At 46.3% G+C, this 72,089-nt stretch overlaps 1 long non-coding RNA gene across 1 annotated transcript; it reads right to left on the bottom strand.

The window, feature by feature from the left end:
- Positions 1-20,700: 20,700 nt before the first annotated feature.
- Positions 20,701-56,210, bottom strand: LOC128837189 (uncharacterized). Its single transcript, XR_008444917.1, has 3 exons — positions 56,096-56,210; positions 28,318-28,456; positions 20,701-20,865 (listed from the first exon to the last, which is right to left on the bottom strand). It is a non-coding gene; the product is annotated as an uncharacterized LOC128837189 (long non-coding RNA).
- Between the last annotated feature and the right edge of the window lie 15,879 nt (positions 56,211-72,089).

Raw genomic sequence — 72,089 nt, 5'->3', positions numbered from 1 at the left:
CAAAAGTCAGCTTTTGTCAACAAAACAGTGGAGACGTACACACTGAAATGTCCGTCCGGCCAATGTAATCCCCCTGCTACGCTGACAAAATAAAACTACCTCGATGAGTGGCACAGGGCATTTCGTGATGTAGTTAGAATCTGGTGCAGCGCCAGTGTAGAGGCTGCAAATGTTTATGTCGTCCTCATTGGCTGCCTGGAGGTGTCCCACAATGCACATCATGAATGCTCTGCTCAGCAGTTTGAACTCTGTTGCCCTGGAGATACACAACTATACGCCCTTTTAAAGGCCTGGTTCTTTCTGAAATTCCTCTTCCTCTTTGCTTTGCGTGGACAGTTCACACAACATCTTCCCAGCTGACTGTGTCGGCTTTCCACAAGAGGAGAACACTGGAGTGGCGTTCACAGGAGCTGTTGGATCTTCTGGGTCGGTGGGGAAAGGAGGCTCTGCAGTTACAGCTGTGCTCCAGCTGTAGGAACTTTGATACCTACAGGCTGGTTGCTAGTGGCATGCGGGATCTAAGAGGGACATGCCACCTTGCTGGGCTAAAATCAAGGAGCTGAAGCAGGTGTACCAGTAGGCAAGGGAGGCCAATAGTTGCTCTGGTGCAGCGCCGAAGACACGCTGCTTCTACAAGGAGCTGCATGCCATCCTCGGTGATGACCCCACCAGCACTGCCAAGAGCCCCTTGGGACCGGAGGCAGCAGCCATAAACTCAGCACCAAAGACAAAGTGGTGGACGAGGAAGTGGAGTTGGAGGAGGATGTGGAACACACAATAGGCCGTTTGGTGGCGCGGTGAGCCAGGTCATCTTTTTGACTCCACGGGGGTCTAGCCATTCCCAGCACTCCAACTCTGGCATGCATGAAGCAGGGGGCAGGAGCGCAGGTAGCAGCATTTTGCTTTGATACTTCATGGTGAGAGGAGTTTGAGCTCTCATGTATTTTGTTACATGGTAAAGGAGCGATAAGGGACAGAGATTAACAACAGAGCCTATGCAGCTATGCAGTAGGGGCCTGGCGAAAAGGTTTGTTAATGTACACTGGGATGTACTGGGAATCCACCATAGTGAGCTCTAGGAAACTTTCCTGTCAGTATTCTGCAATCCTCCGCCAAAGGTTCCCTGGGACAGCTGCCTTGTTTCTCTCCTCTCCCTCCCCCCACCCACAACCTAACCCCCTCTGAAAGAAACTTTGCCATACCAACCAACAATTATTTCTGCAGGGACCAAAGCAGCCCAGAGGTGAGCAGCATGTGGCACTGATCTGAAGCCACATGCATGCAGGAGATGTATCTTTGCATCCTGGGTTACCCTCAGGACTGAGATACTAGGTTTGATTACCCCAGCCTGTGGCAAAGGGTACCCATATTCAGAATACTTTCCCTAGGGGCTTGTAGGAGCCCCCTTCTCAGACCACCCAGGCCCTCTGTACCTTTTTGCCCCTTCCCTTTCTCTCCCCCACCGTGCCAAACTCACCATATTTTGGACTCCTTCCGAGCTGGATGCTAGCCAAGGGACAGTGAGAAATGTGGGTGTAACTTTTGTGATTCACAGCTGTGAGGACACTCACAATACTGTCTCTCTTCATTGTTTCTTTGGCTTCTGGAGATGTGCCCTTGCAGACCCACTCCTCCACACCGACAGAGTGCCGCCGTCACATAAGGCTGCTTACCAGGAAGAGGAAGGAGTACATGTTTTGTGAAGTGCTGCAGTCAAAAGATACAGCACGTAGCAAAATACGAGTGTGGAAGGAGACAATGAAAAACTCAGGCTGGATAACCTGGAAAACACACAGGGGCAGGAGCAGATGATTAAGCTACTGGAGGACCAGACAGAGATGCTCAAATCCCTATTAGTCTGCAGTCAGAGCACATCCGTGTATGAATCCCCCTGCAGCCAATACAGAACTCCATTCCATGCTCTTCCGAATCTCCAGCAGAAAATCGTATGGAGACCTTTAAGATGAAAATGTTGATCAAAGTGCATGGATTGTGTTTTCTCCTGTTATTAAACTTTATTCTGTTATACAAATTGACTCTTTATTTGTGTCAGATGCACTTTAGTTGGTGCTGACATTCAAACAGCAGTGGCTATTGGTAGGAATATTTGCTCAGTACAGTTAATGCCCTATAAGCAATCAGGGGTCATTCAGGGAGGCAAGTAAACATTGTCTGGCCAAATGCCTCACATAAAGACATAAATGCCTCACATATTTCTAGGAATCATTGTGATTTGAATGGTGCCCCACTGTGCCCCTCTAATTTCCCTGGTATCTGGCTGCTCCAAATCAGCAGCCAGCTGATAAGCCTCAACATTCCACCCCAGGGAAACTCCCCCCCCTTACTGCACAAATATTATGCAGAATACAGCAGGCTGCAATGATCATGGGAATATTTTCTTCACTGAGGTCTAAACTGCCAAAAAGGCAGCACCAGCGACCTTTTAATCTGCCCAAGGTGCATTCAGTGGTCATTCAGCACCTGCAGAGTCTGTTATTGAAGTGAACGTAAGAACATAAGTGGCAGTCAAACAGGCAAACAGAATGCTGTGAATCATTATGAAAGTGATAGATAATAAGGCAGGGAATATCATATTGCCTCTATATAAATACATGGTACACCCATATCTTGAATACTGCATGCAGATATGGTGCCCCCATCTCAAAAAAGATATATTGGAATTAGAAAAGGTTCAGAAAAGGGCAACAAAAATGATTAGGGGTATGGAACAGCTTCCGTGTGAGGAGAGATTAATAAGATTGGGACTTTTCATCTTGGAAAAGAAACGACTAAGGGGGATATGATAGAGGTCTATAAAATCATGACTGGTGTGGAAAAAATAGATAAGGAAGTGTTATTTGCTCCTTATCACAATACAAGAACTAGGGGCACCAAATTAAATTAATAGGTAGCAGATTTAAAACAAACAAAAGGAAGTATTTCTCCACACAACGCACAGTCAACCTGTGGAAATCTTTGCCAGAGGATGTTGTGAAGGCCAAAACTATAACAGGGTTAAAAAAGAACTAGATAAATGTATGGAGGATAGATCCATCAATGGCTACTAGCCAGGATGGGCAGGGACGGTGTCCCTAGCCTCTGTTTGCCAAAAGCTGGGAATGGGCGACTGTCATAAACAGATAGTTAAGGGTTAATGCCTCTTTTACCTGTAAAGGGTTAAGAAGTTCACCTAGCCTAGCTGACACCTGACCAGAGGAACCAATGGGGGGATAAGATGGTTCAAAAGGAAGGAGGGAAGTTTCCTTTGTTTAGAGTTTAGTTTCAGTTTTGACTGGAGTGGGAAAGCTCCAGAAATCAGCCTCTTATCATGTAGTAAGTATTAGTGAAGGGAATAAATAGGTTTATGTTTATTTTCTTTGTAACTTGTCTTGGGCATTATGGAATAATCAAATTGGGTATTTTTTGAGTAACTAAGTTTTTGCCCAGGGGAACATCCTCTGTGTTTTGAATCTGTTGTCTGTGAGATCAGCTGGTATGCTATCTCCCAGAGGGTTTTCTTTTATCTTTCTTTTCTTTAATTAAAAGTCTTATTTTTAAGAACCTGATTGATTTTTCCTTGTGTTAAGATCCAAGGGGATTGGATCTGGACTCACCAGGAATTGGTGGGGGAAAGGAGAGGGGATGGTTAAATTCTCCTTGTGTTAAGATCCAAGGGTTTGGATCGGTGTTCACCAGGAAATTGGTGAAGAAGTCTCTCAAGGCTACCCAGGGAAAGGTGTTAGAACTTGGGAGTGGTGGCAGCAAAACCAGATCTAAACTGGTAATTCAGTTTAAGGGTTCACATGCAGGTCCCCATACCGGTACTCTAAAGTCCAGAGTGGGGGTGAAACCTATGGCAAAGACCATGGAGAAGTAGCCATTTTGATTGATGTACAATGTTGCAAGATGGTCTGGGGCCAAAATGGGGATATGCATTCCATCTATCGCCCCACCAAAGTTAGGGAATCCCATTGCCTTGAAGCCATTGAGTATTTCCTGCACATTGCCCAGAATCACAGTCCTTTGTAGACGGACATGATAAATTGCCCTGCACGCTTACATCATTGCAACCCTCACGGTGGATTTTCCAACCCCAGACTGATTTGTGACTGACTGGTAGTAGTTTGGAGTTGTCAGCTTCCCCACAGCGATCGCAACTTGCTTTTCCACAGTGAGGGCACTCTCATTCTGGTGTCCTTGTGCTGCAGTGCTGGGCTGAGCGCCGCACACAGTTCCAGGAAGATGGAATTTCACATCCGAAAGTTCTGCAGCCACTGCTCATCATCCCATACCTACATCACAATGCAATCCCACCACTCAGTGCTTGTTTCCCGAGCCCAGGACTGACAGTCCACCATGTGCAGCTGCTCCGTGAATGCCAACAGCAATCTCGAATTATTTGTTTCCATGGCAAACAGCAGGGCAGGCATCACTGATTCACTTTCTTCTTTTGCAGCTCATGCAATACTGCAGGACCAGTTGCATTGTGTTTATAGTGCTCATCACCAGGCTGGTCAGCAGTTCAGGATCTGTGCTTTCAGGCAGAGATGGCAGGTGCACAGTTTACAAGGGTTTTAAAAAATTGTGCAAAACATAGTCGGAACCATGGAATGATGGGACGGATGGGGTGGTGAGCATGCCCCCATGGTGCACTGAGATCCATTCCCAGAGCTCCCAGTGGCAGAGAGTGGCAAGTTGCACAGTGGGATAGCTTCCCATGATGCAACACTCTCTCTGTCGATGCAAGAGCACCTACTATGGACGTGCTCCGCCAACACAAGGAGCGTTGTGTGGACATGCACAACCAATGTAATTAAAGTGTCATATTATCATCAACATAACTTAAGTCACCTGAACTCTGTAGTGTAGACATGGCCTAGTTGTTCTTCTCTCCAAGTTAGGAAATTAAAACAAGTCATATGATCTGTCTGTCCACTCAGAACAGTTCAAGTATCAAATTTTCTCTGGCAAGCACTAACCATGAACTACTACAGAACTAAGGTAGCAAATACTTTCAAGAAAATTCCAATATTTTCATACAATTTGTTAATGAAAACAAGGTGAACTTTGTCATGGTAACCTACCTGCCATATGGATGTTGCAAGACTTAACTGAGATCTGCAAATACCTTGACATGTGTGGATGAACTGTGCCGTGAAGATGCTAAGAGCTGATGTATGATTATGTTATAAAATATTAAAGAAACTCTAGCCTGGGAATCCGATGCTTCTCTTCACTTGCTAAGTAGTGGGCTTTCATTTTGGTTAAAATTTTGTCTCTAAAATAATCCAAGGAGGATAGTTTGTTGGGCAAATCCTTCAGGATTGTGGTGTGTGAGCAGACAACCAGCTGCCCAGGCTGCAACCAGTATTAATAGTGCACAGCGAGCAACAACGCTGACATGCTAAATCATGCTAATCTGCATTTTAGTTTAATCTGGGAAATCTAATACACCAGCTGAGAGCTGAGCTCCCAAGCAGTAAGAAGTGAAGCCATGAATGAGAAAATCTCAACGGTGGCCTGTTAAGCAGCTTTATCTGCATCTTTCTGACACGAAGTGCACACAGCTCTGCATCGGAAATGGAATTCCTTTCAAACAAGCCCAGTGATGTGCCAGCTGTCTCGCTGGCTTCCTGCCCCATCACTAATTTGATCCCAGACTGCCCAACTGCACCTTCCAGCAAAATATGGGGTCTCTTACCAGTCTCTTGCTGGCTGATATGAGCTTCACAGCATGTGATTGGCCTTCACTCAAATTCTGCATTGTGGACATAGCTGGCAGAATTAAGGATTTCATTAACTTGCAACGGTGGGGTAATTTTGGTCAAAAAACAGATTGAGGGGAGACCAGATCCATTCCCCTGGAGCCTCTTTCTCTGCAATACCAGCTGCATCCCACCTTGCTCCCCACCTGCCACTAACATAAAAATACCCCCCAAACAAACGAACAAGAATCCCTCCCTGTGTGCACTCGCTGTCTCATGTGTGAATGTGCAGAACCCGTTTTTCACTTGCAAGCAGGGGGAATTGGCTGTGCAGGTTTAAAACCGACTCTTTGTGCGTGTAAGTGACTCTGTGCGAAAGTTGTGTCACTCAGCATGAGAGTCGTGGTGGATTCTCTGTCACTGACAATATTTGAATCAAGACTGGATGTTTTTCTCAAAGCTCTTCAGGGATGTTGTATGGCCTGTGAGCTACAGCAGCTCAGATGAGGTGATCTCAGTGGTTCCTTCTGGCCTTGGAATCTATGAATCTACAAACGTGGACTCCGGTCAGGGCTCCTTTTAAAAGGTGGCTCTGAGGATTTAGAAACACTCCCTAATGTCTATCAGGAAGGATACGCTGGTGGCATAAGGATAGAGCAGCCCCTGGGCTGCTCTAACCGATGCTAGGGTCGGCGTAGCGCAGGATCAGGAATCTGTCACTTGCTCTCTGATGTCCCCCATCCCACCCCTCCCACTCAGCCCAGGGGAGAGCTGAGCTCACATTCTCTTATGTTTCGGTGCTCCCCCTCCTTGGCGATTGAAGGGACCCTGGGGGCTGCCAGTGACTGCAGAAGCTCTGACAGCCTGGCACCATGGGAAGCACTTTGTCAGGGATCAATGCTAGGGAGGCAGAGCCAGTGAACAGGCATGGGGCCTCCACCCCACCCTGCCTGCCCCGGCCTGGTTTCTCTGCAGTCCCAGGAGGGCACAGGGTGTATGGATGGGCTCCATTGAGCAATTAGAATGAAATCTGTCAGAGGAGAACCTTGGGAGCAGCTGATCAGGCCCTGAGATCGACCATTTGTGCTCCTTAAAACTCCGCTGACTCCCTTTGGGAGAGTAGGGCAGGTAACGGCAGTGTCCGGCTAACTCCCAAACCAAGACACTGTGCTTGACATCCTTGGTGGGAAGTTTCAGTCCAAAGGGCCCTGTATTTCCGTCTGATACAGGGATCAGTTAAATTCAGACCCCTGCACAAAGGCAGGAGCCAGGCCCTGCCGTTAGAAGATACCATTTGACATTGACACACTTTATTGCTGCTCTAGCAATTGCTCCACAAGGGGCCTTTCACAGGCGAGGTAGGGAGAGTGTGTGACCGTACACACCAGCTGGCTAAGGAAACTAGCTGGGGTCTTCTTTAAGCCACAGATTTTGATACTGAACAATTTTTCACTCATCTTCTCATTTCTTTCTCAAACGTGCCCGTGAATCTGAACCCGAATGTCTTCATCTTAAAATTAGAGCAATTTCTGCAATCAACTTAATGAAATACGTATTTTATTTGGTACAGAATTTCTTCACATCAGCAGTAGGTGTGTTCTTAGATTTCACTCCCCAAAAATATGAAAGGAACTGTAACTCCTGGAAAACTGCAAGGTGTGTTCCATTGCACCTGTATCTGGGGTTTGCCCAGATCCTCAGATGTGGTTTGGTGCCTGACTCCCATTGGTTCTGATGGGATTTTGGTGCTTAACTCCTCTGAGGTTCACAACCTGGGAGTCTTTCTGTTGATTCCACAGGACATTGGCTCAGCTCTAAATGGATTATTTCCTATATGCCAGAGAGAGTCATAGCAATAGGCCCACTCTGATGTATCACAGGAACATGAAAGGATCTTAGTGCATTTGTCTCTTGGTTGCTTGTCTCTTACGTTAACTTGGTTTGGAACAATACAAGCAGATTAGGCTTACGTTCTCCACTTTATCTTTTCTTAACCGTCTTTTTGTTTTAGTCTATTTTTCATAATATGTATTTCTTTCAAAGAGATTTCTCTGAAGGATAAAATATTGCACAATTAATCAAAGACTCATCATGACAGTTGCAAGAATCGTGTTTTTATTTATTCCATATTGAAATAAAACTTCTGAGCGAATGATATCGAAGTTGCATCTTTATGCTTAAAATGTTCTGTCCTGTTATTTCACACTGAGCTGTACTGAATATCAACAAGTCCCTTGCACCTTCCTTAATCTAATGCCCTTTAACGGCTGTGTAGGTGTTCACTGAATTTGGGATTTTGAGCTTTCTATCAAACCTTCCAACTCAATTCTTTCCTACCTGTTGTACCAGGAGCACTTTCTGCTGTGGATATTTAAACACGAGTCTGTTTCATCTCTTGACAGTTGTGTCTGAAATAATGACCTAAAGGCCAGGAGTTTAACAGGGCCCCATTGCACGACAGAGCTAGCACTGTCCCAAAGGGTATCACCATTTCCTGCTATCAAGAACATAAGAATGGCCATACCGGGTCAGACCAAACGTCCATCTAGCCCAGTATCCTGTCTGCCGACAGTGGCCAATGCCAGGTGCCCCAGAGGGAGTGAACCTAACAGGTAATGATCTATGTAAAGGAGAAAATATCTGTGGGAACAAGGGGCAACTTGTCTGGCTGCTAGCGCACTTTTCTAACATGATTTCTGTTGAGCTAGTACCATTGGCAGTTACCTGGCTAAACTGGAGAAAATGTCGCCCAAGTCCTAGGGTTGATTTATTTATATGGATTGTGCTGCTGAACCTGCATTTTGCATCATTCTTCTAGGCTATTATTATTTTTACTGTTGTTTATTTTTCAATAATGCCTAGAGGCCTTGTAACAGGAAACCTGGCCCCCAAGCGCCCCATAGTAGGCAGAGGCCACTCTGCAGGTGCCCTGCCGCAGTTTACCCACCCTAGTGCTGCTTAAACAAATTCCACTAGCCCAAAGTCACTAAAACATTCCCCTTCTCGGTCTAATTTATTTATATACAATTCACAACAACATTCAGCGCTGCGGGTTTTCCCCTTCATCCAGAGAAGAACCCGCCTCTCCCCGGGCCCCTCCCAGGCCTTCCCACCTGCAGTCTGCAACTTATGAAATGAAGCCATGAAACCTCAGCTCTCCTGTGAGAGCTCCAAGTGAAAATGTGTGTTTTGATCTTGGCAATGCATTATCAATTTAGAGTCTGCTGAACTCATACTGTGTTCCCTGACTGCTATTTTTAGATAGTCTCTGCTTTGCATTTCCCTTGCATGCCATTCTTTCTTTCCCCTGTGTGTTTATTCTCACTTTACCTTGTCACATGTAATTCTTGTTTCCCCCAGAAGCTGGGACTAGGCGACAGGGGATGGATCATTGATTACCTGTTCTGTTAATTCCCTCTGGGGCACCTGGCATTGGCCACTGTCAGAAGACAGGATACTGGGCTAGATGGACCTTTGGTCTGACCCAGTATGGCCGTTCTTATGTTCTTCTTATTTATTTATTTATTTATTTTGTTTCCGTTGTGATTCTTTGTTTGCCTTGCTCTGTTACTTCACTCTGAGGTGTGACATCCCAGTGTGTGTTTCCCTTGCTGCTCGTCCTGTTTAAGGATGTTTCTCCCTCGTGCTGCTCTGCTCAGACCTGATGGTTGAGGTTTGTTTGCCAGTCCTGTTGTGTACAAGAGTCTCTGACAATGTGCAGCGACAGCCAGAAAAGCAAACAGCATTTTAGGCTGTGTAAATAAAGGGATAGAAAAATAGTAGCTAATGCCACTATCTGCATCAAGTCTCTGCTTGCACTTGCAGCGCTGTGCTCAGTTCTGCTCAGCCCATCCCCAAAAGGAGAGAGCAAATTGGAGAAATGGTCTGAGTTAAACAGGATGAAGTTTAACAAAGACAAATGCAAAGTGCTCCACTTAGGAAGGAAAAATCAATTTCACACATACAGAATGGGAAAAGACTGTCTAGGAAGGAGTACGGCAGAAAGGGATCTAGGGGTTATAGTGGACCACAAGCTAAATATGAGTCAACAGTGTGATGCTGTTGCAAAAAAAGCAAACATGATTCTGGGATGCATTAACAGGTGTGTTGTGAGCAAGACACGAGAAGTCATTCTTCCGCTCTACTCTGCTCTGGTTAGGCCTCAGCTGGAGTATTGTGTCCAGTTCTGGGCGCCGCATTTTAAAAAAGATGTGGAGAAATTGGAAAGGGTCCAAAGAAGAGCAACAAGAATGATTAAAGGTCTTGAGAACATGACCTATGAAGGAAGGCTGAAAGAACTGGGTTTGTTTAGTTTGGAAAAGAGAAGACTGAGAGGGGACATGATAGCAGTTTTCAGGTATCTAAAAGGGTGTCATAAGGAGGAGGGAGAAAACTTGTTCACCTTAGCCTCTAAGGATAGAACCAGAAACAATGGGTTTAAACTGCAGCAAGGGAGGTCTAGGTTGGACATTAGGAAAAAGTTCCTAACTGTCAGGGTGGTTAAACACTGGAACAAATTGCCTAGGGAGGTTGTGGAATCTCCGTCTCTGGAGATATTTAAGAGTAGGTTAGATAAATGTCTATTAGGGATGGTCTAGGCAGTACTTGGTCCTGCCATGCGGGCAGGGGACTGGACTCGATGACCTCTCGAGGTCCCTTCCAGTCCTATAATCTATGAATCTATGAATCTATGAGCAGAACTAGAGATTTAGAGGCAAGGGACAAAGGAGATTCAAGGCTGAGAGATTTAAAAGCTGGGGACTGTTCAGTCTGCAGAGGGGATGAATGGGAGGCACCATGGCAGAGATATACACGGTAATGAACAGCACGGAGCAGGTGAATGGGGAGCTCTGATTCATTTCACCCTCCTAATGATCCAAGAACAGTGGGACAGTAAATGAAACTGACAAAACTTGACAGTTGAATGGGGGACAAAGCATCATAGACAGGTGTGTTTGCATTAATTAGTTGTCACATGTGCGTGCCAGCATAACCAATAGCATACAGCAGTGATCTGAAATCACTTCTTAAGCACAAGGAGCCCTGGTGAAAGGAGAATGCATCGAAAGACTAGGGCCTGGAAAATCTAAAAATGGTAACGTAACTGGAGCAAACTGAACTCCCCTAGACCATTGATCACAACTGGCAGATCTGACAGGCAGTAGGGAACAGAGATGAATTAGTCCAGTACACAAATCCAGAGCAACACCATCATTATAGCATCAAGTATCAGGGGGTAGCCGTGTTAGTCTGTATCTACAAAAACAACAAGGAGTCTGGTGGCACCTTAAAGACTAACAGATTTATTTGGGCATGAGCTTTCGTGAGTAAAAACCTCACTTCTTCGGATGCATAGAGTGAAAGTTACAGATGCAGGCATTATATACTGACACATGGAGAGCAGGGAGTTACAGTAACTCCTTGCTCTCCATGTGTCAGTATATAATGCCTGCATCTGTAACTTTCACTCTATGCATCCGAAGAAGTGAGGTTTTTACTCACGAAAGCTCATGCCCAAATAAATCTGTTAGTCTTTAAGGTGCCACCAGACTCCTTGTTGTTGTCATCATTATAGCAGCATCCCTACGTTTTGTTTGACTTGCCAGTTAAATTGCTATAAGGGCACAGTGAATGCTCAGACGTGGAAACTGCAGGAAAAACATATTGTCAAACGCGTTTTCAAAGACTGTTGAAGCTGTCCTGTGTACACACAGGAGACAGAGAGCCATGCAGAACAGTAGAGGGCGCTCACACGCATCCTTTCATGGTTACATCAATGCTGAGAATTTTTCAACTTACATCCTACTGTGTATTTACTTAAGGAAAAATGTGCAGCCCCAGGCCTCAGACTGCAGGACAAACCCCGGCAAAATTCCTTCTGGCTTCCAAGGCTGATCTCCCTGGGCAAAGGCTGGGAGTCTGGGCCCCCTGCAGTCCAGGTGCACAGGCTGGATGAAAACAGTGCAACATATTTGCAAACATTTTTGAAAATTCCTTCTGACTCTTCATTTCAGTCAACCCCATTTGATTTTGCATTTACACAAATGACATTCAGGCAAATATTCATTCAAATATGAGCAAGTGATTCTGCATACGACTATGAATATTCACTCTTCACCTCTAAGTGCTCTTCCCTGCTTTATAAAATTTTAACCAGCCAATCAGGGAGCAAAACAATATCTAAGCTCTTTGAGGCAAAGACTGTCCTTTTGGTCTGTGTTCGTACACTGCCTAGTGCAATGGATTCACGACAAGGGCTGCTAGGCACTACCATAACGAATAAGAATAATAAATCATGTGACTCGGGTGACCAATGAGACACTGCAAGTGACAGAAAATGAAACAGAAAAGTGGAAGACACAATGAAAGAGAATTACAGCGGACAATCCATAGGCTGAAGGATGTTTGCATAAATCATTTGTTGAACAATTGCACATAAGAACGTATAACATGAATATCTAATTCTCTGCCCAGATAATGACCAAACAGAAAACAAGGCTAATTTCTAATGTACACTCAGTATTAAAAAACCTATGCTAATGGAACATTAAAGTTGAAAAATTATGGAATCAAAAACCACACAATGCAGAATCTGGGGTGAACCCCTTGTGCATGTCCCTTAAGATATAACATCGCTTTATAGCATTATAATAATATAATTAATGTAAAACTGTATAAAATTAAAATTATATATCAAAACAATTTTTTACAACATGATATACAATAATTTACAGATACAAAACACGGTCTTCAGTCTTGGCTCATTTTGTAGAGCTCCCAAGTCTTAAAACCAAGCCACATTTTAAGAAAAGCAGTTGAGTCATTTTGCAGTTGTGAATATTTACATTAGTGAGTGGAAACATTATTTGTTTTATTACTGTGTTTAATGCCATTAAATCACATTAGCTAGAAGGTCATAGGTTGGGTTATTCTATGGTTGAAAATGGTGAGATTTATATCAGTTCTACAGATGGAGAAAAATCCAGTTTTCTTTGAAGTAAAGTGGAACCATTGGGGTTTGCCGATTGTATCAGGATGTTGAGAGACTTAACCTAACAACACTTGGAAGTTGGTGTTTCTATACAAGGCATTATCCAGGCCAGCCAGTGATAAAGATGAGAACTCAATAGCATGAGGTTCCCAGCATTGTCCCTTTTCCACTTCAGAACTTCTGAACCTATCTCCTGCAAAGTGGGCACGTTCCTTGGATTGCTACAAGAGATATCAAACCAGCCACATTTGAACAAAAGTCTATTTCCTGCTGTTGAACTGGCCAGAAACAACCTTTTTGGTGGAAAGAGACGGGATAAATATATCAGTGAGTTTGTTTGTTTTGTATTTGCATGTGAATTACTATTTCTAAAATGGCCAAACCGCTTGTACTGAAGCTCCCTTTCCAGTCAAGATAAACCATCCCCAGGTGAACCATAGCATGGGAATAGCAGCCCAAAAGAACTTTAGACTGGAGACAAGTGAAAATGGGAAGGGGAAGAGTTAAAATGGAAGATCCATTTCACACGTGAGCACAGAGCTTGTTATGACTTCTACCATCCTTTCCCTACACATCTACAAATACAAACAACTCTCCAGCTCCAGCCTAGTCTAGCTGCAGGTTATTCAACTCACATACTTATGGGAGGGCTAATGTGGGAGGGTAGGAAAGAAAGCTTAGTGGTTTCCCCGGAGTTCTTAATGGTATTTTAATGTTGATTCCATTTGTTGACTTTGCTTAATGAATTACTCATGAAATGTCATATGTTAATCCAATTATCTCAAATGAAGTATAACCCCCACCAGTGTCATTTCTGCTGTTTTCACGGTGAAGCAACATTTTGATACATTTCTGCAGTTATTTTAACTAGGGCAATGAAATCATTTAATATAATTGCCATTAATTTGTGCTGATCTGTCATTGCATTTCCCAAGTTTGTCTCTATTGGACAGAAGTTGGTCCAATAAAATATTACTTCAGCCACCTTGTCTCTTATTGCATTTCTCGGGCACACTGGCTGACTTCCCACCATATAACTAAACACAATATTATCAATTAATGTCTGGGTTGTACAGGGGCAGCAGCACTCTTGCACCAGCAGACAGCAAGAGACCACAGATTTTCCATACTCCGTAAAGAAACTGTGGAGTTTTAAAAAAGAAGTTCCTGTTATTAGCTTGACTTAGGAGTCCTTTCTGTGAATGGGAAGGCTGCATTGCTGTACTGTGTTCTGGCATGAAACTCTACTTATTGGCCAGCTACAAAGGCAAAATTATACAGCTCTTTCAGACACATGGGTCTGGATTGTTACTGTTGTGCTATGCTTCCCTTGTGTTAATGAGCCTTTTTCAAATCTGATTCGTGTAAAAGTTCAAAGCTTTTATCTTCCCTTTCCAGACAAAGCACCAAGACAAAGTTCAAAGCAATATCACTTTGGTAATGGTTTCCCTCTTGAGTAATTCAACTGGCTGTGGAGAAAAAGAAAATGTCTTTGTCTTGGCCCCCTGCTCAGTAAAACTCAAATAGCTGCTGAGTGTCCCAGTGTATAGGAAAATACAACATCTCAACATGAAGTGAGGCCAGCGCATTTGCTGCAGGAAGTTGTTTTGCAGGTGAAAATCTCAACTACCCTTCAAGGATCACCAGTTGGGGAATTAGCAGCAGTTACTTGGAGTTAGTCACTGAAAACATTTATCTTTTAGCAATTGTTTAACTTTGAAAAATGCCCTTGTGGTAGGATGTTTTCAAAACATATTGATTAAGCCCTGTGTGGAGTCAGGGCATCTAGGACAGGTAACACAAGGGAAGCAGATGAAATTCAATGTTGATAAATGCAAAGTAATACACATTGGAAAACATAGAAAAGGATGGGGTCTAAACTAGCTGTTACCACTCAAAAAAGAGATCTTGGAGTCATTGTGGATAGTTCTCTGAAAGCATCTGCTCAATGTGCAGCAGCAGTCAAAAAAGCGAACAGGATGTTAGGAACCATTAGGAAAGGGATAGATAGTAAGATGGATAATAGCATAATGCCACTATATAAATCCATGGTATGTCCACACCTTGAATACTACATGCCGTTCTGGTCATCCCATCTCAAATAGGATACATTAGAACTGGAAAAAATACAGAAAAGGGCAACAAAAATGATGAGGGGTCTGGAACAGTTTCCATATGAGGAGAGATTAAAAAGACTTGGACTGTTCAGCTTAGAAAAGAGACGACTAACAGCGGGCATGATAGAGGTCTATAAAATCACGAATAGTGTGGAGAAAGCGAAAAAGGATTACCCATTCTGACAAGACAAGACCCAGGGGTCACCCAATGAAATTAACAGGCAGCAGGTTTAGAACAAACATAAGGAAATATTTCTTCACAAAACACACAATCAACCATAGAACTCATTGCCAGGGGATGCTGTGAGGCATAAGTATAGCTGGGTTCAGAAAAGAACTGGAAAAGTTAATGGAGGATAGGTCAATCAGTGGATATCAGCCAAGGTCAGGGATGCAACCTCATGTTCTGGGTGTCCCTGAACCTCTGACTGCCAGAACCTGGGACTGGACAACAGGGGATGGATCACTTGATAATTGCCCTCTTCTGTTCATACCCTCTGAAGCATTCAGCACAGGCTACACTGGTGGGCTAGTCTGACCATTGGTCTGACCCAGTAGAGCCATTCTTATGTTCTTAATATCCACAGAGTAAGGCCAGAAATATTGCACTCTGATAATGGCTCGACAGGTGGTGAGTTGGAATCACTGCTTCTGAGCAGTTAGGTATTCGACACTCACCTGGTCTGGGCTAAAACATCCTGTTATTTGTGTCACCTTGTCCACCCTGCCTGTTAGGTCTCGGTTTTTTAGATTGTAAACCCTTTGGAGCAGGAACCGTCTCTTGCTCTCACTGTATGTGCATGTACAGCACTTTGCACACTGGGCCTGGCTTTTTGAAGATCTCTAGTCACCTGCAAAATCTAAATGGCACGCAGTCATGGAAGTGGGACCCCGATCACCATAGCATATTGAGTGACCCTCTCCAAAGCACATTCCCCCTTTAGGATCCTGTGTCACACACATTTCTGAAGAGGTAACATTGTTTTTTTTGCAAGACTGAATAACATTGAAATGAAGCTTTGTCCGGGCAGACGAGCATCTGGCAGCATTCTAATTCATTTCCAAGCGCTGTGTCTGACTCTGCTCTCATTTGCATCACCAGGAGGACTCCACTGACTTAAAGAGGGTTATTCATGACTTATAAGTGAGGACAGAACCACCTTCACCGTGCCTTTTCCAGGCCCTGCCAGTCAAATGGCACTTAGGTCAGCGATCAGAAAATAATTCAGATTTGTCTCCTTTTAAATTTCCCCTGGATTCTTCTATCAACTTGAACTCTGTATGAAACGAATTGATACAAACAAAGTTATGCAAATGTAAAACAATCCCCAGATTCAGTGACAGGAAAGTGGTAAGAAGGGCATGGCCTTATCTCCCTAATCAGGCTGGGTGATACTGTACTCCATGAGCAACTCCATTGAGTTCAGGCACAATAGAACTCAGGTTATCTAGTTCAGTATCCAGTTGGGAACCCCAATGTGCACAACAACATTCACACCGAGGGCAAAGAAAAGCTTTAACCACTTTTATTAGCACCATTAGTAAAGACACCAGTGCTCCAAACCACATAAAAAGGTAGCTGTAATATCAAGTTGTGGTCATATCATGTACCATTCCTTACATATACTTACACCCTTTCTTGGGGATCTGGTGGTAAGAGACAAGCAATCATCCATGAAGGCCCTACTCTATCCCTGGCACGCCAAGAGAGTCTGATGGTCCAGATCTCCCCTTACATGGTGGTCTGGCTTATTATATGGTCTGATAGTTACTATGAATATTCATAAAAATGCCCATCCTCCTTTGTACATATTTAACATCCTCACGCTAATGTTGGGGTGTTCTCATTCTATAGGTTAGTATATTAGACTTTATGATCATCTAGTCTGACCTCCTGCACAATGCAGGTGATAGAATCTCACCCACCCACTCCTGTAACAAACCCCTAACCTATGTCTGAGCTATTGAAGTCCTCAAATCGTGGTTTAAAGACCTCAAGGTGCAGAGAATCCTTCAGCAAGTGACTCGTGCCCCACGCTGCAGAGGAAGGCGAAAAACCCCCAGGGCCTCTGCCAATCTGTCCTGGAGGAAAATTCCTTCCTGACCCCAAATATGGCGATCAGCTAAACCCTGAGCATGTGGGCAAGACTAATATGATTATTCATTATCATATATGTCAATTAATGGCTAAGGCACGGTTGTGGTTAAGCCAATTTTTCTATCCTATAATATCCAAGCCTCGTATCAGTTCAATGTTCCTGCGGTTACCTAGGATCATTTTGTACAAACCCCACTTCTAAGCACAGTTTTCTCACTTTCCTAAAACTCAGGGTCACTGTTGGGCCACTTACTTATGCTAAGCCTCATAGCCTTATGCTAATGACTTAAGCTAATACCTTATGGGATAGGCCTGTAGGTTCCTTGCATTACCGCCAGGGGCGGCTCTATGTTTTTTGCCGCCTCCTTAGAAGCTCTGCTTTACTGCGCACATCTGACGAGGAACTCCCAATTCTCCGGGTAGGACCGCTGCTCCAGTTGCTGCCCAGCATCATGTGGAAAGTGGAAAATGAACTTGGAGAAGATGGCACTTAGCACATGGCCAGAAATAGTTTCTCTTTGCTTTGATTTGAACCCAACCCCCCGGTGAAAGCTCTGGTTTTGATCTTCGCATGGCAGGGGAAGGTTTACGTCAGACAAATTTCTATCAAAGTTGTATTTTAAAAGCATGCTTTTAACAGGACGGGGGACATTGACTAGATCTGACACACGAGCCAGCCCAGGACTGCAGAACGATTCAAGTGAGGTCTGACATAAAACGTTGCTTTTTTATTCGGTGAGCTCAGCCTTTGAGCAATAAGGTTTGGGTGCTATTAAGCCAACCTGGCAGCTAATAGTTAATATTTGGGGAGTTGTAATTCTTGTTTTCCCCATCTGCTATCTTTCCTGTTTAACAGAGCATGATCTGGTGCACAAAGCCTTGTTAAGAAGTTTCCTGAAATGCAGTTTTTGTGACATAACACAGTTGCTGGCATGGGAATACAAGCCTCTCCCTGCTCCTTTGGCTCTTGGGGGACGTTAGGAAAGCAGAATTTATAGTCATGAGTTAAATGGTGTCAAGGCTGCAGAACCAGCTACTCAGGGCCAGTAACTTAACTTAATGGAGATATCTTATCTCCTAGAACTGGAAGGGACCTTGAAAGGTCATTGAGTCCAGCCCCCTGCCTTCACTAGGAGGACCAAGTACTGATTTTGCCCCAGATCCCTAAGTGGTGCCCCTTAAGGATTGAACTCACAGCGCTGGGTTTAGCAGGCCAATGCTCAAACCACTGAGCTATCCTCCCCCCACACACAGCTAGTGATTCCTAAACCCACTGACCTGGGGCGCTGGTGCCACCCAGCAGCGGTAGGAGGCCATGGCCTGGGGAGCAGGACTCCGCAGGCTGCAGTTGATCAAGGGCACAGCTGGAGAGCAAACGGGGAGGGGCCAGTGGCGTTATCCTGTTTCTAGCCGGCGGCTCCAGTAGCCAGGCTGCTCGGAAGGGACTTTCTACATGGTTGGGAGCAAATTATTCCTCTCCTCAGGATTACAGCGCAGCTCTGGAGAATTTCACAGCTTCTACCCTGGAGCAGGGTGGTCACCCCGCTCCTGCCTAGGGGGCTAAAGCAGCCCTGGAGAGGGCTGTAGCAGGGAAAGCTGGGCTGACTGGGAAAGCAGCCACAGCTGTGGTCAGCTTAATCAGGGCCCTATAAGAAGGTTGAGGGCCAGAGACTGAGGAGACACTCTCTCTCCCTAGAGAGAGAAGGACCGGCTGCCTGGGAGCTGAGGAGGGGACCTACGGTGGAGCAGGGCTGGGGAAGGGCAGAGGGAGCTGGGGTGCCCCGGCTGCAGGCCGAGTTAAGGGCCCACAAAAGGGCACTGGGGCTGCAGGGGGGCAGCCCAGAGATAGGCAGCGGCAGCTGGTTCAACCCCCCTGGCCGATGATGAGTGGTTTACAGACTGCGTCTGCCCCAGTGAGTGGGGGCTAAATGGAGACTGGCAGTAGCCACTGAGGCAAGGTGGGAATAGGGAGGTGGGGGTTCCCCTGGGTGGGCAGACCCAGATTGTGGGTTGCTGCTAGGGGGCAGAACCCTGATGTAAAGGGCACTGGGTCCGGGAGGGACACAGGGGCCAGCGGCGGGCGAGACACCGGCCTACAGAGGGCTCTCCGGACTGGAAGAGCTAATTCCTGAGATGACCAGCAGGAGGCGCCGAGCCAATTAGTCGTCACCCCGCCACATATCCCCACTCAGAACCGGAGCAGCCTCCCTACAGGCAGGCAATGGCTGGTGGGCAGAGGGGGGCACCTCACTACACATCACAACAGAAGGACCCCAGTAGAGCTGGGCTAAACAGCAGGTAGAGGGCACAGGTCTTGTGTGCAGGCGGCTAACTCTTGTTAGCTAGAGACGCTCCTGCTGGGCCGCCCAGCCAAGGGGCGCAGCGACGGAGCTCTGCTTCTAGTCCCGCAGGGCTCCCCAGCCAGGCAGGGCCAGGAGGACGTTCCTTGGCCCAGAAGCTGGTACTCCCTTTCCTGGTACTGTGCCCGTTCTGTATGCAATGCACATTGTGGTCAACCCCGCAGCCTTCACATGCGCTGGACCTGTTTACCGGGCATGTGGAAAATGGTACCCGATGCTCAAGAAATGGAGAGACGCTAGAGACATCCTGTTGAGCTGACAGCAGCCCAAGCATCATTTGCTCAATCTTCTGACTGCCCAGACAGCCATGGTGCACCGCTGTCGTAGGTTCTGCAGAGCCACATTGGCCACGGAGCTAAAGCCGCTTCTGTAAAACAGTCTGCAGCCTCTCTGGGTGGCCTAGTCTCCTCCCCATCTGGGGCAGCCACTCTGGCTCTGGGCCTGACACCGCATGTGTGTTTTGCACAGGACTGAGACACTGGAAACTTCAATGTAAAAAAAAAAAAAAAAAAAGGGAGTTGATGTCACGTGGCCAGCACAGCCCACTAGAACTGGATTGTAATGGTGCTGGGCCAAATTCTTGGATGGTGTAAGTAGGCAGAACTCCATTGAAGCCAATAGGACTTCACGTCTTTACACCACAGAGAACTGGGCCCTCTGTTTTCAGCCTCTTGTGATTGACAGTGTCTGGGGTTGGTCAGCACCCAAAATGGTGGCCAGTCACCAATCAGCTCTGCAAGGTCTGTGTGACGACTGGGGCGGAAGAGTAAATCCATAGAGGACTGAATGTTGGGGATACTGGTTTGGTCTCCTGTGATGTCAGGCTCTTGGGAGGGTTAGTAACAGTGTCATTTCACCTTCAATTACCCAAATGGGAAAGAGAGTGGAGGGGAGGTCACCAGTTTATACTGCTGAGCGGATGCCCAGGTCAGCAGACGCACACGCCCAGAGGATTGCTCTCCATTTGGTAACTGTTTGTTTTTAGAGCCAGGCTGTTTTTGCTAATGCAATAGCACAGGGCCTAGATTGGGCTCCCACTCTGGGTCTCGGCACACAGCCCAGGTGCTAGAACAAGGATTGCTAAGGTATCCTGAGCAGAATGATTTATTCAACCTGCAATAAGTGAGTATTTGGAAATGCTTAGACCTGACAGAGGGATTATTCCTTTTTACTCTCTGATATGCAAATCCTATTACAGGATTTTTCTTATTTTTGAAATGTTGCAATGTTTGGTAGAATCATAGAAATTAGTGTCAGAATTATATGAAATTGCCTCTAATTATTACTTCTGCTTTGCCCAATTCATGTTCTGCACAAAAGTAACATGGCATTTATTGATGTTACAAATTGTACAAGGGAAAAGAGATAGGGAACTTTTTAAAGTCCGCTACACACAATATATATTTATTCCACTTTTCATTACTCCACATTGAAAAGTGCCTGTCCAAAGCTCTGGGCTGCTTTGACAATCTTTCCAAAGCAAGCACGTCAGCAGACCTAGCGATGACCTCGATAGCCTCGATCAGAGAGACAACGGTTTATGTCGTCATTCAGTCACTCCTGGATTCTGTTTCGTACGCATGAAAGAGAAAAACTAAAAAAAAAAAAAAGAAAAGGAAGTTAGCAACACCAAATACACAAATTGTCTCAACGCTGGCACTTGGACTCGAGTGCTGTGCCATGCTCTGCACATAGTGGGCAGGAGGGCAGTTTGCAGCACTGAAAAGCGTTCAGATCTCAGAGACGCTCGGGTGCCAGATGAGATCACACGGGTGCCAGAGAGGACACTGCCATTGCTTTCAGCCGACTTCTGCCTCCACTCCCAGTCAATATTACTGATGTCACTTCAAATACCGGATGATCCTTGAGACATTGGATGCTGGAGGCTGAGAACGATTCCTGATTTAAATGAACCCTTAGGAGACAAGCTTGGACGCCAAGTAAAACTGACAAGAATGTGGCAGCGGGGCGGGGCCTGGGCAGCCAGGCTAGGTTCAGAGCAGTCCTAGTGCATGGCAGCCTGGGGTCAGGGTTGCCAGGTGGCAGGAAGCCCCTCTCTGAGAGCAGCTCAGCCGACCTAGACAATCTGGGGGAGTGTCCAGCTCTGCCTCTGCAGAAGCCTCCCACGCTCATCCCTGAGACCAGGATGGTGCTGCAAACACCCACTAAATCCACGGGAGCTGCACCAGGCCCCAAACTAGCCGCCACCGACATCACCAATAACTTCATTCTGAGCTCCAGCCACCCAGAATTCAGCCACGGAGTGTTGCTCCCAAACCCTCTGGAGCGTCACTGAGAAGGGCTCCCTTGTTCTCAACATGTTCCCCAGCCCTCCACTACAACAGGCTGGGAGGAGGATGGGGTCAGAGCCATGCTGGAGGGGCACGACAGGGCATTGCCCTATTTGGGGGGAATCTCGCTGGGTTGCTTCATGCCACCCAATTAGTGAAAATCAGCCGTAAAGGTTCAGGGTCTGGTCATGAGACTGGTTCTACTGGCAAGACACGGCGCAGGTGAGCTCAGCAATATGCCTGCAGCGATTTGCTCTCCTTTGACCCTGAGTCTCCTGGGCCTTTCATCAGAATAACCAGTGGCTGCTGGTTACACTGGTGAGTTAGGCACAGCATGTCTGCAGTGACCTACAGAGCACCTCTCGCTACACAAAAGGAAGGCACTGACTATGGTAAAAATGACAAGGAGCGTTTACCTCCCACCACTTCGTGCAGAAACGGTGTTCCTAAGACAAGCACTGGGCAGCGGGGGACACTGCATGTTTACTCATTAGGGACCAAACCCACGCTCAGGGGCATGTGAGATGGGAAAAGCAGTCGAAGGGCTGTAGAGAGCATATCCAGAGGAGCTGAGCAGCACCGCGGAAGGACACAGCTCTCCACGGGGGCCGTGACAGGAGGCACCATGGTTAGGTTCGGGGTTGCCAGGGGAATGGCCAGAGACTGTGCATGTCAACCTGTCTGGAGTGGCTGAGGACTGTGAGTGCCAACCTCAGGGCAGCCTGTTACAAACCAGTGCGCAAACCCCCAACTGGGTGTGAGTTCTACACTTAAATGTCACCAACCAACAAGTGTGAACTGCTCAAGCGCTATACCAGGGTCGGCATGGACTCACAGACAGGCCCCTTGGGCACATGGTCTATCTGGCCACCCTGGAAAGCCTGCCTTTCTAATAGATGGTCCCTTACACCAACAATCACAACAATGTTCAAGTTACTCCCTGTCCCAAGTCACTTCCCCCACTTACCTCTCACTAAAGACAATGCTTGTAGCCAACCCTACTCATGATTTACTAACTAGGAAATAGAAATCAGAGAGTTATTTACCAGGTTAAACCAGGTAAACATGCACCCACAAATGAGTTACAGTCTTAGGTTCCAAAAAGGAATAGAGGCTGTTGTAATGTGCAAGCTCTACATGTCCTCTAGGGCTAACCCAGGCTAAGCAGCTGGGGATCCCTTGCATATGCTTAAAAGTCCGGCCCTCTCCCTGAAGGCCAAGGAGCACAGGGATAACAATTTCTTCTGGATGGGTTTTTTATTCCCTGCCCCCAGAGTTCAAGCTGGCCGTGTGCATGTCCCGTCCCCATGGGTGTGGGGGGAGCAATCACCAAAGTCTTTTGTCCATTGATGTTCCACAATGACTTGTCTAGTGTCCATGGGCCTTCTTTGTTGGGCAGGAGATGACACTTCTCGTGATAAACCAGCATTTTACTCTTGGTAAGGCTTCTCTCCTGGCTTTCCAGTTTCAGAGCAAACACGTTTACAGTTGCTGCTTGGCATTAATCTCATGTATAACTCTGTATGCGTTGTTAGAAGGTTCTATCAGAGTGTTTGCTCTGTAACTCACAAGCATTTCATAAAGCTCGAACACTAAGCACATCTCTATAAATCCAATCCCTGTGTTAACAATGCAAACCCACAGGTGAGCCAGACTGGCTCCAGCCAGCATTTGTCAGTGTTCAGTGGGGCTTAGGGCCCTTGGCATGAGCTGGCACCTGGCCGGCCAGTGTCACAGTGCACACAGCACAGATGCCTAAGCCTAGATTCTGTACAGAAAGTCCCAACCCCACACCCAGCGATAAAGCCACAGCCCAGCTGTGTTGCAGCACAGGAGGAGAGGATTCTGTCCCTCCGGCTTTGTGTTGTTCCCTGACACAAAGGTCTTCTCCGGCGGCTGTCTGCAGCCGAGCCAGTTTGGCCCCCATTGCAGAGCAGGCACTGGCAGAGGAGAGAGATGCACGCTCTAAAAACCTGCTGCTGCTGCGTTTCAGTTCCGTGTGGATTCATGTGCTGTAGTTCTCGACATTTCTTGTGGGCTGACAGGTAGGCAGGTGGGTCTCTGGGTGCACTTTGCTCACACACAGAAGATTTGTGCAATCACATTCTTAGTATTAACTGGAGGGTTTATTAAAACACAGACTTTCCCCCAGTTGTTCTTATTTGTTCTGTGTGACAGAGAGAGGGGAAGAGAGCAGCTGCTCTCCTGTCTCACACTCCCACAGTTGCTCCAGCCACTGTCAGGGATGTGCAGCTCCACCGAGCCCCCATAAGAGTCTCCCGCATGCGGAATCAGAGAGCACAGGTCCATCAATGGCTATTCGCCAAGATGGTCAGAGATGCAACCCCAGGCTCTGGGTGTCTCTAGCCAGAAGCTGGTAGCGGATAACAGGATGCATCACTTGATGATTGTCTGTTCTGTTCATTCCCTCTGAAGCACCTGGCATTGGCCACTGTCGGAAGACAGGATACTGGGCTAGATGGACCTTTGGTCTGATCCAGTCTGGCTGGTTTTATGTTCATAAACCGCTGCTCTCCACAGTAGGGTGTGCTCCGAGAGCAGAATGAATTGTTCTGTTCCCTAGAAACCAGGGACTAAATTCAGAGCTGGTGTAAGCTGATGCACCATTGGTTTATGAACTATCGATCCTAACTCGATACCTTTTTTGATGAGATGAGAAGTCTGATTGAGAAAGGGAACAGTGTTGATGTAACATACTTAAGCTCTTATGAGGTGTTTGACTTGGTGCCATTGACTGTTCAGTTAAAAATCTAGAACATTATAAAACTAACCTGGCACACATTAAGTGGATTAAAACCTGGCTAATTTATAGGTCTCAAAATGTAACTAACTGGGGAATGGTTATTGAGCGGGTGGATTTCTAGTGGGGGCCCACAGGGATTGGTTCTTGGCCCTACACTATCTAGCATTTTTATGAATAATCTGGCAGAAAACATAAAACCATCACTGACAAAGTTTGCAGATGACACAAAAATTGGGCAAGTGATAACTAATGAAGATGACAGGTCACTAATACTGGATTGCTGGGTAAACTGGGCGCAATCAAATTGTATGCATTTTATTATGGCTAAATGTAAACGTACACATCTAGGAACAAAGAATGCAGGCTGTAGTTACAGGGCGGGGGCTTCTATCCTGGGAAACAGGGACCCTGGGAAAGATTTGCAGGTCATGGTGGATAATCAGTTGAACATGAGCTCTCGGTGCGACGCTGTGGCCAAAAGGGCTGATGCAAACCTTGGATATATATACAGGCGATTCTTGAGTAGGAGTAAAGTGGTTATTTTCCATCAGTATTTGGCACTAATGTGACCGCTGCTGGAATCCTGTATCCGGTTCTGTTCTTCAAAACTCAAGAAAGATGTTGATGAACAGAAGAGGGTTCAGAGAAAGGCAGGAGAATGATTAAAGGTTTAGAAAACCTGCCTTAGAGTGATAGACTCCTGGCACTCAATCTGTTTAGCTTAACAAAGAGGTGATTATAAAGTGACTTAATCACACTCTCTAAGTACCTATATGAGGAGTAGAAATCTGATAATAGAGGGCTCTTCAGTCGAGAGACAAAGAGTAGAACAAGACCCAATGGCTGGAAGCTGAAGCTAGACAAATTCAGACTGGAAATAAGGTGCAATTTTTTAATAGTGAGGTTAATTAACCACTGGAACAACTTACCAAGGGTCCTGGTGGATTCTCCATCACTGTCAATTTTTAAATCCAGATTGGCGGCTTTTCTGAAAGATCTGCTCTGGCTCCAACAGGAACATTCTGGGGGCAGGTCTCCGGCCCATGCTAGACAGGAGGTCGGGCAGACGATCACAATGGTCCCTTCTGGCCTTGGAGTCTGCACATCTATGAATCGCTGCTGTGAACTGAGTGTGCCGACTTACCCCAGGTTGGAATGCGGGTGAGTCTCATTTCTAAGAGCGAAGTCGGCAGGTGCTCCGTGGCTCCACCCACGCCATTGGCTTTCTCATGCTGCCTGCGCTGCTTCCTTAGTACAGGGCAACTGGCCAGTGTCACACTTGGCAGGGTGCTCAGAGTCATTTCCAATGTACAGTCTATTGCTGGGGAAGAACCACAGTTTCCTGTTTCATAAGGTAGCCTGGCTCTGCCAAGGGATGATGTGATGGTCTGAAGAGGCGCTCTCTCAGTGTCTCTGGAAGGGCCAAGGCGGTTCCAGGCACCAGCGCTCCAAGCGCGTGCCTAGGGTGGCAAGCCGTGGGGGGCACCTGCCGGTTCCTGCGAGGGGGGCAGTCAAGCAGCCTTCGGCGGCATGCCTGCGGGAGGGCCGCCGGTCCCGCGGATTGGGCAGCAATTCGGTGGCGGGTACACCGGATCCACGGGACCGGCAGACCTCCTGCAGGCATGCCACCCAAGGCAGCCTGCCTGCCATGCTTGGGGTGGCAAAAAAGCTAGAGCCGCCCCTGGGAAGGGCTCCATAATGTTCCTTAATGCCTGACTGTTCCACAGCACCCAGGCCTTGTGCCACATTCATGTAATAATGTTGGATAGTACCATGGGCGTGCATGGCCTGCATTAGCATGTTCACCAAATGCACCCCGGATGAAGCTCAGTCAGCTACAATAGGAGAGAGGTGTGATCACCCGCAGAGCAGGCAGCCCCAGGGAAGAGAACAGGAATAGGAAACATGTCTGGAGAGGCAGCTGAGAGAGAGAAACAATCGAGCCTCCAATCCTGTGACGCTGTCCAGCAAACAACCCAGCGTTAACGTGAGCCCTCTGTCCTTCTGAAGTCCATTCTGAAAACACTCCACAGCAAGGAGCGAGCAGAGCGTAGTTGCTAGACATCGGGTCCCTGGGCTGGAATTCAGAGTAGTGGGCAGGTGGGTTTCCCTACCAGCCCCAGGACCTGGCCTGGGAGCAGCAGGCTGTCTGGAATGGCATGCGAACAGCAGACCCAGTAGGGCTATGACACCCCGGAAGGGGAGGACTACAGGCCACCTGGCCAGAGGGCTGAGTCACAAAGAGCGTCCTGGAGAGCGAGGAGGGACATGGTGAGAGCAACTGGTTGGAAAGGGGGCATCAGAGCTGAGTGGAGTAATCCCCAGACCCAGCCTCAAGGAGGCACTGACCAGGGAGTGAACCCTGAGACATACGTACATCCATGTATATCACTGCCCACAAAGCCTAACACTCCACGCAGAAACGGAAAAATGGAAGGATTTCTCAGGCTGCATATGGACAATTTTCTGCATTTTGTTGCCTATGCATTGCTGAGAATATTACTTTAATAATCATCTCTAAAGCCCGCAACTATTTTTAACTATGTACGTATTTTTCCCATAAGAAAAAAAAGTATTTTTGTTTTTCTTACTCATTTTTCTAACAGATTAGGAAAAGAAACACTTGCCAGCTAGTGAATGTTTGTGTATTTTGCTGTGAGCTGAATCTGTTTTTCTCTGAGAATATATGAACCTTGCCTATCCCAGTAGGAGAGCTGGAGGTGCACTGCCTTTTTGAGACTGCTAGCAGCAACTGCCGTGTGTAAAAAGCTCCAAGAGGGATGCTGCTTATCTCTGGAGGAACTTTGCTACAAACTGAAGCTCTGAACAAAGGACTGAATGACCCATCCCAGCTGGGGATGATCCAGAGACTAGATTTGAACCTGCAGTTTATTCCATCACTGCTACAAGCCTGAACCAAGAACTGTGCCATTGCTCTAGGTAATTGATTCCATTTAACCAATTCTAGCTCTCATCTCTATTTCTTTCTTTTTATGAATAAACCTTTAGATTTTAGATTCTAAAGGATTGACAACAGCATGATTTGTGGGTAAGATCTGACTGGTATATTAACCTGGGTCTGGGGCTTGGTCCTTTGGGATCGAGAGAACCTTTTTTTTTTTACTGGGGTATTGGTTTTCATAACCAGTCGTCCCCATAACGAGTGGCCCTGGTGGTGATACTGGGAAACTGGAGTATCTGAGGGAATTGCTCGTATGACTTCTGGATAGCCAGTGGGGTGAGACCAAAGTCCTCTTTGTCTGGCTGGTTTGGTGCCTTAGTAATAAAGGACCCCCAGCTTTGGGCTGTGACTGCCCTGCTCTAAGCAATTTGTCCTGCATTGATACTCTCAGTTGTGTCCCCCCAAGAGGCAGCATCGTTACAACGTCACCGTGAGGCACACAGCGAGCACAACACACGTCGCCATGAGACAGCACAACGCACGTTGCTGTGAGGCACAGAGTGAGCACAACACACGTCACCATGAAGCACACAGCGAGCACAACACACGTCGCCGTGAGGCACACAGCGAGCACAACACATGTCACCATGAGAGAGCACAACACAGGTCACCGTGAGAGAGCACAACACACGTCGCCGTGAGGCACACAGCGAGCAGCCGCTCAGCAATGTTGTGCTCCGAGCGCCTTGAGCCCATTCATCACTCATGAAAACAAAGAGCCTAAAAAGGAGCAAGTGTGTGGGATTTTCTAGAGAGCCTTAGTGACTTAGGCACCACTGATTTCAGTAGGACTTAGGTGCCTAGGCACTTTTGAAAATCCCACTAAGTCCCTACGGGCATCTATAGGTGTCTGAATACCTTTGAAAATCTGGCCCTTTGCCTCCTTTCAAAATCCCAGCCAGAGGGTTTAGTCGACCTTTATGTCAACAGTCTCACAAACTGAAGACTTGCCTCGGAGAAACTAACACAGTGAGTAAAGAAGCTCCTCTTTGCCCGTGCTGCTGAAAGCTCAGCACGCCTCTTAATTACCTTGGTTATTGGCATTTCAGTGCTGAGGAGCGAATGCGTTCCTTTTCACTTCTCTTCTTCAATCTCCCTCCTGCCTCCCCGTTACTTTACTGCTTCCTTTCACATCAATCCCTTCCAGCGGGGAGTGGGGTGTTATTTCCTGCAGATATAATGGAAAGGGAAGGAAACTTCTGGTCTTCATTTCCAAAGACAAGTTTTCTACTGTTATTTCAGATCTTGCTTTACTGAGCTCCCTAAGAATACACTAATGGTTAAATGCAGATGGACCAAAATGGTTTGGATACGGTTTGGACACACTATGGCCTTGAACAAAGAGGTGAGAGCTCAGAAATCAAGTGAAATCATTCTCTGAACTGCTAGAGGTTTCCCTGAGATCACAGGGATTAGTTATGCATGGTATCACTTTTATATTTCAGTCACAAGAACAGATACCCTTCTACAAGATGCTTTTAGCAAGTGATACATTTATAACTGTTTGGGAATTAATGTTTCTTTGTTAACCCTGTGCTCTCCTTAGGAAATTATAATCGACTATCAGTACAAAAGTAATGATAGACCCCATCTACCTGGCACTGCATAAAGCAATGGATTATTAATAAGCAACGTGCATTTTGGTTGACTTTCCATGTTGGCAACTATCCTATTTTCACTTTATGTAATGTGAATCTTCAGGATTAATTATTAAGGAAAACATATTTAGCATGACAGCATTTCTCATTCTACGTTACCAACCCATTCATTGCTGGTCTAGATTTGGGGAACATCAGTTTCAAACGGAAGTAAATTCTTTGAATTTTTACTGACTGTTTTTTCTCTTGCTCTTTGTTGCTATGGAAACCTCCCCTTTTTTATTCTTAAATCATTTAATCCTAACATTTCCTATTAAGCAAATTCACATTTCTCTCACAGTTGCAGTCAGGACTTGCTAACAACTGTTTCCCTAAGTGATCACTGACCAGGCATGACCAGGGGCTTTTACATATCTTCATTACCCCAGAGAGAGAAAACAGGGACATTCCCTCGCAGCAGCTTTCCTTGGCAGTATACATGTGATAAGATAGATAAAGCTCTGAGGGCCAGATTGTGGGGCATCTAGTGTGACCTCCTGCATAGCACCGGCCATAGGACTCCCTGAGTTAATTCTGGTTTGAACTAGAGCAGATCTTTTAGAAACACGTCCAATCTGGGTTTAAAAGTTGCCAGTGACAGAGAATCCACCACGACAGTTGGGAAATATCTCCAGTTGCTAATTACACTCACTGTTAAAACTTTGCATCTTATTTCCAGTCTGAATTTGTCCAGCTTCAACTTCCAGCTATTGGATCTTGTTATACGTTTGTCTGCTCGATTGAAGAGCCGTCTATTATCAACTTTCTGTGCCTCATGTATTTATTTATAGAGTGTGATCGTCACCCCTTAACCTTCTTTTTGATAAGCAAAATATATGGAGCTCCTTGAGTCTATCACTGTAAGGCGAATTTTCCAGTCTTTTTATCATTCTCATCTCCTCGGAGCTCTCTCCAACTTGTTAACACCCTTCTTGAATTGTGCACACCACAACTGGACACCGTGTCCCAGCCATGGTTGCACCATTATTCTTTCACCTCTTTTGGCCACAGTGTCACACTGGGAGCTCATGTTCAGCTCATTGTCCACCCCTTGGCTTTTAGTGTCCCTGGGCTTCTGGCATATCAGACAGTACTCCAGTTCCTCCATTGATTATGGTTGCTCGCTAGTTGCGGTAATTCTTCCCAGGTAATGCCAATCCATTCAATATCTTATATCACTCTCTTCTGCCAGTTCTTCCTTGGTCTTTCCTCTCTCAGGTACCCAGTCCAATGCTTGCTTAGCATGTCTGCCATCTTCCATATGGAGAATGTGTCCCAACCAAATGGTTCTTCTTTCTCTGATTATATTTTCTAATGTGTCCTGCTCTGTCAGCTCTCTTACTCTCACATTTGTTATTTTGTCTTTCCATGAAATATGTAGTATCTTCCTCAGCCATCTGTGATAGGCAGCCTCCAGTCTCTTCTCGGTAGCCATGGTCATTTGTCAAGTCCAGAACTGGACACAATACTCCAGTTGAGGCCTAACCAGCATAGAGTAGAGTGGAAGAATTACTTCTTGCGTCTTGCTTACAACACTCCTGCTAATACATCCCAGAATGATGGTTGCTTTTTTTGCAACAGTGTTACACTGTTGACTCATATTTAGCTTGTGATCCACTATGACCCCCAGATCCCTTTCCGCAGTACTCCTTCCTAGGCAGTCATTTCCCATTTTGTATGTGTGCAACTGATTATTCCTTTCTAAGTGGAGTACTTGCATTTGTCCTTATTGAATTTCATCCTATTTACTTCAGACCATTTCTCCAGTTTGCCCAGATCATTTTGAATTTTAATCCTATCCTCCAAAGAACTTGCAACCCCTCCCAGCTTGGTATCATCCGCAAACTTTATAAGTGTACTCTGTATGCCATTATCTAAATCACTGATGAAGATATTGAACAGAACCGGACCCAGAACTGATCCTGTGGGACCCCACTCGTTATGCCCTTCCAGCATGACTGTGAACCACTGATAACCACGTTGTGACATGGCTACTAAAAGATAATGATTGGAGCCTATATCTGCTTGTCTGCTGACTCTGACATCCCTCAAAGAAGATGCCCGTCTCTTAGAGATATGTTCAGGGTCTATCTGATTGACAAGTCACATTATCCATGCAAAGTCAAGGGAGGGATATGGTTTTTCCATCTGACAATCATTTTTCTCATTCCACTTTAAGGTGAAACTGAGCCATTTTGAATTTCTTTTGAAAACCAGAGAATGCAAAAGAGCAGAATAGCTGGGAAATGGGAGAGCCAGTTTCAAGTCCCTGCAATACCTAATTCTGAGCAGAGCCTTGAACGTTCATCTCCATCTGAGTGTTCTAGCCACAGCCTACAGGGTCAGTCTCCCTCTTTTGCCCACTGAATATTCAATTATTTGTACAAAGTGGGAGAGTTCCTGCATGAGACACTAAGACTGATGGACTGACTTTATAGCCTGGTGATTAGTGCACTTGCCTGGGATGTAGGAGCTCTATGTCCAGATAGGAGCTCCCTGACTCAGAGCATAGCCCACGGGAGTGCCCTAACCGCATGGCTATTGGCTATTCCCGGGCTGCATGAGTCTCACTCTCCCTAGTTAGTCTTCAACCTCAGAAACCTTCTGAGAAAGTTTTGTCACAATTGCTACATGTCTGTGAAAAGTTCCAGGTTTGCTGACCAGCATTTTCCAAACAACATTTTGTTGAAAAATTCCCCATCAGCTCTAATGCAAAGTCACATCTTTCATGGGAAAATTCTTCAACGCCTTTATTGCTTTCCTGTCTGTGCTGCCTCCCTGGCTGCCATTGCAAATGCCCAGAAGGGGCATGTACCAGAACTGCGAGTCATTCAGCTTCGTCAACAGCACAAAGGTGATTAAGGATGTCGGAGAAAAACAGAGTTCTCACTATTTGTTTAGGTACAGCAAGTCAGATGCTTTATTAACTCTCACAATTGCGCAGAGGGAGAGAGCTAAGCAGGTCTCTCAACAGGTAAACAATTACAGCAAGCATTTATACCTTTTGTTACAGACAATAATGAGCAACAGTTGCATTTTGTTTATACATAGGTCATACTGATATCTTGTTTTGCTCACTAATGTAGACTCTTAGTCTACATTCCATATTATCTACACATTATCTACACAAGGTCGCAACAACTTCTCACACAGTTCTTTCTCACCCGCCTCACACATTCCTCGCTTCTACAAATCTCGCGTTATTAGGGTTACAGTTAGCCTGACTCTTGCTAACGAACTGTCATGCATTGCATCCCCTTGCTGTCAGTTCTTTCTCTGCTTCCACAAGGAACAGGAACAGAAAATGCAGTCACAGTAACACAGACCTCTCAGGAAGTGTTTTAAATGTATCCAAACCACACCACAATACTGTACGTCCTAACGAGAGCTTGCTCATTGTGCTTAATGGGCCTGATTCCAGTCTCACTTGCACCACTGCTTCCTCCATGGAGTCACTCTTGATTTATCTCTGTGTAAATGCAGAACCTGGTCAAATCATGTTATAGTGTTTGGTGTTATATTGTAAACACCACAAAGTGTTCCAGGTGCTTTACAGAACACATAGAAAGACCTGGTCCATGCCACAAAGAGCTTACAGTCTAAGAAGGGATGTGATGCAAAGAGTAGTGGGAAGAACCGGAAGGGAGGTGAAGGAGCATGATACAGGCTAAGGGATACATCAATAAGATGACAGGGTTACTCTGACACACCTACCTATATCATGAGAGTTGGACGGAAAGGTTGGGGCTTGGGAATTTTTTATTATTATTGAATCGTTTCTTCTAGGTCTCACACAAGAGATGAGTTTTCGCAGGGGTTTTAGGTTTTGATCCAAAACCCATCAAAGTCAAAGGAAAAACTTGCATTTAACTCCATTGGGCCAGGCCCTTAGAGGAGACAACGTCTAGATGAACCAGTGGAAGGACATCCGAGGCACAGGAGGAGGTGTGAACAAGGGACTTTACTAAGCACATTTCCACAAGCATGGCTGAAGTACGGAATGGAATCGGAAGGCAGGTGGGTTTCATGAAGTTTTGGTGTGGGTTGGGAATGTTTCACACACCAGGAAGCACGGCATGCCAAGGGAAGCAACTCTTGCATAAATCTTTGATCATCTGAAAAGAAAATGTTGAGTGCTCAAAACTGCCTTTCCAGCTAGCTCATGTACAGATTTGAATTCATACCGGAGTTGATGTCTGCGGTGTTGTTGTAGCCATGTGGGGCCCAGATATTAGAGAGACAAGGTGGGTGACATAATATCTCTTACTGGCCCAACTTCTCTTGGTGAAAGAGACGAGCTTGATGCCACTATTCCACTAGCTTAGACTGTAGCATTTTCAGTGCAGATTGCTTCTGCTATGCCCTGCTAATCTACTAATTATTTTGTCCTCAGGGCTTGCTGCTTCCCTGATGTAGTCTGTGTGCCTGTGCATTCCTTTAGAAAGGATGTCATGCCATCCAGGTCCAATTCCAGCACATTACAATGGAGGGAGTAATAGAGTTTGACCTGACCTGGCTGACAGTAAAGAGGCTGAGAGCTGGTCTGACATTACAGGGAACCGCTTTGGAAGTTAATTACCCACAAAGCCATGTGCTCCCATTAATTTTCGTTTAATTTTTGAACAGTGACGATGAACAGGGTCGATATTATTTAATTTTGTCCACATCCCATTATTCCCACTGACACTAATGCCGTTGAGGGGCCAGTGGCCCAAGAGAACGTTGCTGTCAGTAACGTCACCGCTATCCGAGCCAGTCACAGAGAACACTCCAGGGCACACAGCCTTGCCGAGATAACAGCTTGCTCCAGGGAACAAGCTGAAGCCGACAGCTCAGACAAGCACTTTCGGCTACCTGAGGAAATGGTTTTATCTCTTGGAGGCCACATGTGCTGGAGTGCTTTATTTGCATGTAATTTTAAAGTTAGGTATAATTGTATTTTAGGAGTGTCAGAGACAGAGAAGAAAAAAATAAGGCCTGTAGTTTTAAAGAAACAGTCACTGAACACAGGCAAAGATTTGTTTCCAGTCACAAGTCAATGGCAAAAAATTTTGAGATTGACAATAAGTCTCAGACAGCCAGAATTTGCTTAATAACAAGGCAGTGAGCTAGGTGCATCGTTTCGGTGTTTGGGTGTTGGGGTCAGCATAGGTGAGAAAGGTAGCACAGAGTGCTGGCCATTTTTAGCAAATTTCATACACAAGTATGCTTTCCTGTGGCCAGTCTACCCCAGACTTTATGGTACCAGCTCTGGGGAATGGGGCTGAAGGGCTGCCCCATTGGGATGGCTACAGTGAGGAGCCAGTGCAGACAGGACTGGGGTTTTTGGTGGGTACCCACCGGCTCAGTGCAGGAACCTAGACTCAGGCTCCACTGGCAGGGTACTCCTTCCCAGGCCCTGGGTACTTCCACGGGTACTCCTACGGCTGGGTACTCCTTCCCAGACCTTGGGTACTTCCACGGGTACTCCTCTGGCTGGGTACTCCTTCCCAGACCTTGGGTACTTCCACGGGTACTCCTATGGCTGGGTACTCCTTCCCAGACCCTGGGTACTTCCACGGGTACTCCTCTGGCTGGGTACTCCTTCCTAGGCCCTGGGTACTTCCACGGGTACTCCTCTGGCTGGGTACTCCTTCCCAGGCCCTGGGTACTTCCACGGGTACTCCTACGGCTGGGTACTCCTTCCCAGGCCCTGGGTACTGCTCTGGGTACTCCTTCCCAGGCCCTGGGTACTGCCCTGAGTACTCCTTCCCAGGTCCTGGGTACTGCCCTGGGTACTCCTTCCCAGGCCCTGCATACTGCCCTGCGTACTCCTCTGGCTGGGTACTCCTTCCCAGGCCGGGTACTGCCCTGGGTACTCCTCTGGCTGGGTACTCCTTCCCAGGCCCTGGGTACTCCTCTGGCTGGGTACTCCTTCCCAGGCCCTGGGTACTCCTCTGGCTGGGTACTCCTTCTCAGGCCCTGGGTACTCCTCTGGCTGGGTACTCCTTCTCAGGCCCTGGGTACTGCTCTGGCTGGGTACTGCCCTGGGTACTTCCCTGGCCCTGCCAGCCCTAAACAGCTCAGTTACAAGTGCCGTGTCCATTGTTGTTGACTAGCAGTGGGGAAGGTGAGTTGCTGGGCGTGGGGGAGAGGGAGAGACGGGCGTTCTCCGAGAGTCAGGCTGTGGGGAAGAGCCAGGTGGATGGTAGAGGGAGGCATGGACAGGGAGAGCTGCTGCAGTGCTGGCTGAAGGGGAAGAGTGAGTGATGATTTCCCCCACTACCTGCATCTAGCCTTCTGGTGAGAGAGTTCCTATCTGCCTGGAATTCCTCCCGGCTCAGGGTCAGAGCGGCTGGCCTGGTTAGCCACTGCATTGAGTCATGTCCCCTGCAGTAATTGGTGATATTTAACGTTATAGGGGGAGGAGGCGAATCTGCTAGTGATCTTTCCCAACGTATTTCCCCAAAATGTTCCATGCAAACTCTCCTCAAGCCTTTTGGGGGAGATGTGAGCACACAGACACAGACAGACACACACCTAAACACTGGCTGAAAATGCTCAACTTATTAGCCCTGGTCTACACTACGAGTTTAGGTTGAATTTAGCAGTGTTCGATCGATTTAACCTGCACCCGTCCACACGACGAAGCCATTTTTGTCGACTTAAACGGCTCTTAAAATTGATTTCTGTACTCCTCCCCGACGAGGGATTAGTGCTGAAATCGACATTCCCGGGTCACATTTGGGGTAGTCTGGATGCAATTCGACAGCATTGGCCTTCAGGAGCTATCCCAGAGTGCTCCATTGTGACTGCCCTGGACAGCACTAGCCAGGTAGACAGGAAAAGCCCCGGGAACTTTTGAATTTCATTTCCTTTTGGCCAGTGTGGTGAACTCAGCAGCACTCAGCAGCACAGGTGACCATGCAGTCCCCCCAGAATGTTTCTACGCTCCCCCTATCATCTCTGTCCCTGAGGTTATCGCAGATTAGAAGGTGAAAGAAAAGCACTCGTGATGACATGTTTTCTGAGCTCATGCAGTCCTCCCGCACTGATAGGGCATAGCGTAATGCATGGAGGCATTCAGTGGCAGAGGCCAGGAAGGAATTGCTGTGTTTGCTTAATGGCAAAAGTATCATGCCTCGCTAGCAATCCTGCCCGAGCCAGGTCGCTGTGTCACATGCACTCCACGCTGTGTCAGCATTGGGCGGGGCATGACCACTTTGTGAGCAGGAAGGCCATAGATATAGACATTACATTAGGTAGCTAGAGAAAACATTCCTGTGCATTCGGCAAAGTTTGTGGCAAAAAAAGAGGAGACCCATACTGTAGTGGTGCTCATGTTCACCTAACACATGAAACGGCCCCAGTTCAAAACCAGACAGAAACAAGTCATTGTTCCTTTTTCTGACTCCCCTCCTGCATTTTTAGTCTTAGAACAGACCATGCTGTGAAAGATTTTTTGGCTCCCGAGGACAGCGTTATATCAGGGTAGAGGTGTATATCAATTATGAGTTAAATAAAATGGAAGCTCTCTCTAAGTTATAGTCACGGGTTCCTTACCCTTTCAGCTGCTCTGATAAATTAACATTTTTGTTAGGGGCGGGGGGAAATTTTTATGAAGCCTTTTATAGGGACTAAATGCTATCTAGGACTCTGAAATAATCTTAACGTGGCCCCTACAGTGCAATTCTTCATTCTGGATTTGTCATTCCACAAGTTGAACTGCTCCTTACTACTGTCCAGGCTTCATGAGCCCTGGGAGCAAGGGGTAGGCTGGGGTAGGTGTGACCACGCGGTGCTGCCGGCTGGGAGAGCAGCCTGAGGCAGAAGCCTCCAGCTCGCATGATATTCCAGGCAGGACTGAATCTCCATGAGACGAAATTTAAAGAAGAGAATGACCTGGAGTCACTCCCATTCGGTGCTCTAAGAGGAGGATTGCCGTGTCTGTCCAGGCATCCCTGAGCGACCTCACCGAGGTCTGCCAGCTGAGCAGGGCTGAGCGGGACCCCGGCTGGCAGGAGCCGGCGGACGTCTGGGGCTCCGTCGGCCGTCCCTGCTCAGCTGGCTGCCTGCCTGGGGTTCCGATCATCCAGGCAGGCAGCAGGCTGAGCGGGTCCAGCGGACGGGACCCTAGAAAAAAGGTGCAAAACGATTGTCTGCAGTTCCTTTCACAGAAGGGGTGGGGGGCTGACAACATGTACCCAAAACCACCGGCGACAATGTTTTTGCCCCATCAGGCATTGGGAGCTTAACCCAGAATTCCAATGGGCAGCGGAGATGGCGGGAACTGTGGGATAGCTATCCACAGTGCACCGCTCTGTAAGTCGAGGCTAGCCGCGGTAGTGAGGACGCACTCCGCCGACTTAATGCACTTAGTGTGGACATACGCAATAGACTGTATAAAATCGACTTCTAAAAAATCAACTTCTATCAAATTGACCTAATTTCGTAGTGTAGACATTAGACATGAAGGACCCTGCAAATTTTCAAAGTTCTAGGAACAGTCTTGTGAAAGATCTGAGCAGAGTGCAAGCATCTGCTGACATGTACGTTCCCTGAGACACAGAGTTCTGGAAGGGCCGTGGGAGTTTCCTCTAAATCAGTCCAGTATTTAGTCCTCTGCAATGAGCTCTAGAATCTTTCCCATTCATCCAGCCACTAATACCCAGGGGGACTAGATATAAGTTCCTCTTTGTGCATGTTTGTGCATTCTCCAGCCTCTGTGATGAGAAAAACAGGGTGCCTTTAGCTTTACAAATCAAACATAGAGATGATGAAAGTCTAGGTTCTGTTTTATTCAGATCCCCAAAGTTTGGGGTATGGAAGGGTTTTGCAAAGAAGGCAGCTCTTGACAAATCCCTACTAGTTATGCATAAACCCTTGTAAAGATGTGCCTGATATCAAGACTCCAAAGCTTCCTTGACACCCACATTCGCTATAGGATAGAGAAAGGTCCCCTCCTTTTCCATTGCTTAGCCTAGTTTGAAAAAGAGCCGATGTATGTTTTTGTGATTCGTTACTTGAGAGTAAGTGCTTCCATCTGCTATCACAAAAGGTATCTGTTGATAACCTCTCTGAAGCTGCATCCATCTCTCTCTCTGCAGAAACAGCTTGGCTGGATTATGGACGGAGGAGATGCTCTTCCCAAGGGGTATTTTGCCAGTCAGACTGCAAAGGCAGGTTGCAGGTGGAATGAGTTGCTGCCAGTTGCAGATGAGGGTAGGGATTCTGCTGTACTCAGAAATCCATTCTTCACATAGCTGCTAATAAAAAGATATTATAACATTTAAACAAAGCAAGGATCAACGAATAATGACTCACCAAGTCAGCAGAATAATTGTGACTTGTTTGTGTCAAACATCCAATCTTAATTTTAAAATTGCCAGTGATGGGGAATCCACCATGACCCTTGGTAAGGTGTCCCAATAGCTAGTTACCTTCACTGTTCAAAATGTAATCCTTATTTCCAGTCTGAATTTGTCTAGCTTCAACTTCCAGCCATTGGATCATGTCACACCTTTCTCGGCTAGACTGAAGAGCCCATCGCCAAATATTTGTTCCCTATGTAGCTACATGTTATCCAGTCACCTCGTAACCTTCTCTTTGTTAAACTCAGTAGATGGAGCTCCTTGAGTCTATGACTCTACAGCATGTTTTCTAATCATTTAGTCATTCTCTGGATCTTCTCTGAGCTCTCCCAATTGAGTTGTGGGCACCAGAACTGCTTCCGGCAGAGCTTGCACCAGTGTCAAATACAGAGGTAAAATAATCTCTTGAGCCTCCAGCCCCTGTGATCCATTCATATGCTAACCAAATCGCAATGGGCTTACCTTCATTTAGAAGAGTGGGTTGATATTACCAAGGGATAAGTCTCTGGAAATAGGGAATTATTCATATTGTAGGTTTCAGAGTAGCAGCCGTGTTAGTCTGTATCCGCAAAAAGAAGAACAGGAGTACTTGTGGCACCTTAGAGACTAACAAATTTATTAGAGCATAAGCTTTCGTGAACTACAGCATCCGAAGAAGTGGGCTGTAGTCCACGAAAGCTTATGCTCTAATAAATTTGTTAGTCTCTAAGGTGCCACAAGTATTCCTGTTCTTCTTTTTATTCATATTGTACTATTTGTATGTATCTGTTTGAATGTTATTGAAAGTTGGTGGTAGTCAGGTGCCTGTGTAGGCTCGTTTCCATTGTTGAAAATCTCCCCTGAAAAGTGATGCAAGAAAAGCAGGGCTCAAATCTATTTGTCCAAAGCAGCAGAGACAACCCTTGTGAAATGTACAGTGGACATGCCCTCATAAGACACTGCTAATCTCCTGCTCAGAGAGGAGGTCTAGGCCATTACATACATAGGGGGGCCCTGACCTGGGAAGGGTTGAAAGGACCATGCTAGGGAGTCCTTGGTATTTCTGTCTAGTGGCTCCCTTTGGCTGACCCAGGAACAGCTGGGACAAATTTCAGAGGGAACAATTTACTCCCTTATTTACTGGGAGGAACGTCTGGAGAAATGGTCTGAAGAAAATAGGATGTAATTCAATAAGGACAAATGCAAAGTACTGCACTTAGGAAGGAAAATTGAGTTGCACATATACAAAATGAGAAATGACTGCCTAGGAAGGAGTACTGCGGAAAGGGATCTGGGGGTCATAGTGGATCACAAGCTAAATATGAGTCAACAGTGTAACGCTGTTGCAAAAAAAGAGAACATCATTCTGGAATGTATTAGCAGGAGTTTTGTAAGCAAGACACAAAAAGTAATTCTTCTGCTTTGCACTGATTAGGCCTCAACTGGAGGATTGTGTCCAGTTCTGGGTGCCGCATTTTAGGAAAGATGAGGGCAAACTGAAGAAACTCCAGAGAAGAGCAACACAAATGATTAAAGGTCTAGAAAACATGACCTATGAGGGAAGATTGAAAAAATTGGGTTTGTTTCATCTGGAGAACTGAAGAATGAGGGGGGACAGGACAAGAGTTTTCAAGTACATAAAAGTTTGTTACAAGGAGGAGGGAAAAAAAATTGTTGTTCTTAACCTCTGAGGATAGGACAAGAAGCAATGGGCTTAAATTTCAGCAAGGGCGGTTTAGGTTGTACATTAGGAAAAACTTCCTAACTGTCAGGGGGGTTAAGCACTGGAATAAATTGCCCAGAGAGATTGTGGAATCTCCATCATTGGGGATTTTTAAGAGCAGGTTAGACAAACACCTGTCAGGGATGGTCTAGATAATACTTAGTCCTGCCACGAGTGCAGGGGACTGGACTAGATGACCTCTTGAGGACCCTTCCAGTCCTATGATTGTATTATTCTATCCCACAGAGCCACCTCTGCCCCCATCTTCCCCCAGAAATTCTAGACCTTTCTGGGGTAGTTCAGAGATGGGGCCAGGCATCTGCTGTAGACTGTCTGAGCTCAGTTGAAGACAATAACCGTTGTGTTTGATGCCAGTGGTTTCCATCAAAATGGAAAGTTCTATGCACACTGGAGACAGGGCAGAATCTTGTCTAGTCTGGCCCCTCACCGTGCCCAGCGGAGGCTGGACCTGTGCAGTGTACAGGGCTGGAAACCGGCTGCAGGTATTGAGCCACTGCTGGTTAAAGAAACCGTCCAGTTTGAAACAGACCCCAGACTGTCCGGTATTATTTTGGAAATAGTCATTTTACAATTCTCAGAGTATGACGATGACAAACTGACGGCTCCTAAGGAACTGCTGACTTCCCCATTGGTTACTGAATTCTGAATAAATGATTTACAGCTTTGGAAAGTCAGCGTGATGCTTGAGGACCAAGCACTCTGAGATGCTATTGATTGTGCAGAGACATCTATGCCTTTGGTTTTGCTGGCTTGTCGTTGAGACACGAATGGAAGAGAACTTTGGCACAACTGAAAACCTGAAACATTTGAGAAATGTTGGGGTAAAACGAGAAAAAAACAACTAACTGACACCTGGCCCAGGGAGCGGGAAAAAAGATTGCCCTTCCCCTTGGGCATTGTATTGTCCTCTCTCCCCCCAAAGGTAACTCTATGGCTATAAACTTAGTTGCCAATTAGAATTTTTATTAGACCTATGCATTTTTTTAGACCTATTAGACCAGGGGCCGAAAGGGCTAATGTGATTTTGGGATGCATAAATGGGAATCTCAAGTAGAAGGAAGGAGGTTATTTTACTCTGTATTTGGTACTGGTGCTCCTGTTGCTGAAATACAGAGCCCAGTTCTGGGCCCCTAATTCATATGGAGAGAAGGAAATAGTCACACTAGAACCGTCGTGTCTCTGGTATTCTATTTTATTTCCACCTATATTTAAAACTGTTTTGATCTACTGCTGTCTCTCCAGTTTGCAGCCATGTGGCAGAGGGTACTGCAGACAGTCCAGTGTCCCACTGAAATTGTCTTTCAGACTCCAGCACTTGTAGTCAACCCTACGTCTGTGTGCAATGTGGAACCTGACACTGCAAGCAGCTCACCTGGTTGAGGGATTTGTTACAGATTAGCAACTCAGAGCGGATCTGGGGAAAGAGCCTCTGGGGTTCATCAGCTTTTCAAGCAAGCTTGGTCCCAGTTTATGGCTTCTCATTAAACCATGCAAAGTTTGTGGGTCTGGGACTTTAGTTGTGAATGTCGGGTTTGTCTGAAAGCAAACTTCAATGAAAAGAGTTCCTTGGGGGGATTGAAATCAAGGGAAACATTTGCATAAACTCCTGTGAAGGGAAAATTACATGTTTTCCACTGCTCTGGTCAATACTCATTTCCTGATCTCTGCAACGATAGATGGAGTATTAGCAAGAATAAAAATAACAGCGGTTAGCTGGCAGCCCACTGGGCCAGTCCCTGGCAGTGGGGCGATTTTGTAATCCCTCAGAACCAGTGGAAAGTATTGTGTCTTTTTCATTTTTCTGCCGCAGAAGGAAGGAGAAAAGAAATTCACACACAGAAGGAAAAAGAGGTAAATAGACAAAAGACAAAATAAACCCCTCTCTTAATTGTGTTGTCAGCCTTCCCTGCTTAATGGGCCCCTTTGTGGTGCCACAGCTGGATGGCTTATACTCTGCACTTATCCGTAGGGCACACAGAGGCTTGTAATCACCAGCAAAGAAGAGCAAAGATTTCTCAGCTTTCCCCTCACTCCAGGGACCCTGCACAAAGGCCATGTGCCTCCTTGGCATTAATTCTCCTCCAAAAATGCTTGTTGCTTGAGCCAGGGCAGCTGTTACCCTGAATGAGTCACTGTTATGATCCTCCTCTGCCCTGCATCATGTGTCTTCATTGGCAACTGTGCAAACGAGAGGTCAAAGGGCTGCCAGACCAGAATGGTCACATGCTTACACTCAGTCTGCAGAGAAGGAAATGACAGCCCAAGGTGCAGGGCAATAGGGAATCCAGCCTTCTGTCCTCTTAACGGTGACTAAGGAGGCGATTATTCCTGTGGAAATGACAGAGATACAGCGATTCTCAGCTCCCATGCCCAAGAGCAGGTGCTATGCGTTGCTGTGATCTCAGTTAGCCCACCACAGATCTAGACCTATAACCATGTGCAGTGGAGGAGGAGAAGATAATCACTGGTTTTCCTGGGCTGTGTCAGCACTGACACCATAGTGTTCTGAATTTCTGCTCTTCCACTACATTGTATTGGAATCTCAGCTAGACTGTGCTTCAGATTAAACAGTCTCTGGCAGAGGGCTGGGGAAATGAGCCAGAGACTCTCAACATATTAAAAACAGCACTACCAAGGGGCTGCCAGGAGCTTGTCATGAAATGAGATGAAACCCAAGGTCAAGAAGCACACAGAGAACAAATGAAATGAGAAGCAAGAGAAGAACAGGCTTGTAAATTGAAGAGTGGAGGTTAGTTAATGCAGAGCACTGCTGGTGCATCGTGGGCACCCATTTCCGGCAGAGAAAGCGCTTTGAAGGGGTTTCTCATGCCATAGTATACAGAAGTCATTCATCTCATTGACAGTTCTGATTTACAAAAATACCCCTTGTTTTATAACTTAATTCTGTTTTCCTTAAATATTCAAGTTTGGGGAAAAGTTTAGGCTGCCTAATAATTTAGAAGCTGGTTTCCCCTGGCAGACTTAGTGGCATTATGTGCTGAAAGCTCAAAAATTCACCTCCTAAAATAGTACCTGGACAGATTCGCACCATGCATGCCCAGGGGTTCTGGAAGAGCTCCATGTGGCTCGAAAGCTTGTCTTTCTCACCAAGAGAAGTTGGTCCAGTAAAAGCTATTAGCTCACCCACTCTGTGCCTCATGGTTCTGGAGCAATTCCTACAACCTATTTACCACCTTCTATAAAAAAGTACAAATATGTACTAGAGTTTGGGTTTTGAACAGCCAACTGATGTATTAGCAAATATTGCTGCATTTGCTTTCTGCAAAAAATCATTCAAGTAGCTTTGCTTCATCAAGTGCTCACATGTTATTTGTGTTGATGCTAAAACATTTTTTTACCCATTATATCTAATTAGTGCTAGCTGGAAAAATGATTTTTTTCTGTTGAAAACAAAAAGCTTTTCCAACAAAAACTTTCAGAACTTTCAATTTTGTTATGTTTTTTTTTTGACAAAAAAAATGAAAATTTTCAATTCTTCCTTGAGAAGTACATTTTCCCACAGCAGGCAGACATTTTCCACACAAAAAAACCTCCACATTTGGTTAAAAAACAAGAACAACAAACAAACAGTTTTCTATAGAAAACCAGTTTCAATACAAAATTTCCACTCAGCCTGAGGAATAGAAGATTAGGCTTGGAGGAGACCTCAGGAGGTCATCTAGTCCAACCCCCTGCTCAAAGCAGGACCAATCCCCAACTAAATCATCCCAGCCAGGGCTTTGTCAAGCCGGGCCTTAAAAACCTCTAAGGAAGGAGATGCCACCACCTCCCTAGGTAACACATTCCAGTGCTTCACCACCCTCCTAGTGAAAAAGGTTTTCCTAGTAATCAACCTAAACCTCCGCCACTGCAACTTGAGACCATTGCTCCTTGTTCTGTCATCTGCCACCACTGAGAACAGCCGAGCTCCATCCTCTTTGGAACCCCCTTTCAGGTAGTTGAAAGCAGCTATCAAATCCCCCCTCACTCTTCTCATCTGCAGACTAAATAAGCCTAGTTCCCTCAGCCTCTCCTCATAAGCCATGTGCCCCAGCCCCCTGATCATTTCCGTTGCCCTCCACTAGACTTTCTCCAATTTGTCCACATCCCTTCTATAATGGGGGAACCAAAACTGGATGCAATACTCTGGGTGTGGCCTCACAAGTGCTGAATAGAGGGGAATAATCACTTCCCTCGATATGCTGGCAATGCTCCTACTAATACAGCCCAATATGCCTTTGGCCTTCTTGGCAACAAGGGCACACTGCTGACTCATATCCAGAATCTTGTCCACTGTAACCCCTAAGTCCTTTTCTACAGAACTGCTGCTTAGCCACTCGGTCCCTAGCCTGTAACAGTGAATGGGACTCTGCACTTGTTCTTGTTGAACCTCATCAGATTTCTTTTGGCCCAATCCTCCAATTTGTCTAGGTCCCTCTGGAGTCTATCTCTACCTTCCAGCGTATCTACCTCTTCCCCCAGTTTAGTGTCATTTGCGAACTTGCTGAGGGTGCCATTAATCCCATCATCAAGATCATTAATGAAGATATTGAACAAAACCGGCCCCAGGACCGACCCTTGGGGCACTCCGCTTGAAACCGGCTGCCAACTAGACATGGAGCCATTGATCACTACCCGTTGAGCCCGACAATCTAGCCAGCTTTCTATCCACCTTACAGTCCATTCCTCCAATCCATACTTCTTTAACTTGCTGGCAAGAATACTGTGGGAGACCATATCAAAAGCTTTGCTAAAGTCAAGATATATCACATACACCAACCCTGATATTCTATGATCCTATGAAATGCGGCCTCCCCAGGAGAGTGCCTCCTTGTGGCTGGGCATGGTGCAGCACCCCCTGCCAATGGTTGCTCCAGGCCAGTGACAATCTCCCTTCCCATAACTTGGCCCTCCAGACAGGCCATGATTTAGTCTCCACCCCTTTCGGGATGACAAAGTCCAACCAATAAAAGTCCAGACATCCTTGCAAAAAGGTCCTTGGCCCCAACTCTGGGCCCTGTGGTCCTCACACCCTCTTTGCCGGGCATTCCAATGCCCTTATCCCCTGCTTCATGCCACTTTCTCAGGTGGTGATAGGGGAATCCATGCCCGCCCACTCCACGGGGCCTTCTAGTGAGCAGGCAAGGTCTGTCTAGCTCTGCCCACCCCTGCCACCTCTCTAGACTTTTTCATACCATAGCCTTTTAAACAGACCCTCTGTGGAGATATAGGCCCACATCAGACCTGGGTGAACAATGGTTTTAAATTGAGTTTGGATGTTAGCATGAGTGATAGGCCCAAATCATGTGACCAAAAAGACTAATGTAATCATGAGAAATAAGAGCTGTTTGTGTTTAACTTGTAGTGACCTGTGACATACCAGCATTATCTTATTTAAGATTTGGACTGAGGTAATAGAAATAAATAAAACATGGTTTGCTGTAAATAATTGGCTGTACAAATTTGTTGAGTCCATTTTAAAAAAATGCCTCATCTGGCCTTAGGTAAGGCATGATACCAGCAAAGGCATCACCTGTTTATTATAGGGCATAAAAAGGCAAGGTTTTTAGGGGTTTCTTTCTCAGAACTCTGGAGCCATGATGGGAAGGTATCTCCCAATCCCAATCCCATTCCGAATATTTGGCCAATATCTAGGCCATTATTGTTGCTAGGATACAGTGTGTATAGGCTTATATTTGTCCTTTGTATGTAACCAACACCAAGTGGCCTTTGGACTAATAAAGGAATGCTTGTGTGGAAAATGAGTCTTGGTAAACCTAATATATGTATGAGGAAAATGATTCCCAACCCCCTTTCCTCATCTCTTGAGACTCACCCATCTTGCAGGTTCAGGAGTCACAGGGTGCTCCCTGGGAATCCTCCACCCACCCCCCACCCCGCCCCACCAAAAAAAAAAATCCCAGCTCAGAGTACAAATGTAAACCTCCTTCTGCCCTCCTTGGGCTTGACCGTTCATTCTCTTCTGTTCCCCAACTGGACCCCTCCTAGGGCTCTCTCCCTGGAAGTCCAGATCCTGCTCTATTTTCAGAGCTCCTCACCACCAGAGCCTGCTTCACCCCCGGCTCCTGTGATCTCTCTGGGCCTTTTGCCAGACTTCTCTGTCTAAGAGAGGCTACCAGGACCAACTTCTCCCTCGACCCTCCCAGTCTCTCCATTTCAGTCCCAGAGAGTGATCACAGAGTTCGTTCCTCTGCTCCCTGCATCCCCCTTCTGCTCCACACTTCCAGCCTTCGTAGTCACCACCCAGCTCCTCCAGCAGCCGGACACCATCTCTAAGTCAGCGTGGCCCACCCTCCCGCTGCAGTGAGGTGACATAATTGGCCTCAGGCCCACAGGAAGCTTTTCACTACCTGCGTGGGGGACACACCCCATTAGGGAGCTCTACATGTAATATTTTTTTACGATGACCCATAATGTAACAATGCTGGGATGATTGATGCCCGGGCCTGTACTGAATGCAGATAGATTGGATGTGTGTTGCCATTGGTTTTACATTTGCCTCTTTCCCTGGTGGTACTCACTGCCTCAAAAGGCCGTCAAGATGTACACTCTGCTTGCATTTTAAATGGGTTGGAACTTTATTAATAAGCTAGGAAAGTGACCTGGGAAATCCTTGTCCTAGCCACAGAGAGCCCAGCGTTGCTCATCTCTAGATTAGGTTATCACAGCTCATTCTGCCTGGGGCTTACTAGGTAGACTGTCGGACTGCATCTGTCCAGTGGATTCATTCTAGCTTTGACTGGGGTGCTGATCTGTTCTCTCCCTAGAGCATGGGTGTTGGATAGCAAGAGAAGCACACCTGCCAAAAATGGAACAACTGATCCCACCCCCACTTCTGCTGGCCCCCAAACTTCAGGGCAATTGCCATACAGATCTGTATTTTCAGTTCAGGTCCTGCTAATAAAACCCATAAAAGTCCAGAGGCCTCATTTCTTACCACAGAAGGATGTGAAGCATCAACAAGGACTTCTTTCTCTCGTCACGGTAGTTCCTCTGGTTTCTATTTTTTTTAGAAGACAGCAAATAAAGACAATAGGTGAGGTTCTGTGGCCTGCAATGTGCAGGAGGTCAGATAAAGTGATCTTGATGGCCCCTTCTGGCCTTAAATCAATGAATCTATGAGAGCCCAGCAGTACAATTCAGCTACACCACCTTCATAGCAAGCTGGGTTTGAAAAACAACTGACTGTGTTTTCTCATCAAGCCCTTGGATCGGTACCCCTTCCTGCTTCTCCACGTGGGAACCAATGATACTGCCAAGAATGACCTTGAGCGGATCACTGCAGAGTACGTGGCTCTGGGAAGGAGGATAAAGGGGTTTGAGGCGCAAGTGGTGTTCCCGTCCATCCTGCCTGTGCAGGGAAAAGGCCTGGGTAGAGACTATCGAATCGTGGAAGTCAACGAATGGCTACGCAGGTGGTGTCGGCTTTGGATTCTTCGACCATGGGATGGTGTTCCAAGAAGCAGGAGTGCTAGGCAGAGACGGGCTTCACCTAACGAAGAGAGGGAAGAGCATCTTCGCAAGCAGGCTGGCTAACCTAGTGAGGAGGGCTTTAAACTAGGTTCATTGGGGGAAGGAGACCAAAGCCCTGAGGTAAGTGGGGAAATGGGATCCTGGGAGGAAGCACAAGCAGGAGAGCGCAAGAGGGGAGGCCTGTCTCAGACTGAGAAAGCGGGACAATCAGCGAGTTATCTTAAGTGCCTATACACAAATGCAAGAAGCCTGGGAAACAAGCAAGGAGAGCTGGAAGTCCTGGTACAGTCAGGGAACTATGATGCGATTGGAATAACAGAGACTTGGTGGGATAACTCACATGACTGGAGTACTGTCATGGATGGATATAAACTGTTCAGGAAAGACAGGCAGGGCAGAAAAGGTGGGGGAGTTGCGTTGTATGTAAGAGAGGAGTATGACTGCTCAGAGCTCCGGTATGAAACTGCAGAAAAACCTGACAGTCTCTGGATAAAGTTGAGAAGTGTGAGCAACAAGGGTGATGTCGTGGTAGGAGTCTGCTATAGACCACCAGACTAGGGGGATGAGGTGGACGAGGCTTTCTTCTGGCAACTAACAGAAGTTGCTAGATCGCAGGCCCTGGTTCTCATGGGAGACTTTAATCACCCTGATATCTGCTGGGAGAGCAATACAGCGGTGCACAGACAATCCAGGAAGTTTTTGGAAAGTGTAGGGGACAATTTCCTGGTGCAAGTGCTGGAGGAACCAACTGGGGCAGAGCTTTTCTTGACCTGCTGCTCACAAACAGGGAAGAATTAGTAGGGGAAGCAAAAGTGGATGGGAACCTGGGAGGCAGTGACCATGAGATGGTCGAGTTCAGGATCCTGACACAAGACAGAAAGGAGAGCAGCAGAATACGGACTTCAGAAAAGCAGACTTTGACTTCCTCAGGGAACAGATGGGCAGGATCCCCTGGGAGAATAACATGAAGGGCAAAGGGGTCCAGGAGAGCTGGCTGTATTTTAAAGAATCCTTATTGCGGTTGCAGGAACAAACCATCCCGATGTGTAGAAAGAATAGTATATATGGCAGGCGACCAGCTTGGGTTAACAGTGAAATCCTTGCTGACCTTAAACGCAAAAAAGAAGCTTACAAGAAGTGGAAGATTAGACAAATGACCAGGGAGGAGTATAAAAATATTGCTCAGGCATGCAAGAGTGAAATCAGGAAGGCCAAATCACACTTGGAGTTGCAGCTAGCAAGAGATGTTAAGAGTAACAAGAAGGGTTTCTTCAGGTATGTTAGCAACAAGAAGAAAGTCAAGGAAAGTGTGGGCCGCTTACTGAATGAGGGAGGCAACCTAGTGACCGAGGATGTGGAAAAAGCTAATGTACTCAATGCTTTCTTTGCCTCTGTCTTCACAAACAAGGTCAGCTCCCAGATTGCTGCACTGGGCAGCACAGCATGGGGAGGAGATGACCAATCCTCTGTGGAGAAAGAAGTGGTTCGGGACTATTTAGAAAAACTGGATGAGCACAAGTCCATGGGGCCGGATGCGCTGCATCCGAGGGTGCTAAAGGAGTTGGCGGATGTGATTGCAGAGCCATTGGCCATCATCTTTGAAAACTCATGGTAATCGGGGGAGGTCCCAGATGACTGGAAAAAGGCTAATGTAGTGCCCATCTTTAAAAAAGGGAAGAAGGAGAATCCGGGGAACTACAGACCAGTCAGCCTCACCTCTGTCCCTGGAAAAATCATGGAGCAGATCCTCAAGGAATCAATTATGAAACACTTAGAGGAGAGGAAAGTGATCAGGAACAGTCAGCATGGATTCACGAAGGGGAAGTCGTGCCTGACTAACCTAATTGCCTCCTATGATGAGATAACTGGCTCTGTGGATGAGGGGAAAGCAGTGGATGTGTTATTCCTTGACTTTAGCAAAGCTTTTGATACGGTCTCCCACAGTATTCTTGCCGCCAAGTTAAAGAAGTATGGGCTGGATGAATGGACTGTAAGGTGGATAGAAAGCTGGCTAGATCGTCGGGCTCAACGGGTAGTGATCAATGGCTCCATGTCTAGTTGGCAGCCAGTTTCAAGCGGAGTGCCCCAAGGGTCGGTCCTGGGGCCGGTTTTGTTTAATATAGACTCATAGACTCATAGACTTTAAGGTCAGAAGGGACCATTATGATCATCTAGTCTGACCTCCCGCATGATGCAGGCCACAAAAGCTAACCCACCCACTCCTGGAATAATTCTCTCCCTTGACTCAGCTGTTGAAGTCCCCAAATCATGATTTAAAGACTTCAAGTCGCAGAGAATCCTCCAGGAAGCTACCCCTGCCCAACAAGCGACCCCTGCCCCATGCTGCGGAGGAAGGCGAAAAACCTCCAGGGCCTCTGCCAATCTACCCTGGAGGAAAATTCCTTCCCGACCCCAAATATGGCGATCAGCTGAACCCCGAGCATGCGGGCAAGATTCTCCAGACAGAGCCTCCGGAAAAAGTTCTCTGTAGTAACTTTTAATATCCCATCATTGACCATTGTTATTAATTACCAGCAATGGCACGTTACTGACCTTTATTAATGATCTGGAGGATGGTGTGGACTGTACTCTCAGCAAGTTTGCAGATGACACTAAACTGGGAGGCATGGTAGATATGCTGGAGGGTAGGGATCAGATACAGAGGGACCTAGACAAATTAGAGGATTGGGCCAGAAAAAACCTGATGAGGTTCAACAAGGACAAGTGCAGAGTCCTGTACTTAGGACGGAAGAATCCCATGCACTGCTACAGACTAGGGACCGAATGGCTAGGTAGCAGTTCTGCAGAAAAGGACCTAGGGGTCACAGTGGACGAGAAGCTGGATATGAGTCAACAGTGTGCTCTTGTTGCCAAGAAGATTAATGGCATTTTGGGCTGTATAAGTAGGGGCATTGCCAGCAGATCGAGGAACGTGATCATTCCCCTTTATTCGACATTGGTGAGGCCTCATCTGGAGTACTGTGTCCAGTTTTGGGGCCCACACTACATGAAGGATGTGGAAATATTGGAAAGAGTCTAGCGGAGGGCAACAAAAATGATTAGGGGTCTGGAGCACATGACTTATGAGGAGAGGCTGAGGGAACTGGGATTGTTTAGTCTGCAGAAGAGAAGAGTGAGGGGGGATTTGATAGCTGCTTTCAACTACCTGAAAGGGGGTTCCAAAGAGGATGGAGCTCGGCTGTTCTCAGTGGTGGCAGATGACAGAACAAGGAGCAATGGTCTCAAGTTGCAGTGGGGGAGGTTTAGGTTGGATATTAGGAAACACTATTTCACTAGGAGGGTGGTGAAGCACTGGAATGTGTTACCTAGGGAGGTGGTGGAATCTCCTTCCTTGGAGGTTTTTAAGGCCCAGCTTGACAAAGTCCTGGCTGGGATTATTTAGTTGGGAATTGGTCCTGTTTTGAGCAGGGGGTTGGACTAGATGACCTCCTGAGGTCCCTTCCAACCCTGATATTCTATGATTCTATGATTTAGGAGCCCAGAGGTGAAAACTAAACCTGTCTTTCTGAACTGAAATATTTTAAACTTGTTCATGTCTGGAAACAAAATCAGATTTTTGTTTATAATGAAATGAAGAGTGATGTCTATTTCACAGTCTGACTGCTCGAAAGCATTAATCCCCATGGCTGCAGAAAGTTATTCAATATCAAGGAGAGCTTCAGCCCTATATTTATTAAAGTCAGCAACAAAGGTCAATAAGGACACTGGAAAAATCACGTAGACGGCACTTGTTAATGTTATCCAGGAGAACTGTTTGAGCACAGGAGAAAGGTGACCGTGCATCAAAGATCATTTAGTAAAGTTAATAATCTTGGCATTTCATATGTTGTGGGGGTTATAGGCTGAAAGTGATCTGAGTTGCGAGAGCATTAGCTGACACTCCAGAAGCTGAACATAATTATTATAAGAGGCATCCAGTACGTTCCTCAGCTCCGCACCCGAAGCTCCAGGCACTGTCATACATTTTCTGTCCATTTATCCATGTTCTGATGTTGATGCCCATCACGGGAATATCTGAGCATGGATTTTAGGTTTTGTATTTATGGTGCCAGGGAAAGTGACTTCGATTAATCATTTACATGGAAATAAAACAAGGAAAAACAACCTGTAACACAGCACATAGAATTATAATCTCATCACATTGCTTTATGGTGTCATCTGGCAATTCCCCTATAATGGATTCGGTGAGTTTTTCTACTCCTTTCGTGAAAAGATTTATCTGGCTGATTTCCTGCTTTTTTTCTATTCATACATTATTCATACACATAATTTAATTTGTATTAACTTGTTTGTTTAACACTTGTGTGAATGTATTTGAGGCAAAGGGTTTTTCTCGTACTATTCATGTTACCTGTCTTTGGCTCTGACTATTTATTATCCACGGTGTGTGACTGGTCGCCTGATTCCCAGGATATTATTTCCTCGGCACTCTCTGACAAGGCACTGAAGCACCGTCAGCAGAGCCGGGGAGCAATTCCAGCACTAGTAGTGAGCAAAGCATAGACCAGACAGGAGCCAAATGCGGATTTGCCTGCAGAGGAACCATTCCCCAAACATTTGCCTGAACAAAACCCCATTTGCATGTGTCTGTGGGAAAGCAAACAGAAGGGGCGCAGCACGCAGGGATGAGCGGAGCAGCGATTGGGAATTCAAACCAATGTTCAGCTCTGCACATGACGAGAGAGCAAGGGCAATAACGCAGTTTGTAAAGCACTCGGGGAAGGGACTGTCTCTGTCCAGGGACTAGCACAATGGGGCCCGGACCTGAGTTGGGACCATTAGGTGCTACCACCCCACAATTAATAAATCCCTGCCATCTGACGTTCCAATCAGAAAGAAGCACAATACAAAAATAACCGGCTATATATTGAATGGATTGGGACTGGCAAAGGGATAGATTTTAGCATGCAGTTGTTAATGGGTGACCGTTAGCTGGGGTGCCATACATTGGGTCCTGCTGGACAAAGTTCACATCCCTGTGCTATTTACCAGTGTAGGTTCTCTGGACTCCTCTGGGCAGGAGGTCACACCAGCTTCTGGTGGTGAGGGTCCCTTTTAGTCTTAGAATCTGTGAAAGAGAAGAATAAATGTCCAATAACAAGTCATTTGCCAGGGATGGCTCCGCTCCTATGTATGTTTGCACCTGCGACCCAGCTGAGCCATTCAGAGCTCTGGTAGTGGGATTTCTGCCATCGGCGTGACTTCCAGGGCAATTCCTACAGGTTGTCTTTCCCTTTTGCCTCAGGGTTTGTTCCAGGCCAACTGAGCAGTGGTGCTGCTGCCTCCAAAGAAGTCACCTGGGACACCACCCAGAGTAAACGTCCTGGCTGTGCCAGAGGATAGCAAAAAGTGAACATCCAACGAGAGACCAAGCGAGCGGGAAGGTAATGCGCAGCCAGTGCAGCTCTTCCACGGGAGCATTCAGCAAGTCCCCCACTTGTCTGTCACCTCCGGATACAGGTTTCGTCTTCACCAAGGGAGCAGCACAAGAGCCCGTAACTAGGAGTTATATGGAAAGTTTAGGAGAAGTGTACTAGAACTCAGCGCGCTCCCACCGTGAATACTAATCCATGTCTAACTGAGGAGGTAGTGAAGCTATAATTGTCTCGCTTCAGTCTGAAGCCAGTGGTATTATAGATATCAGCTGAACAGGCCAAAAGGTCATCACAATGTACAGTGTTCTTTCAAATGCACAACGGATATTTTTAAAACAGTTTTTTTGGAAATGAAACAGAAAATCTTTCTTCTGAACTGTTCTTGTACAGCCGTTGATCGCAGTGAACGAGTTCAGAGACAAACGACTCAAATAAAAGTAGGAGGTGACCGTTTCTGTCACTGGTTAATTTTACCTGCCCTCCAAACAGCCTTTGGAAGAGGCTACGGGCACTCAGTGTAGCAGGTGCCATAGGAGGAATGTTGAGTGTGGATGATGGTGACTCTCCAAATCACACGCTCTCTTCTTGGGTTGAGACGTCCAGAGCAGCTTGGAGGATTTAGATACATCTTCCATTAGTGGTGAGGGGAGCACCCAGTCCCCTAAAGCCGGGGTAATCTCAGCCTGGGAGTATGGCGCTCAGGCCAGCTGGGCTCACTGGTATGTCACAGCGTTGAGTCATGGCAAATGCTGCCTGCTGTGTTTCAGGCTGGGCCTTCGGAGCAGGACTAATCAGCGGAAATTACCTCTCTCCTCCCAACCCCGGGCCGTGGCAAACTAGATCCTCAGGGATACACCAACCAGGGAGGCTCGGACGTGCACTGGGGTAAGAGTTTAGGGGCAGATCCTCAGCTGGTGTTAAGTGCGATAGCTACCTGCAGTCAGTGGAGCTGTGACTCTTTATCTCAGATGAGGATCTGCCCCTAGACAGCCACACTTGTAAATCTTTGGGTGCCAGGACTTAACAGGTCCCTCCTCTCTGACAGCCACCAGCACTGTGGCCACTGGTCCTCCATCCTTTACAAGCCCTTGCCTACTTTCATCTTCCTTCAATATGGGGCTGTCGCCTCTTTCACAACAGGACCCTGGGCCTCCAGTTCTCCCTTCCTGCTGCACCCTGTTTGCTCCACTTGAGACTTCTCCAGGCGTGGCTGAGCTCGGTGCATCAATCAGCCCCTGGCGTATGTCAGGGAGTAAGACACTTAAAGGGGAAGTACTCGGCCAATGGAGATAGACAGATTAGTGACCTGCCTCTAGTCAGAAAGTGAATCAGGGTCAGAGCCAAGATTAGTTTTTGGGGATCCTGACTCAAAATCCTGTGATCAAACAAGACCATGCCTTGTCCAATGTCAGAGTCCGCAGGGCGTTCTGGGCGCTAGAGGAAAGGATCTGCCCATCTGTGAGGGAGCAAAGAGGGTAATTAACCATTGGAACAGGATGCGTGGGGTTCTGTATCCCTTGAAGTGTAAGTCCAGACTTGATGTCTATTCTACCTCGCCCCGAAGTACAGGAACCCTTGGTGAGGTTCTCTGGCGGTGCTATGGTGGAGTCAGACCAGATGATGACACTGGTCCCTTTTGGTGCTACAAGCTTGGCTCTATAAACCATGGGAAAGCCAACAGTGTGTTGGGGTCTTGGCCAGGTCTCTGGAGAGAGCTGGGAATTGGTAGGCAGCAGGTGCACTGTGGAGTTCTCCTTCCCCACACTGCATCCGAAGAAGTGGGCAGTAGCCCACGAAAGCTTATGCTCTAATAAATTTGTTAGTCTCTAAGGTGCCACAAGTACTCCTGTTCTTCCCCACACTGTTCCTAAACTCTGGGGGGTGGGGTGGGGGGAACCTCTTCTGTTGGGAAATGAGTGGCAGAACGTCCGTTAGGAGGGTGTTGGCCACTGTCTCCCCCAGCCTGTGTGACTGGGGTGAGCTGTTCTGCCATGACAAGATTGGATCCCGATTAGCCTGAACCAAAAGTGGGACCAACATTCCAGGTGAAATCCGAGCCCGAGTGAAGTCAATGAGTTTTGACATTGACTTTAACACAGCTGGGATCTCACCGTCATTCACCGATGGTTGGTTGTCAATGGGACTTAGTGGGTACAGGGTCACACCCTACCCGTAGCTGTTCCAATGCATACTGGACAGGTGCTGTGTACGGAGCTGCCAGCTACTCATCCTGACAAGCAGACAGACTCTGGAGCAGCTAGCACCCTGAGGTAACCGCAAATCAATGGGCTAAAAGCTGTCATTGACATTGCATTCAACAGGGCATTGCATTTTCTCTGTGCTGAAAGTTTGATAGCTCTGGTCCTTTGGAAATATACAAAGTACGCTTCCTACTTTTCTATGGGGAAAGCAACTATTTTCAAAGGCTAGCTATTGGCCTTCAAAAAAGTCCAAAAGTCCCACTTATCTGCCAACAATGCCAGATATTACATTTTTGATTGTTTGTTTTTTTCAGTATATCTTGTTTCACATAATACGTTAATTAAGTGACATAAAATAGCTTCCATTCTCATTCATATACTGTTTTCCCCATTTTTCCTCAGTAAAGGGGTATTTGTATTTTCTTCTTAAAATAGGCCAAAATCTTAGTAAAGAAAACTGCCAACACTTCCCCAGTGCCTTTTATATTCCTCCTGCTCCAAGTACAGGAAAGTCAGTTCTATGCATTTATAGTATTTTATTTCATTGATGATAATCCACAATATACCATGAAACACCATGAGGCAAATTCTTTGTTGGGGTAAATCACCAGAGTTTATATTTATATAAAAATCATTATATATTTCTGACCAACATATGAAACTTGAACTGAAGGGACCAAAAACCATTAGAGAACATTATTTTCAGTCAAACCTGACATTACTTTTTGATATTATAACTTCCTGTCTAACTTCAGGTAAAAGATGCAAATTCAACTTCTGCTATTAGCCCCTCTGTATCCTGATTATTAAATATTTAGGCTTTCTGTAGCTTCTCTCTGTGTCTAGGTTATTAAAGCTCATAAAATTAGCAATAGTTACTATATGATCAACTCTTGGTATTAAAGATAAAGTGGTTTTAAATTTTGCTTCTTTATTGGCTCTGCTAGTCTAGTGCCATAGAGAGAGTTTTTGCTACACAATTTATATTAGGAAGTTGAATTTATACCTGGAAGTGATCTCCATCTTCTCCCATGCTCTTTAAAAGCAGCACACCCGAGTTCTGATATGGATCAGAACACTAGGAAAGAGCTATCTCTAGATCTCTCTGTAGATATGTCTCCTGCCTAGAGTTGCTGTCATTTGCTCTTCGCATACTGATTATTCTCCAGACAGATGATGCTCTAATTTTGTCACTCATGTGGGACTGATCCTGAGTATACGTGACAGGCGCCATCCTGGCCACCTTACCAGGGAGTGCACTAAAGGCAAAAGTCTCTACGGCTTGAGCTAACGAGGCAGGCTCTGAGACAGAGTCACACTCGAGGAGACAGTTCATCAGACACTGCTGCGGGCCTTCCTGCCCTTTTTCCTGCTCTCCTGGGCCCGTTTCTCTGGGTGGGCGAGCACTCTTTTACAAATAGACATGAAAAGTGCCGGACGGCTTTTCTCCCTAGATCCCCAAGGGCTGACCCTGAAACGCTTTGGCAACACGAGTTCGCTGGACACAGAGATTCCACTGGCATCCTGAAAGTCAGGCACAGCTGACAGCCGGGCATGTGATTTGCCTCTCACTTGAGTTACATTGGGAGAAACCTCTCAGCAGCTGGAGCCTCGAGGTGGTATGCTACTCATTCATCAGTCCCTGGGCATGAGGATCACAGCCCCGCTTTGCTACCAGAGGAATCATTCTGGGTTTGGGTGGTTTGTCAGTAGAACAGTATTTGAGCAAAAGCTCCTTCGTGCTTTGTACCACCTTTCCCCGTCCCATTGTGCTAAATGTAGCGGGAGTTCCAAACCAAAGGGAAAGTCGCTATTTTGACCAGGAGGTCGACAAATGATCTTCGGTCTCCAACCCGGGTGCATTCGTTTGTACAATAGGTTAAAGTGAACATAACAGGGTGGCCCATGTGAAGGTGGCCACCATCACTCCAGAGACCAAGTGCTTGCTCGGCCTGCACACATCGGCAGCTTTAAACGGCTTAAGCTTTTATCAGAAAAGAGGGGGTTGTAAATGTGGCTAGGGACACATTGCACAGCTTACCTAAAGTGTGGCCCTTTTCAAAAGTATGCCCTTAATATTTATTTCAATGTTTTTGACAAACTATGTACTTCAGTATTTATAGATGTAAGAAATTAACAAGGCCAGTGCGGATCAACGCTCTCAGTCCCCTGATATTTCAGTTCTGGGCTTTTCCAGAAGTAAATTGCAAAAAAAATATGGAAGCTTTGAGATGTATGAAAATGTGCATTTGGGACTAAAATAAGATCACAAAATTCATTTACCCTATAATCTTAGGCAAATGTGAGGCCAGGTCCCCAGAGTTGGAGACAAGTGCAGAGCAATTCATATTTGAATATAGATTAAATTTTGTTTGCTTAACTTGATAAGGGAAATTTTTCATTCTCAGTTTTGAAAGACACGCATAGACAATTTTCAAAATTCACTGGCTAATTGGTTCAAAGTCAGAAGGCACAGAAGTAGAGAGCTAAATCTAATAAAGAATTGTATAATAAATTATTAACAACTTTCTCATCCTCTTATATGATCACAGATATGTTAGGTCCAAGGAAAATGGAGTATAGAACAGGTTGTTTGGCCAGCTTAGCCAAAGTTAGGCTAACTGTAGTTGCTGGGCCATTCCTGTCTCTCTGTGAAACATGAGGACATGCTTGCTTGGGCTTCAAAGAATGAGATAAAGGGGGGGACCATATTCTTGTACCAAATGTACTAGGAACGGTTTGTTTGGACATATGGAGACTTGCAGTCTCCACTCCCTGTTTCTGTTCTTAACTCCCTACTTTCTCCTAGTTTCTAGTGCATGACGAAAAAGCTGATAAGAAGCTGCTGAGGAATCATGAACTGTTTGTACTGTCAAAGAACATAGATATGCATGAATATTAGAAGCTTTTAACTAGTAAAGGAGGGGATTGGGTTGCTTTAACTATGACGCGACGGAACTGTCTATATAATCTCACTAGTTATTGTAATCGTGGCTGGTTCTCTCTGGAGATGGGCCGCTCTCTATTGTTGTGTGCACTCTTCAATAAAGAGCTTGTATTGGACCTTGCTGGTGTTGCCTGTCTCTCACTCTGCGGTCAGACAACGAACCTTGCCGTCTGGGTTAAAAAGTCCCTGACAAATTTGGCGACTCCGCCGGGACTCGTCTGACTCTCCGGTGCGGGATCAGACTCCGAAGCAACGCAGCGCACATCCTCTGGCTTCAAGGAGCCTTGCCCGGTAACCTGATCCCTGCATCGGCGATAAGGCGAGTTCTGTGAACCAGCTGAAGCCCGTAGAAACCCAGCAATGTCCACCTACCCGTTGAGTAGGATCCAGGTCTTCGGGGTTCGAGTCCCTGGGGAGGTCAGGTCTTCGGGGTTCGAGTCCCTGAATAAGGTAAGCGATCGCCATAAAGGGGTTAGAGTCCCCGGGAAAGGGGTTAGAGTCCCCGAGAAAGGGGTTAAAGTCCCCGGAGAGGGGTTAGAGTCCCCAGTGAGGGGTTAGAGTCCCCAGTGAGGGGTTAGAGTCCCTACAGGCTAAATGGGACAGTTTGGCAGCAAGTGCCCGGGGGACGCCCCGTTGTCTCTGGTACTTAGAAATTGGAAGGAAATCTCTGGAACAACCGGTTTGACTAAATCTAACTGAGAAACTTATGCCAAATTCAATGGCCTTCCTTTACTACCCATTTGTTCCCAACTAAAGACTGGCCAAGGTGCAGAACCTTTTCTGTTGACAGGATGGATTCCCTCAGGAATATCCTGGTTGATCTTAGACCGGGACAAATGGATTATTTATTTGTATGGTATAACTATAAACCAAAAGAAAAACTGCTTTCGGCCCCAGCTGGCTGTGAAAAAATATAGACAGAGGCAAAGCAAAGGCAGTACAAGTTACAGTGCTGAGATTACATTTGCAAAGCTTAACTATCCAGTGAGATCCAACAGTCTGCCTTTGAGACCCTGGAGCTGGCGTGGTTTGGGGACGCTGAAGAAGCCACAGGCAGCCGGACTGGACTGGAATCACTGAAAGAGACATTGCAGGAGACCCCAGGGTGTAAAAGAACAGCCCTCCCAAGAGTGAGAAGTTAACTCTACAGTTGCTAGAGAGAATTAAGCAGTGAAACTTGGTAAGAATTTCTGTAAGTAATCCAGGCAAGAAGTTATTTAAGTGGAATTATTCGACTATGAATACGTTAGTCTAATTTGCTGAAGAACACTCCTGCTGTGTACAATCTGTATTTTATAAGTTTAAGATAAATTGGTATTGTTTAAAGTTGCAAAACCGAGAATACTTTTGCCAGGCACAGGAAACTAGTCTTGTTTAAGGTATTTAGCATTTAATCCTTAAAGTGACTTAATGCTACAAGAGTTAAAATGTTTTAAATAAAGACCAAAGGTTGTGGCTGCAGCAGGGTAGTCAAAGCCAGAAGAATAAAAGATTTAAATTTGTTTTTGGGTAACAAAATAGTAGATAAAAGATCTGGTAAAGAGATAGAAAGACAGTGCCCCTGGCTCTGTGTGGTCGAGTTGTCACTTTGCTGTGGGTGCATGGAGATTTTGTAAGCATAAAAAAAACAGTTACACCTTGTGTAGAAATTGATGTGGCTAGTGTTGTAGAAATTGAATTGTGGATAGGATGTGCATTTTCCCCAGAACATGTGCAGTGTATATTGTAATAGAGGTAAAAGAAATGCAAACCTACCAATATAGGTTGTGTTGTCTTTTTCAGATCACTGTGCATTTAAAAGCAGGAGTTAGAAGTAAAAGGCAATCAAAAGTCTAGGAAAGTTAATTGTGTCCTTTTTTAAAGTAAGAATCTTTAAGCTGTGGATAGCTTTGGATCTAGAAGCAAGCCAGAAAGCATCTGTATTAATGCAATTTTCCAACTAATAACGTAGAAGCCACTGAAACCTGGGCTGCCTATGAAACAAATACAAGGAAATATGGGGTAATTCCTCAGTTTTGCCTAAAATCAACAAGAGTATGTGTATATAAAGGAAATATTTTAAGTAAATAATGTCTTTCAAATCATCAGAGAAAACGGATACCAGCTGAACAGCATTCAACGTACCATGCATTTACTGGTACAATAAGAATTATTTTTGTGTTCTATGTCCTGTCTTGTGGTGTTTGTCTTGTGGCCAGAATTGTTGTGTTTAATATTTTCATAAGACAGTCTAGTTCAAAATTAAATAAAAGGGTTAAATAAAAAAGCAGATACTTGTTTTATTCAACTTGAAATACAAAGTGTTTGGATAAATCAGGAAAAATGTGATATACTAAAGTCTAATACATTTGCTTAAGTAAAAAAAAAAAAAGCTTTTAATTAAAAAAAATGTTGTTAAAATTTGCATATCAACAGTCTTTGGAAGCAAGGACATGGAAGGTTAACCCATTCCCCATATTGCCCATGGGATCCTTCTGGCTATCTCAGATTTCTAGCCAGAGGGCTGGGGAGGGAGGAAAGCTATTGGACACCAGAGGTTGTACCGAGTGGACTCCTCAAAGGTGGGTGTGCTCGTCCTGGTTTGTTGCTCCAAAGCTCTGTATAGAAGTTATTTTACTGGAAGGGTGTACATGGCATACATTGAATAATAAGACTAATGTACTGTATAATGGCAATGTGTATGTGTTCATTGTTGAAAAAAAGTGTATGAGTGAAAAGTGAAAGTTTCCTTTGTAGGTTAAAAGAAGCCAAGAAGGGAAGAAAGAAAAAGAACAGAACGAGTTAACTAGAAAAAAAAATAGCTAGCAAGCTCAGTCTAAAGATAAGATGCTGGCCCATCCAAGGGCACTGTCCACAGCTAAGACTTGGCTGACAGCCAAGAAAAGGGGGGCCTGAATGTGCCCAAGCAGCTGTAAAATCTGCAAAACACTGCCAGGCATTAATGAAATGTGTTAGGTTTTTCTCACAGGTAAAGAAGTGCTACCTAAAGACCGTAGCAGCCCTGCCATTCATTAAAACCAGGAGACTGAGTCTACGTAAAGTCCATCAACGAAAAACTGCTTTGGCTCCACACTGGAAAGGCCCTTTCCAAGTCCTGTTAACCACCAACACCGCTGTGAAGTGCCAAGGACTGCCTACCTGGACTCATGTTTCTCACTGCAAAAAGACCCCTCCACCTCGGGAGGACTCTCCGACTGATGATCAGCCTATTCCTCCTTCTAACTCTGCTGTGCCTTCTGGACAGCAGGGAAAAGAAAAAAAAGACAAGGTGAAGTGCTAGTAACCTCTCCTTTGTCCACTGACAGACCTACTGTGCCTTTGGATTTTTTTCTAAAAGAAGCAAAACCCATTACAGGGTGATGTGCTAGTAACCTCTCCCCTGTATGATGCTGAACCACACTGTTTCAAAAAAAAAAAAAAAAAAAAAAGAGAAGAAAGAACACTCGCTCCATTGAAACCACCAAAGTCCAGGAATTCCTGACTACAAAAAAACATTAAGAACTGACCCTGGTAAAGAAGCAAAGAATTATACACTGGCAGGAAGAAACTTGTGGGACCCATGCTTGGGAATGTGGTTTTGATTGGATTTTGGGGTTTATTCTACAGGCTGCGCCCTGTGTTTTGGATAAGTCCTTCAGCATGTATTGCCCTCCCTAATTGGATTTTAAATGCAAAAGGGGCTGTATTAAATTAGCACAACAGAGGGCTTGGGTTATTTCCTCTAGAAAGAAGAGAGACTTGACCGGATCCCTATGGGATAGGGCCAATAGTACAGCAGCAGTTTAAAATATTTTTAAAAACCAAAAACATGATAAGAAATTAGGGCAACTAAAGAAGGCCACAAGCCTTATTTGTGGAGCACAGCTAACCCAGGTACAGGCTGGAATTGGTGAGTTACATGTTATCTCCGCCCTTAGTTCTATGACCCAGAAGTTGCTGACAGAGATGGTATTGAATATCACTGAGGCTGGGAAGGCATTGCAGTGGGATCTAGCATGTTCAGGCTTGGCCCACTGCCCTTACAGACACATCAGGAGTACCATCTGATCTGTGGCCATAAAGAAATACTTGGAGACTTCATGGTGGAAGTGCGGACGTTCTCAATGCTCCTTCCAAGCATATGGACCGGTTAGGGAGGTGTGGGCTCCCACATACCGAATCCTGCCGGGTCCATGGGGAGGATGCATGTAGGATTGGGTAATTCACCGAGACATCTGGGAAATTAAACTAACGCCGATGCCCTGGTGGACTTGGCAACCACACAGAGAAAACTAAGGCAGATGGTTCTCCAGAACCACTTGGCTCTAAATATTTTACTGGCCTCTCAGAGAGGAACATGTGCATTAATTGGACAAGAATGCTGTGTGTATGTCCCAGACGTTTATAATGCCACTTAGGAAAGAGCAAACCACCTTATGGAAGTAGCAAAGGACCACGGAAAGAAGCGAATTGAATCCTAGTGGAGTAACCTGTTCAATTGGATTCCAAATATAGGTGGTTGGCTCCATAATGTACTCCGAAGCGCCGTTGTAATTATATGCAGCTTGCTGGCCTTGTATGTTATGATAAAAGTTGGATGGGCGCCAAGGTGTGTTCTGTCCAAAAGTAACAAACTCCCAAGTTTACCACTCACAGTAGTTAGTTGTCCCAGGAGTCCCTTCAAAGTACTCCAGGGACAAAGGGGGGACTGTTAGGTCCAAGGAAAATGGAGTATAGAACAGGTTGTTTGGCCAGCTTAGCCAAAGTTAGGCTAACTGTAGTTGCTGGGCCATTCCTGTCTCTCTGTGAAACATGAGGACATGCTTGCTTGGGCTTCAAAGAATGAGATAAAGGGGGGGACCATATTCTTGTACCAAATGTACTAGGAACGGTTTGTTTGGACATATGGAGACTTGCAGTCTCCACTCCCTGTTTCTGTTCTTAACTCCCTACTTTCTCCTAGTTTCTAGTGCATGACGAAAAAGCTGATAAGAAGCTGCTGAGGAATCATGAACTGTTTGTACTGTCAAAGAACATAGATATGCATGAATATTAGAAGCTTTTAACTAGTAAAGGAGGGGATTGGGTTGCTTTAACTATGACGCGACGGAACTGTCTATATAATCTCACTAGTTATTGTAATCGTGGCTGGTTCTCTCTGGAGACGGGCCACTCTCTATTGTTGTGTGCACTCTTCAATAAAGAGCTTGTATTGGACCTTGCTGGTGTTGCCTGTCTCTCACTCTGCGGTCAGACAACGAACCTTGCCATCTGGGTTAAAAAGTCCCTGACAGATATAATGTAACCAAAATACACATTTCTAGTGTATTCTGAGAACTAAAATATATAGAGGGGGGGAAAAAATACTTTAAGTAACATTATGGTTGATTTTTTTAAACACACACATTTAAGAGATTTAAAGTTGCAATTCAGTCATTACTGGAACTCACTGCATGGCATACACATAGATAGTGTTTGTATCATTGTTATAAAGAGCAATGCATCCATTATGGGATGAGGATTATCCTGTGAAAGGTCCAAACTTTAGTACATGAAACGACATGTGAATACTACATGAGCACTAGGATGTTTTACATAGTGACAGGATCATGGGCCATCCTCTCTGCTGGTATAAAATGGCACAGCTCCATTGAATACAATGGATGGGCACAGAAGTGGGCCCTTGTCTATATTGACTCAGATATAATTGACTGCGTTATGAAAGTGGTCACTTTTGTATATAACATTCAACACTCAGATACATGCACTTATCAGTACACAGGGGATGGCACTCGCATCCTTTCTTCAAGGGCCCTGGCTCGGGTTTTTAAGATGTTAGCATTAGTATTGCATTAATGCCTCGTATTAATAAAGACATTTAGTTTCTTTATTAGGGAAGAAAGAGGGGCTGGTGCCTTTGTTTGCAACTGCAGATACAGGGAGACTGTGTGTTCCTATGTGGGATATGTCTGTTGACTATTCCACTGAGTGCATTCGTCCCCTGAAGTGCTGTGTCAAAGCCCCGGTGGAGTGCCTTCTTGAGGCACATGAAACAATGCATCATTCAGGGAAATCACCCTACTTCAAACCAAATGGGGAAAGTATCAGGGGGTGGCCGTGTTAGTCTGTATCCACAAAAACAACAAGGAGTCTGGTGGCACCCTAAAGACTAAAAGATTTATTTGGGCATAAGCTTTGTGGGTAAAAACCTCACTTCTTCAGATGCATGGAGTGAAAATTACAGATGCAGGCATTATATACGGACACATGAAGAGAAGGGAGTTACCTCACAAGTGGAGAACCAGTGTTGACAGGGCCAATTCGATCAGGGTGGATGTAGTCCACTCCCAACAATAGATGAGGAGGTGTCAGTTCCAGGAGAGGCAAAGCTGCTTTTGTACATCCCTACAACAAGAAATCATGTCATGAACAATTACTCCAATGCATGACTCAGTCCGTAATTTAAAGTTCAGCTGACACCAGGCGGAAGGTTAACTTTACAGCCTTTTGAGATATGTTCCATCAACTCGCTGCTGTGGAAAAGGCAATAGAATTTCTGCCTGCGAAAATGTCTGCAACTTTGGGAAGAGCCAATTTAATAGAAGTATTAGACCCCGCATGCTGCCGTGAGAGAGAAATAGGAAGCATGTTCTTAACGTAAATTGGAAATTCTCTGCGTAATGTGCTTCAGAAATCTCAGGCTAGATTGTTGGCAGCCCCCAGCCCAGTTCAGGCAGAGGTGCGGCAAAGGCCATCTTTATCATCTGCCCCCAGTCTGGGGATATCCGAGCACTGACACAGCCCCTGGCGTAAGTTAGAACATTCCCAAGGCCATGAGCATCTAATGATAAAGGAGCAGAGTTGGGGGCTAGTCCACATCTGTCTTTATGTGGAAGGCAGCTGGTGTTCAATCCAATGTACGTTCTCTGGGAGCCCCAAATGAAATCTTCCAGGAGAGCTCAGAGAGTGCTGCTGCATGGCGGGGGGTGGGGGTGCGGGGTAGCACATTCCCTCTGCCCAGGCAGGAGGGAGGTTGCTTAGACCATTATGAGAAATCTTCCCTGACTGGGTCTGCCACTGCTGGGACGTTTCATTCCTAGCGGTGCTAAACGGAGGGACGGGGGCTGTTCTCAGTCCATCTGAATCCGTCATTAGGTCACTAAAACAAAGGGGCCTGGCTTTTCAAAGGTGCTGAGCTGCTGCACCACCCTGCAGTTCTGATTTGCACTGTTTGTAATAGATCTGCAGGCACGAGGATCCTTTCAAGTCCACTCACAATCAAACAGCATCAATGTTATGTGTAAAGCACAACAGGCCCTGGGTGCACACTCACCAATAAGCTTCAAACTTTCCATGGGAACTGTTTTGCAATGAGCAGTTCTTCACTGGAGAACCCACCACCATATTGAATTCACCCAGAGGGGAAGTCCTCCTCGAGGAAAATATTATGGAAATTGTCTTTAGCTCTCACAGTATAAAAGCTTGAGGAATACACTTATAAGGAGACTTCCCGTGAAGAGCCAGAGTTCATCTGCTTTACTTTCGTTAATTCACAAGATACTAGTTGTCCATGAAGCTCCTCAAATAATATCCTCTCTTAGACCCGGCACTGTCCCCATATATTCCAGCATGGAGAATGGTTCTTGAGAGACACCCAGCATTGTGAGAGAACAGCCTGCCCTGTGAATAACTCTGCTCTGGCGCCAGTCCTGTCTGAGTTATAACAAGCCATGGGTGAGGACTCTCCACCTGCCAAGACTTTTACTGGGATATTTGTAGCATAGCAGCCATTTTCCTCTAACAATGATAGGAACAGAATACAGCCCATGCAGACAATTAGCCCATTGCTGGCTGTTGCCAAACCATCCTTTTCTAACACCTGTAACGACTGGAGCATCACCACAGCTGATTGTATCCATTGTGCGCCCAATGACTGCACAATACTGCTAAGAGGTTTTAGAAAGGGGACTTTTCTGACACTAAGGCTAAGTCCACACTACCCGCCTGATTCGGCGGGTAGAGATCCATCTTCTGGAATCGATTTATCACGTCTCATCTGGATGCAGTAAATCGATCCCAGAAGCGCTCCCCCATCGACTGCAGAACTCCTGCTCGCTGAGAGGAGGAAGCGCTGTCGACGGGGGAGCTTGACTGCGCCGCGTGGACCCGCAGTAAGTAAACTTAATTCGATCTAGGAAACGTCGACTTCAGCTACGCTATTCTCGTAGCTGAAGTTGCGTTTCCTAGATCGATCCCCCGCCCCAGTGTGGACCAAGCCTAAGTTGCATGCCGCACACAGTTGCTAACGTATCAGTGTTGACAAACAGCCGAAAACCTCCCTCAGTGACAGCACAAGGGAAGGATATACAGTTACACAAAATATGCCGCTCTTGCTGCCAGTTGAAATGAGAAGAGCCGAGTAAAGTAAGTTCCCTTTGTTCGTGCCGTGAGGGGAACGTTGCTGTCAGTGGTTGGCTGGGTGTCTCTCTGTGGGCTGTGCCGGTTCTGTGCAGACAGGTGATTCAGCAAACCGCGATCGAACGGCCCAAGAAGACCAATGACTCGGTTCCATAGCGAAGGCGCTCGGCCAGGGTCAGTGCCGACAGAGCACAGCACTTGCACCCAGCACACATTACGGGGCCACTAATCCATGCACGCCTGTGAGAATGGACTCGGCTCAGTGAGTGGCGGGACTCTCCATCCCCCTCCCCGCGGCTGGACAAAGACACCCTCTCTGTGGCCCCTCTTTCACACACTGATACAAACAAGTTATGTAGTGCCCCTCTGATGTGGTTAGCTACCGCCCTTTACCTTGTACCTCTTGGTTCATCACATCTCTATCCATCATGCTGTCATCCTGACTTTATCTTTTGGAGGGGTCAGCGTGTTCCTGGACCATCTTTGGGGAGAGTGTCTACACTGTATCTTGGTACCAGGGTGTTCTGGTACCAGCCTTCTGAAATGTGTTTAGGTGAATACTTAGGGCCTACAAGTGCTTGTGTTTTTGCAATGCCAGCCCTGTTCTTGCCAAGTTCATGTACGGGACAGTGAACCTGCAAAGAGGCATCTGCTTTGTAACAGGGCCTGACTTTTGCTCATAGCCTGACTCTTGCTAACTTTGTTTTATCTCAGCAGAAACTGACATTACTTCAGGCCTTAGGCCTCAGACCAGGCCCTTTATACCAGGCCTCATGTCTCAGGCTTTCTATCTCTACTAGAACTGGCAATAAGACATAGGCTCATGGTGCAAAGCGGGACTAGGGGAGAGTTATTTGTGAGTGACGTATCAGGGGGTAGCCGTGTTAGTCTGTATCCACAAAAACAACAAGGAGTCCGGTGGCACCCTAAAGACTAACAGATTTATTTGGGCATAAGCTTTCGTGGGTAAAAAAACTCACTTCTTCAGATGCATGGAGTGAAAATTACAGATGTAGGCATTATATGCTGACACATGAAGAGAAGGGAGTTACCTCACAAGTGGAGAACCAGTGTTGACAGGGCCAATTCAATCAGGGTAGATGTGGTCCACTCCCAATAATAGATGAGGTGGTGTCAATTCCAGGAGAGGAAAAGTTGCTTCTGTAATGAGCCAGCCACTCCCAGTCCCTATTCAAGCCCAAATTAATGGTGTTAAATTTGCAAATGAATTTTAGTTCTACAGTTTCTCTTTGAAATCTGTTTCTGAAGTTTTTTTGTTCAAGAATAGTGATTTTTAAATCTGTTATAGAATGACCAGGGAGATTGAAGTGTTCACTTACTGGCTTTTGTATGTTACCATTCCTGATGTCCGATTTGTGTCCATTTATTCTTTTACGTAGGGACTGTCCGGTTTGGCCAATGTACATGGGAGAGGGGCATTGCTGGCACATGATGGCATATATCACATTGGTAGATGTGCAGGTGAATGAGCCCCTGATGGTGTAGCTGATGTGATTGGGTCCTCTGATGGAGTCGCCAGAGTAGATATGGGGACAGAGTAGGCAACGAGGTTTGCTACAGGGATTGGTTCCTGGGTTGGTGCTTCTGTGATGTGGTGAGTATTTGCTTCAGGCTGGGGGGCTGTCTGTAAGCGAGGACTGGCCTTTCTCCCAGACTCTGCGAGAGTGAGGGATCATTTTCCAGGATAAGTTGTAGATCAATGATGATGTGCTGGAGAGGTTTTAGTTGGGGGCTGTAGGTGATGGCCAGTGGTGTTCTGTTATTTTCCTTGTTGGGCCTGTCCTGTAGTAGGTGATTTCTGGGTACCCGTCTCACTCTGTCAATCTGTTTCCTCACTTCCCCAGGTGGGTATTGTAGTTTTAAGAATGCTTGATAAAGATCTTGTAGGTGTTTGTCTCTGTCTGAGGGATTAGAGCAAATTTGGTTGTATCTTAGGGCTTGGCTGTAGACAATGGATCGTGTGATATGGTCTGGATGAAAGCTGGAGGCATGTAGGTACATATAGCGGTCAGTAGGTTTCCGGTATAGGGTGGTGTTTATGTGACCATCACTTATTTGCACTGTAGTGTCCAGGAAGTGGATCTCTTGTGCGGACTGGTCCTGGCTGTGGTTGATGGTGGGGTGGAAATTGTTGAAATCCAGGTGTAATTCTTCAAGGACCTCCTTCCCATGGGTCCATATGAGCTTTGTGACTTTGTGACTTTGTCCTCACCCACAACCATTTCAGATTTGGGGATAACTTATATCTTCAAGTCAGCGGCACTGCTATGGGTACCCGCATGGCCCCACAGTATGCCAACATTTTTATGCTGATTTAGAACAACGCTTCCTCAGCTCTCGTCCCCTAGTGCCCCTCCTCTACTTGCGCTACATTGACGACAACTTCATCATATGGACCCACGGGAAGGAGGCCCTTGAAGAATTCCACCTGGATTTCAACAATTTCCACCCCACCAGGAACTGTGGCCAATGGGAGCTGGGGCGGGGGGGAGCAGTGCCTGTGGGTGAGAGCAGCGTATGGAGCCTGCCTTAGCGTCGCTACACTGCTGCCTGGGAGCCACCCGAGATAAGCCCCAACCCCCTGCCCCAGCCATGAGCCCCCCCAAACCTGAAGCCCCCTCCTGCATTCCAAACTCCTCATCCCTAGCCCCACCCCAAAGCCTGCACCCCCAGCCTGAACCCTCACCCCACACACCTCCTACCCCAACCCCTTACTCCCGGCCAGATCCTGTACTCCCTCCCACGCCCCAACCCCCTGCCTCAAACCACAACCCCCTCCCACATTCCAAATCCCTCAGCCTGGAGCCCCCTCCTGTACGCCAAACCCCATTCCCAGCCCCTGCAGCCCCAGCCGAAGCCCTCATCCCCTCCCACACCCCAACCGCCTACCCCAACCCAGTGAAAGTGAGCGAGGGTGGGAAGAGCGAGCCACAGAGGGAGGGGGAATGTAGTGAGTGGGGGCATGGCCTCGGGGAAGGGGGCATGGCCTCGGGAAAGGGGCAGGTCTAGGGTGTTTGGTTTTGTGCAATTAGAAAGTTGGCAACGCTACTCTCTACCAGACATGGGAACTGGTGTGGGATACACAGCTGCAACTCCTAGCTCCCGCCCCACACTGCACTTCATGCCATCCTCCGCCCCCCCCCCACTACACATCACTGCATCCTCAGTCCCACAGTGCAAAGGACATCATCCCCGCACTGCACAGACTCCGATCTACTTATATTTTGGAGGGAATTTTGCCCACCTGATTAGGATAAGAACATAGAAAGGGGTGTCCTCAGGCATGGGCGTGAGACATGTGATCAATGTGCGCTGACTATGCTGGGTTATATCGGATGATTAAGAAAATGGCTGCCCATAGATTTCATATTTTAATAAGTTCCCTAAGGAGCCCAGCCCTGGAGAGGCGAGATGTCTGAGCACCAGGGTCTCTGGGTTGGCCTTGTGTTTACAATGACGATAGTTGAAGCTTTTATTAGCTCGCTTTCTCATTACCATCTTTGTCACACTGCGATTGGATTTCGGTGTCAGTGTCTGTTCCAGTCACGGGCACTGGCTAAGGAGGCAGCATTAGAAAAGCTTGGAGTCGCTGTAACGCAAGGTGCTGTGCATTGGCCGGGGAGCTGCCCTGTGAGGGGAGGAGAACAGGCAGCCATTCCCGCTGACACAGAATGCAGCTGCTTGCCACGCGATACACTAGCCATTAGCATTCCTATTCAGATAGCCTCACGGTGAGGAATGAGAGCAGAAAATGATACTAAATGAATTCATGCCTATGACACTCATATTTCAGTGACCGTGGAGAAACGGAGACTGCTGAACCACCCACGTTGTAAAACCTGGAGTCCTCTAATTCTATCTACACGACAACAGCTTAATGCCATTATAACAGATGCATATTTGTCTCCTTTGTAAGGAAGGTTTTATGGTCATATCCAGTGCAATTCCAGCTTTGCTAGCTGCATCAAGTGCATTCACTTCACATTTACAATACATTAGTTATATTATGCAAATGTAATAACCGTGTGTTAATATTTATAGAAAGCCTGTTGGTAATTCTGATACCCTGGAGGAAACAAATGAAATGAAGGGAAACTAATGGCCCAAGAGGGTGAATGATAACAAGTTAAAGGAAACATGAAAAACACACCTTGAAAACATTTTCACCAGCTGCTCTTTAGAGACAATTGAAATGGGGGTTTCTCAAAACATGCAAAGATTCTGCCTATTCCCAGCCATTCCCAGTGCTGCCCAGGAACCAGACTGACTGCTTGGCTACACGCACAATGCTGCTGTGGGGCTAGGGTGACCAGATGTCCCGATTTTATAGGGACAGTCCCGATTTTTGGGTCTTTTTCTTATATAGGCTTCTATTACCCCCCACCCCCTGTCCCGATTTTTCATACTTGCTGTCTGGTCACCCTATGTGGGGCATGTCAGTGAAGATGCTACTGACATCGACAGGAGAGCTTCTCCCAGCAGTGTACGGACTCCACCTCCCCGACAGGTGGTAGCTATGGTGACAGGAGAAGTTATACTGACATAAGTTGCTATTGTAGCCCAAGCCTGAGAGATGTCCAGAACAAAAGAGACTTATCAGGTCATCTTGCCATCTCTAGAAAGCTGGATTGTTCCCTGGGTGTAGTTTCTAGTGCTCTGTTAAACCCAGTTTCATATCAACATTAAAATATCCTTTAGCATCAGCTTCTGGAGAGAGCATTTTGTTTTTGAAGTTTACGCAGAAATCTTAGTTGTCTTTGTAGATTGTAAAGAGGTCCTGGGCCTGGGCTGCTTGTACAGCGCCTGACCCCTAGTGGGGTCCCAATCCGCGTTGGGGACTTTGGGCAATATTGCAATATAAATATTTATTAACATTAGCAAATTCCCTGCCACCATATCATAGAATCATCATCGAATATCAGGGTTGGAGGAGACCTCAGGAGGTATCTAGTCCAACCCCCTGCTCAAAGCAGGACCTATTCCCAACTAAATCATGCCAGCCAGGGCTTTGTCAAGCCTGACCTTAAAAACCTCTAAGGAAGGAGATTCCACCACCTCCCTAGGGAACCCATTCCAGTGCTTCACCACCCTCCTAGTGAAATAGTGTTTCCTAATATCCAACCTAGACCTCCCCCACTGCAACTTGAGACCATTACTCCTTGTTCTGTCATCTGCCACCACTGAGAACAGCCGAGCTCCATCCTCTTCAGGTAGTTGAAAGCAGCTATCAAATCCCCCCTCACTTTTCTCTTCTGCAGACTAAACAATCCCAGTTCCCTCAGCCTCTCCTCATAAGTCATGTGCTCCAGACCCCTAATCATTTTTGTTGCCCTCTGCTGGACTCTTTCCAATTTTTCCACATCCTTCTTGTAGTGTGGGGCCCAAAACTGGACACAGTATTCCAGATGAGGCCTCACCAATGTCGAATAAAGGGGAACGATCACGTTCCTTGATCTGCTGGCAATGCCCCTACTTATACAGCCCAAAATGCCGTTAGCCTTCTTGGCAACAAGAGCACACTGCTGACTCATATCCAGCTTCTCATCTACTGTGACCCCTAGGTCCTTTTCTGCAGAACTGCTGCCTAGCCATTCGGTCCCTAGTCTGTAGCAGTGCATGGGATTCTTCCGTCCTA

Source organism: Malaclemys terrapin, chromosome 4, assembly GCF_027887155.1.
Source record: "Malaclemys terrapin pileata isolate rMalTer1 chromosome 4, rMalTer1.hap1, whole genome shotgun sequence".
NCBI lineage: Eukaryota > Metazoa > Chordata > Testudines > Emydidae > Malaclemys > Malaclemys terrapin.
This window is presented reverse-complemented; position numbering and strand designations above follow the sequence as displayed.